This window comes from Amblyomma mixtum, chromosome 10 (assembly GCF_055824585.1).
Source record: "Amblyomma mixtum isolate Tamu chromosome 10, ASM5582458v1, whole genome shotgun sequence".
NCBI lineage: Eukaryota > Metazoa > Arthropoda > Arachnida > Ixodida > Ixodidae > Amblyomma > Amblyomma mixtum.
The window spans coordinates 146,817,176-146,889,264 of NC_143021.1; the positions used below are offsets into that span (position 1 = coordinate 146,817,176).

The following is a 72,089-nucleotide window of genomic DNA, read 5'->3' on the forward strand; positions in this document are numbered from 1 at the left end:
GGTAATGGGCGCGCATGCGCTGATGTCGCTAGCCGAGCCCGATAAACGGTGACGTAAACATGGTAACGATATGCTATAACTCTGTAATATCGATTTTGCGATTGCAGGTGCGCCTGGCATCACATGGATGGTTGAAACTTAAGCATGGGTAGTCCGGAGGAGCTTCCTGCGCGTGTGCATAGGCGGTTTGAGGTACGCGGCTGTCCACATAACATTCGCCGTGAGGGCGGCAGATGGCGCCACGTGCCGGTATTTAGGCGCAGGCCTGCCGTGTCGGAACCAATCAGCGCGTGCGGACTGGCGGCATGAAAGTCTCTATAGGCGCGTTTACATGAATGTGTCAGTAGAGCATCGCATTTCCGAGCTGATTGGCTACTGTATACATGTGCCGCTTCAAGTCTTAGGGACGGCCACGTACCTCCCGCCTGTTGCACGCGGGAGAGGGATGCAGCCACCCAAGTCTTCAGCAAAGTTTGCTTTGTTGTCCAGCTGGGGGGTATTGCAAAGCCACGACAAGGAGCAGGAGGGAAAACCTCCAGATTTGTTTCTATTCACCGCGGAAGTCGCCTTGCCTTCCTCGATCCACCCCCGTGTTGTGGACGGATGCGACGCGCTTTCCTACAGAATTATCACCGTTTAACAATCAATCAAGCAATCAAACCAACCTTATTTCGCAACTTTACTGTAAGAAAAAGGTGGCTGGAAAAAATGCTGCTTCACGGCAGCTTGACTGTGCGGCGGCATCTCGTCAGCATTGGAAACGGATATACATTCAGCATTGAGAAAGCAGAAATATATTACAAATCAAACACGCTACTAATAAACACATAGCACTTAGCACATAATAAAGCATATTAAATCAGCGAAAGTACAATAAAGCACATACTACAAAAAAGACACAATTTCACATTTTGATAGAAACACTGCATACGTCACAATGGACCTTCACTTATACATTCCACATAATGAAGTGATTTTTTCATTTTCATTATGTAAATAAACTATTATGAATTTTTGTTAACGTTGGGGTGTCAGTATTCAGCGTGTCATAGTGGTTTAATTTCGTTGGCAATGTATGTTCAACTCTCTGTCAGCCATACTGGGTGCACGAAAAACGAACATGTATATGTAGTTGACAACGAAAAACATATGTTAGAAGGGTGTGCTCAACTTGTGCGGTGTCGATAAAAACACGCAATATGTCTTGAACCGCTTCTTACAGCAACATAATGGTATGTAATTGTATAAGTCCTGACCTTGAATGATTTTATTCTTTTAAAAAGAGGCGCCTTGTGTTCAAAAAAAACATGTGATACCGCGCCGATTGCCTTCTTGGGCATTACAGTGATTTTGTGTACTGTGCGCTGTCAGTGCATGTTAAGGAGCACCAGGTGGTCGAAATTTTCGGAGCCCTTTCTTTACGGCGTCTCTCATAGCCTGAGTCCCTTTGGGACGTTAAACCCCAGTAACTAAATTAGTGATTTTGTGTAAGTTTTGAGCTGTAGTATTACCCTAAATAAGTGCACAATAACACCAAATTTAGCTGAAGCGGGCAGCATAAAATATTCTTATAATCGTCGCTGGGAGAGTTTGTCGGCGGCTATTCATTATGTCTACTGTTTTGCTTTATTTATCAAGTAACGACTGTATGGGCTGGTTAGAGGACATATCTTCGGAAAATATCACATCAAGTGTTGTCACACATTTTTCAATAGAAACATTTTTTAATAGAAGCGCATGAATGCGATGCTCTAAAAAGCTGATGCGGTGCGCCGCTCTCGCATTCATGCAGACGTGGCTCATCGCCTGACCCTTGAGATGTACTGACCAATCTGGCTGGCCTCTGCAAATTCCACTCGCTAAGTATTTTGTTATGACCTAATATAAGCGCGTGTACATAGGCGGTACATTTCCGAAGCTCCACCAGCCGATCGGCGGGAACGGGATCTACTCGGAGGCAGCAGATCAAATTGTTAATCATGGAGGAGGACCAACACCACAATCGTGTGTGGCAATAGTACACAGTCCAGCACGCATGCAGTTCTTGAGTGGGTAGTCTATTCGTAGCAAGGATTAAATCACCGCTTCCTTTAAGGAGAAAGCCTTTAATGCCTCATCGTTGTAGACAGAAGGTTGTCAATAGAGGTGTCACGCTTTTCTGGTCAGACCAGAAAAAAAATCTTTGTGCACGATGGGATCCGAACCACCATCCTTCCGCTCCGCAGCCGAGCGTGCTAATGGCTACGCTACTTCCTGCCGAATAAAACTGTAATCTGGGCGAGTTGGTTCATAACTTGAAAGGGGTAAGGCACTTGCGCAAAAGACGGGACGAAAACATGTCGTTTGTGTTTCCTCGTTTTCGCCCCGTCTTTTGCGCAAGTGCCTTGCCCCTTTCCTGCCAACGCATGAGTAGTTCTCCTTGTCTAGGACGCTGGAGAGTGTTTGCAGAAAGGCGCCGAATCAGACGGATGCCTCCCAAACGCCCTCCAGTGTCTCCAGCATTTAAGATTCACTAACGATTGTGTACTAAATTAACATCTTAACCACATATCAATGACACAAGCAGCAGCACCGCGCTATACGCTTCCACCTCGACACACTTTAGGTCAACATAGTGCCCCCTGAATTTTTTTTTATTTCAAAATATGTTTTTCTTCAACGTTTCTATGAACGCTTGTCTCCTTTCGTTCATCTCCAGTCAGCTTCAGTCTTGATAAAGCACATTTGGTTTCAGTTCCCGCTTTTTATTTGCTTTTTTTTGGTCATTTTGGTGAATCTTTTCACATGTTTAAGGGCGTTACAGATCTTTCAGCTGAGCTCGTCGTTTGGAGATGGCATAGATGGCATAGGTGATTTCTCCACTGCCTACTGCATCAACTCGACTACGATCGTGGAGATTAACAAGCAGCCCCGTTCCTCACAAACATTGCAAAAGAGGTGCCGCAGAGAGGAGAGGTGAATTTCCTGATGATAGCAGTGACTAGTCTCCCATAGCGGTGGAACTTCGTGACGCATCGGGCGTATTCAAGAAAACTTTGCACAGATTAACACAAGACGGGGGGAGAAACGCGCACACACAGAAGCGTATTTTTCCCTCCGTCTTGAGTTAATCTGCGCAAAGTTTTTTTGAATATGTCGCTGCACCAACTGGCCCAACTGGCCCAACGGCTCTACTAAGCATCGGGCGTCTCGCGCCACAGCTTCTTAATCAATGGCACAAATTGGGGACCGTAGCAGGACGCGGCCGCTTCACCGGCAGCGTCTATACCAAACGGGGAGATGGCTGGTGGGACAGAAGCAATCTACAACATCCAGTTGTACGGTCGGAGAGTCGTCGAATGCGTCCGGTATCTCGCTAGCTTCGACATTTCATTTCTCAGTACTGTCGGCGTGACATAGCCACCCTTCATTGCAGAAGCCATCTGCGAATCGACTAAAAGGCCGATCACAACGCGACTAACACGACTTCGTAACAAAGAATCACTAACACCGTACAGCGCTAGAATCAATGGTTCCAAACATTCATTTTTTCTTCACACAATAACTTAATGTAATGAACTCCCACCTGAGGTTGCAAACAGCATCGATGCCATTTACAAAATTGTTTATTGATAGGTGCTGAGTTGTTTTTCCTTATTCTTTACTATGTCCTGTTACTCATATGTTCCTTTTGTGCGATGTAATTTGCCGCGCTTCTTTTTATGTATTTTTTGACCCCCCTACTTGGACCCATCTTAGCGTTTGAAGTATTCTATAAATAAATAATAGAAGTTCTCACCGTAAAAAAGAAGAAAGAAATTTGACACAGACACTTATCTCTAAAGTGTGGGAAGGCGAAACCATTACCGTCTCTGGGTTCATTGTTTAGGAAAAATGTTTGCACATGCAATAATGTTCTTTTCTATGAGTTCATGTGTACGGCATCAACCGCAACGTTGTACGAGAAAAGCTTGCGCCACAATTTTGATGCCATATAGTCTGGGAAGGCGTGCAATTGAAGGCGCATATGCCGTCGGTTCCAATCCCTGTTGCAAGAGAGCCTCCAACTTGACTAGCACACGTAAGCTATATGTAACGCATAATCTCATGAAACTACCCGGAACGCTCTGTGCGAGAAGCGTTTACGTCACTTTTGGTAGGAATGTCACCACATGAACGCGTCATGCGGTCTCTTCTAGGAGTAATGTAGGCGTCTTATGGTGTCCTGATGATGTCACCCTATTTTTCTTGCCATTACTGGTATTTTCTGCACCATCTCCGAGTACATACACGCCGCCGGTTTTTCTTGTAATGGGTGCAGTAATGCTTTCGCATTAAAAAGAGTGCAAAAATTTAGGATTTTATTTGTCCAGCCTATTTTTGACATTCACACAGCCCTAGAGACCGAACCAGATCAAGGAACTTCTGCGAGCTTCAAGACTGAATGGTGTAAAAGGGGGTTTATCCACAAATGAAACGGGGTAAAGCGGGGATAGAATTCTCCAAACGTAAACGGTGGGCAACTCAAAACAGAGCCAGACTAACCATCGAAGCGATCTCGAGCAGCGCGGCGGCGCTTCGTCTTTCTCGTTCTCATCTTCCCGATCGGCATCAGGAGCGGCCGTTACGGTTCGCTACAGTTGGTTTATTTGTTTTTCTGCAATACCCTCAGGAACGGCACAAATCACATAGGAAAGTGATTTAAAAGTACAAAATAAATAAATCTTGCAAAATTTTTAGCGCGAAAAACACGGACGGAAAGAGTAGACGACACGAGCGCTGCTCTTTCCTTCCGTGTTTTTCGCGCTAAAAATTTTGCAAGAAGTATGTCAACCAACTCGCCCAATATGCAGTAGTGTTAAGTTACAAAATAAATAAAATTTAAAATGCATGTTGAAGGGTAGCGGCAGAGTAAATATAGCAAGGAAAAATAAATGCACTAAGAATTAACATTGAGCGATTAAATATTGTACGCTTTAAGCAACACTAGCTACGGCACTGCAGAAATGTGCGTTGGAGTTGATGGAAACAGTACCTGAAAACTAATAATGGCCGCCAACCGCAAGGAATAACAACAAACAAAAACGACGCTTCGGCTTCCGTACGGCAGCCTCGTTCACAATTAGATGCCGCAGCAGGCAGTGGATCGGGATTAATTCCTCTTCAAAAGAGCGCGCAGGAAACGTGCGTATAAAGCGGTTAGATTTCGAGTGTTACAATTCGGGGTATGACAGGTCGTTTCAATAACTAATGATTTGAGGTGAAAGCGACGGAACAGACTCTCTTCAGTTGCCAGCACGTGTGCCCTACACAAGTTGATGTCGTGGCCGTTTGATACGGAGTGTTCGGCGATAGTATTAGAGTTCACTTTTAATTTTCACGACGTTTTTTTGTTCTTTTCCTTTTGATTGGCGCCCCATTTTTTAATTTTGTCATGATTGTCGCCGACCAGATGGGATTTCGTCCAACTCTCTAGCTCAAATAACATTTGCAGGTACACGGCTCCACGCGGTCGACCCTCGCGGCAAAATTGACTGCAAGAGAGCGTACGTATTAGGCCTATTCATGCCCACTTTATTACCATCATCGATGGGCTTGAAGTAACCGGGTCGAAGGACGAATTCGTTACCCACAGCATAAAGTTGATGCAGACTATAAAACCAAAATAAACAAGATATTTTTGTGCAATGTTTAGAACGGGATTTGAAGGATAGCTATCATGGACATAATGCTTTCGCTTCCGAAATTATCAGAATGACGGAATCAGACACAGTAGCTGAGAACTAGTTATAAGGCGCAAATTAGTTAATCACCAATACCCCAGGCCCGCTATGAAATAACCTTTCCCTCTTCTCGTCTACTGTTGGAGATTATTCCTATGGATTTGGAGAAGGGTTTGTCTCTGAAACACTCATTCCGGGCCACAGAAAAAGCTGGCCCTTGAAATGCATGAGAAGCGATAAGAACTTCCACTGATTTGCTCATCGGTAGCCACTTGGACACCGAACTGCAGGGAGCGAGGCTGCTCCTGGCCACATTCCGCCATATTCGCACCAATCGACCTAATCTATAGGCTTACTCACCGTTTCCATGCTTAGTGCTCTCAACAGGGGAACATATTAATCACGTCGACCACCAGGGTTTTCCTGCTTGAGTCTTCCCTTTTGCGTTTGTTATTATTTCAAGCTCGTGCTGTGTTAGCGACGACAGTCGTCCTCGTGAGACATACGGTGCAGCGATCATGAATATCAGAATATTTTCCGCAGTAACGCTCTATGCTTGAATAATTGAAGACCGTAATTACAAATGGCTTTGTCTAGAGTGCACTCAAATTAGCTTGTACGTCAACGGTAAAGACACCCTAAGGCCGTGCTGAAAATAGAGGTACCCGTGTAATGCTGGAAAAAGTAGAAAACCTTTCGGTTAAACGACATAAGGATGCCGTTAATTTCTGCTCCATATAATCAGAAGAAGAGAAGCCGACGAAGAAGAAGATCTCTAAATATGGTGCCATCCAATCCTCCCACGTGGGTATGTGCCATTATAAAGAGGTGAAGAAGAAGAAGAAGAAGAAGAAGAAGAAGAAGAAGAAGAAGAAGAAGAAGAAGAAGAAGAAGAAGAAGAAGAAGAAGAAGAAGAAGAAGAAGAAGAAGAAGAAGAAGAAGAAGAAGAAGATGGTACCATGTTTACTGAGGTAAACCACAACAACAACAACATGGAGGTCTCCGTAGAAAGCGCAAGAAGTCCGGCACGTTTCAAGACCACGGTATGCGTAGCCTATGTTGTTATCGCTGCTCTCTTCCTGGTGATCGTTGCGCTCGCCACCGTGTTCGCTCGCCGCGTCAAGAGTGCGCCACAAAAGGTCAGATCGAAGTTCTGCTGCCCAGAGCTGTCGGAACCACTCTGGTACATCATGAACGGGACAGTGGACGCCTGCGAACGCCTCTACGACCACGTTTGCTACAAGTGGAAACGAAACGACGCCAGCGGCACTGTGAGGTTTACCTTTAGAGAGCTGCTGGATTACTGGCTTAGTATCCTCAACATCACGGACACCAAGGTGGGAACTGTGCTGCACCAACTTCATACATCCTGCGTAGCGACAATGAGTGATGTTAAGTCTGCGCATACTCAGAGACCTTTGGTTCAAGCATTAGTGAACGAAATGCAACTTGTGTCTCCTACGACAGCCAGTGATGTGTTGCGTATTATAGTGCTGCTGTCTTATAAGTATGGCATATTCGAACTAATCAGAATAGCATACACTGCCGACACAAGCCCAAGGCTGGTGGTATCAAGTGGCCACACGCACTTACATGATCCCTTTGACTTGAAAAATGCGGAGACCTTGTTCCTCGATGCCACCAACGCAGCGCTAGGCGGAAACGTTTCCATGGAAGATATCGCTTTCTTGTTGAAGGACATGCCACGGGCTGAAGCCCACGAGCCATCCGTATCCGGCAACCTCTCTATCCTAGAAGACCTCTTCCCAAAAATACCTGGTGTCGCGCTGTTCGAAATGTTCCAAAGTGTTTACCCACTACCAGCGAACACGATCGTCAATGTGACCGCATTTCATGAAGTTCAAGACCGGCTTCGTTATTTAACGACTCCAGAAGCGTACCCAGTGGGCATAACCTTCCTCATACTCGACACAGCGATGGAACTGAACAAACTCACATCCCATCTGCTCATGGATTTCACTCCTGCTAGGCAAAATGCGATCTGTACCAAGCATCTGAAAGAGTACAGAGTACTGATCTTTGCCCTTGTCACGGAAAAACTGACCGACCCTCGTAAGGACGAAGTGGTTCAAGCAGTTGTAGCGAAAGTACGTGGCGCCATCGCTCTCTACGTTCGGAGGATGTTTGGCGCAACAGATCGGGCTATTCTCGAGGACACTGTAATGAGGGTGAAGACGGTGCTCCCATCTGAAATCTTCGGATGGCTTGAGTACATGTCACTCTCGCCAGCTGACCTCTACGTCAACATTCTGCGCTACAAAGAATGGCTCTGGAAACTGTCCATTGAATACAGTCGGGATGCTCTGAGCCCATCGGAGGCGACCCGGCGACATGTCTCTGAAACTCTAGTAGAGGTGCTGAACGGGAAGATTTTCGTACCACCGATCAATTATGTTTTGCTGAAATCAGTTAAAGAAGAAGCGCTCTTCGGGAACATTGCCGCATTGGGCGCTGACATCGCCGACGCTCTATGGAGACTGGTCTTTCATCAAATGGCCTCGAGAAGTGAACTCAAAGAACGCTGGAGCAATATGTCGTGGTGTGGCAAAAGGGGCGGAGGCGGTTTACTGCAGTACAGCATCCTCAGTCTGCAGACAGCGGCGTGGGCAGCCATGGACGACGGGTGGCATCAGCCGGTCCAGGTGTGGCCCCTCTGGGAGGCGTCGAGGAGTCGTTTGTTCTACATGCGATACGTCTATCTTCACGCCTGCCTGCCGGTCATCTCTGGAGATCTGAGTGAAACGATCGGCCGCATGGAGATGCGCTTTGTGGAAATATTGGCTGACTTCCAGATTTCTTTCGGGTGCCCCCGTGTAGGTAACGAGGTGTGCATGGGACTCATACCAGCGACGCTTTGATACCGAAGCGCAATATTTTGATTTTTCTTTCTTTTAATGCTTCTGTTCAGTTTGAATACCCAGAAATGTACTTTCCTGAACTGCACCGTGCTTATTCCAGCTTTGTGTCTTTAAGTCTTATAAACGCAATTGTGTTGACATAGCACTCGATTAAAGTGTCGCTGATCTTGTTTCTTTTGCGATGAGATCTTTCAGACTTCGTGCGGAAATGACATCCCGGAGCAGAATTCGACGGTCACTCCCTTTTAAGCTCATGTTGTCTACCCTTGTCGGCAGACTACGGCAGGTCTAGTGAACTTGGTGTTAATGCAACGCTACATTTTACTGCGATAGTGTTAAGGGCCCCGCGGTGCAGAGAAACTGGCGTCGTTGTTGACATCATTGGCCGTGTTCATTACATTAAAAAATATCCCCATAGGAACAACATAGAGAGCAAGTGAGCCACCTATACATGTGATGTTAGAACTTTATGAGAACCGGCTTAGCGTATTGTGAGCAAACTGCTAACCATAACAGGTGGCAGTTAGATGTGTCCCGAGAGGTTGCTGCGAAAGGGCTACCTGGGTCTCAGAAGCCCCACGCTGGCAGTATCAGTCATCGCCGGACAGTGGCAAGTCGCTTTACTGCTGCACCGCTGCATCAAGGTTAGTATGATCCCCAGGAATCTGTGAATGGAAACAGTGACCAACTGCGCATATATTTCAACGGCGATCCCTGGCCTCCTTCAAGCTGGCCGACTTCTCATCATCCATAAAGCGGCCTCAACTATGGCTGCGGCGACGCGAGCTCTGCCCTTCTATACTCGCGGTTATCACAGCTGCGGAGCGCGGGGAGTGACGTCATACAGAGGGCGCAGCGAGCGCCCAACGGCAGGAGCGGTGGCCGTGCGGCGACCACGAAGAGCTGAGTTGCTGGAGAATCGATGCCCATGGTGTGACGTCACAGCGCGGCCACTGCTCAAAGTGCTGCGACGGCGAGAAGCAAAAATCTGGCATAATGTAGCTATCGCTACAATAACAAGTTGTCTGTAATTGTACATACATTCCTTGCCAGAATTCTTTGCCTCAATCTATCGAAAAGCTGAAACAACTGATTAGCTGAGCTCAAATTTTTTATTAGGAAGTAACGTAATCATCGGCAATTTTTTAGACGAAAAATACAATAAATATATGACATCTGTATAGAAAAATTAGCTGAGTTTTAGCTCTGGTTAACCCGGGCAAGTTGCGCAAGCAAGCAGCAACTGTTTCGCCCGAGGCGAACGCGCGTATTTATTCCCTGTTTCCCTCCAGCTTCCTCTCTCCTCTCCACATTCCAACACTAGCGTTGAGAGCGCGCGAGGTGGTCGAAATTTCCGGAGCCCTTCACTGCGGCGTCCCTCATAGCCTGAGTCGCGTTGGGACGTTAAACCTCCATAAACCAAATTAAACAACCATTTATTTTGCTCTTACAAATGCTCTTTCGTTGCGATGCAAAGCAAAGCGGTAATCATTACCAATTGTTAAATCCTTTTCATATCGTAGCAGTCCCTGCCTCTAACGGGGCATGTTTTCGTTGAAATAAACGTCCTACTTTGCTGTCCATTTTGCCGCGAGTTGAGTGCGGGGAAATGAATACAATGATCCCGGGTAGCTTTCCTGACTTCGACGGAAATCCGTTCACACTTTCGACGTTAATCATTGTCAACTCTGGCAGGCTGACACATTTTGTTGCGTCATTAAGGTCTCCCATCGGTTTTTTACTTGTCACTGAAATTCCGTCGGCCTGAAGGCTCAGCTTTTTACTGCGCCATTTGAGGTAATGCATTGTCGCTTTCAAGGTGTACATTTCGTCGTTGTCGAAGCAAGCCTCGAGTGCATCGACCGGTTTTTTAACCTCCACATTATTCTATCATGAGCTAGTATGTTCAAGTAAACATCGCAACTTTTTTTCAGAATAGTTCAGCTGATTTCCTCTCTTCATTTCCTTGTACGGGTAGACTGGCTATAATATTAATTCTTCGACTTATGTTGACCAAATATGTAGCAAGGTCAGCTCGCATACTGGCCTCGGCGAGACTGTTCTCTTTTGTTCCGCTACGGGGATGACATTTTCACGCCTTTCGGCCTTTGTCATTTTTGTGCTTATTTATTTATTTATTTATTCAAATACCCTAACGGCCCTTCGGGGAGCGTATTACATAGAAGGGACACACGAAGCACCTTGATGACAATTTGTTCAAAATCAAAGGTGCAGAAAAGAAAGAAAATTAAAATACAGACACCATTTTTGAAGTACAGAAGACCAACATAAAAAACAAAAACAAGAGCAATAGAGCGCGACAAAAGCAACAAAATGGCTGAGGCTTAGCTAAGGTTAAGCCTAGTCAGATGCGAAGCATATTGATGGCTCGGCTTGGTAATACATGGCTTTCCTTGGTTGAATACTTGGTCATTTTAATACAACCACTAGAAGCCTTCGTCGTGGGGGAAGACAACGGCATGGCTACAGCGGAACGCCGACTAACCCCGAGACGCGCGTTGGGTGGGCGCCTAAATTGCCACGGAAGCAGCGTCCGCCTGCCCGGTGGAGCGAGCGTTTCACCTACACCGAGTGTGAACGCGCGTTCGAAATGCGCGGGAATGCCGCTCGAGGACATTCCGGCGTCTGTGCGATGGCATCGTTCTCCCTCTCCCAGCGCATGACGGCGATCTGTCGTGACGTCATCGTGTCACGTGGTGTGGCATCATCGTGTCGCGTAATTTGGAGGCGCACAACCACAGCGACTGCGCGAGGTGGGCCCCCGCTTCTCCACTGTCGTGACGTCATCGTGTCACGTGGTGTGGCATCATCGTGTCGCGTAATTTGGAGGCGCACAACCACAGCGACGGCGCGAGGTGGGCCCCCGTTTCTCCACTGTCGTAACGTCATCGTGTCACGTGGTGTGACGTCATGTATCACGTGATTTGGAGGCGCACAACCACAGCGACGGCGCGAGGTGGGCCCCCGTTTCTCCACTGTCGTGACGTCATCGTGTCACGTGGTGTGACGTCATGTATCACGTGATTTGGAAGCGCATAACCATGGTGAAGGGCTGAAGTGGTAGCTAAAGTAGTATGCTTCGCATAAAAAATGCGAACAGCTGAGATTAAGAATACAAGAACAACGCAGAAAAAAAAAACAGTCACAGCGCAGATAAAGAATACAAAAAAATCTGAAAAAAGGTAGTGGTATTCGAGGGAGCAAAAAAGAAGGGTTATTAGCCCTGTAAAGATACAGATACAGGGACGTCACATTCTGATGTGAGTAAGCAGCATTTTGTGAAATTTGTATGGGTGAACCTCGGTAGCAATATCTGATGGGGGTTATTCCAGTCACTTATGGTTTAAGATATGAATGATTGCGCGTAAAGAGATAACTGGCACACTGGGCCGTTAACTTTGTAGGGATGATCACGGCGAGGAAGAGTGAAGCAAGGTGGCTGAAAGAAGTCGTCATGTAAAACGTCGTGGTGATAAAGCTTGTGAAACAGAGATAGGCGAGCGTGTTTACGTCGTAGTGATAGGGGATCTAATTCGACACGGTTTTTTAAAGATGTAACACTGGTGTACAGGGAATAGTTATGCGTTGGCACACAAATTCCAGGCCAAATGCGAATATAGTATGTGCGCTAACATTCGCCATGCTTCGAGCGCATCCTCAGGCATGTATATGGTATAAAAGCCTTTGGTATAACACTTCAACGTAGTTGTAGCACCTCAACTGAGTGCATGATAAGAAACGCGGCGGTAGCAATCAATGCGGCCGCAGTGGCGCTTGTGGTAGGTACAAGGTTGTGCAGAAAAACTTGTGTATTTTACCAAGCTCCAAAGGTGGAAACGAAAAATAGGAGTTGGATATCATTCCACCCCCGTCGTACCGCTTGTGTAAAAAGGAAATATCCAATCAGTTTTAGAACGCAGCAGCAAATGTTGAGTTGGTCTAGCTTAATGCGTAATAAGCGGGGACCTACATTCTCACATGCTTTAAAGAGACCAAGGAAAATGCAGTGAACATCTGTAGCACGATCTGAAATAAGGTGAAGTCCGATAGTGAAGAACGCAGTTTTTATATCTCATAAAAAAAAATCTTGCGTAAGATATGCTGCGCTTGTGTTAAAACAGTATTATACTCCAGATGGTGGTGGTGGTGAAAATATTTTAATGAAATTGTTTAGGAGGTAGTAGCGGCGGGTGGAGCTCTCAGTCCGGAACCCCATTGGCGTAGGCTGCTGTCCGGGCTCTTTCGATGAGTTCTTTTAGACTCGTTTCGTCCGCGCTGGCCAGAGCTGCCTCCCACCCCTCCTACGTTGGCTGGCTATTGACAGTGACCGCCTGATTTCGTTGGCAGGCCCATACCATATGGCACAGGTCCGCCTTCTCCCCGCAGAATTTGCATTGAGTCCAATGACTCCGGGTCTATGGCGTGTAGTCTTCGTGGCTTGTTGTAAGTGTTGGTCTGTAGCTATCAGAGGTGTAGTTCTTCCCCTTTGTCCAGTGTCTTAGCTGGCGGAGGGTAGACCCCACGGGATAATCGTAAGTGCTGACGTATGTCGTTGTAAGTTAGTAGCGGGGTAGGTGGTTCTACGGCATCCGTAATGGGTGCCCAAGGGAGAAATGCTCGGGCTGAGGCATGTGCGCTCTCGTTCCCTAGGATTCCCTGGTGACCTCGTACCCATATTAAGTGTTTGTGTGTGTGTTGGTAACCACTGGTGTGGCTCTCTTGCAGGATTTTAGCTTCTAGCGGTGCGATCCAGTCCCTGAGGTAATTGTGATACGCTCTCTGTGAATCTGTAAGAATGTATTCCCAGCTAGTGTGTGTTGTAGCTAAAGCAATCGCCACTTCTTCCGCAGCCAGTATGTCCTGGCTAGCCAGTAATAGTCCGTACATTGTTTTATTTTGATGCACTACCGCGACTGCCGTCTTTCCCTGCACGGGATCCGCAGCATCGACATAGAACACGCCCTCGCGCCCGCCGTAGTGCCTTTTCATGGCTTCGGCTCGTGCTTGTCGTCTTGACTGGTGAAAATAGGGGCGCATATTCCTGGGCAGTGGAGCTGCCTTGAATTGTCCTCTCCACTAGGCTGGAATGTCGTTTTTGGCGTCTAGCTGTCGGGGGCAATTGATGTTTAAATCATTGAGGACTTGACGGTTAGTCCGTGTAGTGGAGAACCGTACCATCTGCACCGTGAGGTGTGCCTCTATCAGACCATCTATCGTGTTGTGCACACCCAGTCGTAAGAGCCACTCCGTCGATGTCGCAAGTCGTAGGCCCAGGGCTTTCTTATAGGCTTTTTTGATCACGACGTCTACGTTCTTGATATCACGCTCCTTGAGGCGGAGGTAGGGTGCGGCGTAGCCGACGCGGCTTACGACGAAAGCCTGCACCAGTCGCAGGGTATCTTCTTCTCGCATCATTGAATTCCGCGTCGTTATCCTGGCGATCTTCCTGGCGACTCGCTCACTCATGAGCCGGAGTTTCTGGAGGTTTGAGAAACTTACAAAAGTCTGAGCAAATTGCATTTGCTAATAATTAACTCAAGTGCAGGTAATCGTGATCGGGCGATAATTCTTTGGCGAGATCTTTTAATTAGATAAATGAAATCACCCTTCTTATCTCTAAATCTTAGTGCGATATCTAGTGCGTGCTTCCTAGCCTAATAGAATTATAGTTTAATGGCAGAAATGCGGTCAGATTTGGATGGGAAAGAAATAGCGAGCAATAAAGAAGTTTGGCAACAGCCTGTATAAGTCTATAAATATTTGCTGTATAGTTAAGCAATTACATTCAGAAGCACCCGCTAAGCTATTCCTCTATGTGTGAAAAAAATTCTTACAAAACTTTTTGGTTAGAGCCAAAGAACTTAAACGAAATGTCCATTCGATTTCCTGACATGTCTGTCAAGTTAAGATTGGTGTATGGTTTGTGGCGTTTTACGTCCCAAAGCGACTCAAGACTGTCAGGGATGCCGTAGTGGAAGGCTCTAGATAATGCCGACCACCTGGGGTTCTTTAACGTGCACTGACATGGCGTAATACGGCGGCCTCTGGCATTTCTCCTTCATTGAAATACGACCGCAGCTGCAGGGATCAAACGCGCCTCTTTCGGGTCAGCAGCCGAGTATCATAACCAGTCAGTCAACGCGGCGGCTAATAAGGCAAGATAATCGTTACTTGGTTTGTTGATAAGTCATCACAATTTTTTTTGTTTTTGGTGCTAACAAAGGAGGTAGATTGTTAGAAAAAAATATGTTTTTGATTGCTGAAGTGCAACTGAGTAACCCTTAGGCTAACCCTTTTATGCGTCCCAAATGGGTACGTACTAACTGCATCTACATTTGATTTAATACAATCATGTTCTCTTTTCCCGTATATTAGGGCAGGCGGCCTTGTTAAAGTAAGCAAAATAGGGCCGCTTATAATGAGAAAAAATAGCAATGGCGGTGGCAATGTCACCTGGACTGCTATAATCAAAGTGTGTTAACGTAGTCTAGTGGCTTTGGTGAGCTAGTGGAATACTCAGAAATCAAGACGAACGCATTTTTCAACGGGAAGTAGTTTATGAACAATTTTTTTTTTGCATATGGCAGAATTTCTTTATAACAATTAATTTACCAGCAGATGACCCCTCGGCACGAGTAAATTTAAGATTGGTTTGTTCTCTATATATCTTCGGACAGGTTCAGACCTCTCCAAACTTGGTACTTCGACAGTGATGAAGGAGGAGAAGATCGATGCTGCAGATGATGAACCGAATAAATATACCGACACAATTTACAAAAGCGAAAACTTCAAGTTACACAAAATATGTCACACAGAGATGTTCAATAGCTGTAACTTAAATGAAAAAATAATTTCACTCAGGGAAACAACTCCACAGTCGCTTACTCATCAACTGCCCGCATTACTAAAGCTTGAGTGCTGTAAAAGCTACATGCTAAGCACGGAGCCTCTACCCATACTGTCATCCAATGCTTTTCCTGGCAATTTTATGCATTTCACAAAATTAAAAAAGTTCGATCGGTTATGTTTCGAGGCCCGCCCTACACAGTTAAGTTTTAATACGAGGAAGCCACAGCCCCTGAAAGTTGGGCACAACCTTAAACCCAACGCTTCGCAAAAAAAGGACACACAACGCGAAAACATTTAGGACACTCTCTCCTACTTGACTCCTCTCCCTCGTTATATTCTCTCCCTTTCAATTTTGCACGTGCGCCCCAGCGCGGGTCGCCGTCGCCCCTGCGTGGTGTTTCTAGAAGGATGACGTGTCCTTCTCGCTTAATGACAGTGCGCAGGTAAACCAAAGTCCTCCCTTTCATTTGCGGGCACTCATGTTTCCCTTGTATACGGTATGGGGATCCGCTGGTGTGAGAACGCAGGGCCTCAACGAGTGGCACTGCCTGTCGACTGCGTCATGCATGGATCCTTGGCGCAGGCTGGAGATCGCGGTTAACAATGCTCGGAATCTTCGGCCGTCGTAGCGACGCTGTTAAGCTGACAAGAACTTATGTACGCGCTTCACTTTTGTGTATGTTTGCGGGAGACGCGCGAGCGAGGAGCTCCGAAAACTACAGCGCTGTTAAGCCGAAAATGACAGGTATTCGCCGCATTTTTTTTTATGTTTTCGAAGAACGCGCGGCCGGGGAGCTCCGAGAACTCTGCGCATAGACCGGAGGACTGCAGTGACCTCAAACAAAAGCAAATTAAAAAAGAAAACAAACAAACTAAGAGGCGCTAAGGAGGCGCGGCCTTAAAGAAGGCTTGCATTGTTTTGTTGTAAGTGCTTTTGCTATTGTCGAAACGTCGCCCCTCTTTTCTACAGCAGTCTTAATGACTGAATGCGAGCGACGGAAAAACTGTTAAGAACGTTGCGGGGAGAGTTGACGATGCGTTTTCATTTCTTGAACTTTAAAGTGCGGTACATTTTTGGACGAATACACAGATAGCGCCCGTCCTGTCATTTCTGTCTATGTATTCGTCGAAAAATGCAGCGCTGTATAAATTTCAAGAAAGGAAAAACAGTATAAGAAAGATTTTTGCTACCCTTCGGAAGAAAGGACCATTACCTTCAATACTTCCACGGCAATACAGGGTACAGTACAGTACAGGGTTAACTGGACGGATATGGGGGAGACCTCTATCGGGGGGGGGGGGGGGGGGGGGCGTATTCGAGGTGATGATGATTTCCTTACAATAATGCAGTATTTGAAATTTTCGTTTAATATTCAAGCACTTAGGTGATTCGAATTGTAAGGCACAATGTCACCGCAAAAGAAGCGAATAAGGCTGAAGGAAATAATAGATAGGGCATTGAATAGCCTCGGTCTAAAATGCAGATAGCGATGAAGGCTAGGTCGCAGCTTATATTGGTAAAGTGGCAATAACCTTGTAAAAACGAACAATGTGATGTACACCTGATGTTTACGATGTAAATATTCTGACGAAATTCGCTAATGAAAGAACGCACCGCCGAAAGTGGGCGATATCTTACGCCAAATTTTAAATTCCGGTGGTCGAGATAGTTGATACCTATTGAAATTGCCGACACTGTTGTCAGGGATGTACGATGAAATATTTGTTTTTTTGATGTGGCAAGAACAGTACAGTTATTTAGATACCAGGTATAGTATATTGAAAAAAGGTGTGCGTTGTGAACGATATCGCTGTGATGAGCCCTGTTCAGATCATACGACACCGTTCGTATCGATTGTGACTGTGCACTGCGCGTCTCCGAGGGACCACTATCTTCGGTGGCAACTTCCCTTTGTGCGATCCCGGAGGCACTTGAGCAACAGACTATATGGCACAAGGAACCATCGTGTGTCGGGGGCCAATGCTCATTAGGAGTCGCAATACCGACATCCTGGCCGCCATCTTTATTCGCACACCGACAAACTTTCAACTGATCACGACGGCTGGCGGTTACCTGTTTGAAATGAACGGGCGGGGAAAAAACCACAGCTCGTTCACTTCTCCCCTTCCTTCGGACTAAGCGACCCGCGTTCGGCGACGCTGTGAATATGAGCGCATGCGCAGTATTGAACAGGCCAGCCCAGTTAGGCTGCCCGGACGCAGCAGCAGCTGCACACCCCGCAAGAAGGCCAGGGGCGCTGGCAGGAGGGGAAAAGACCCAAGCCGGCAGGAGGTCCGGGGAAGACCGGGAATGCCGCAGGAGTCGGAGTAGAGAGGGGAGCGAGGCAGACGCTCCATCCTGGATAAAGTGATCGCCAGATTTGACGGGGAAACAAGGAAAGTGGGGCAGTGGAGTGACGAGCAATGCTAGTCGGTCCCGCGGCGCCACAAGCGCCCAAGCAATTAGTGAGAAGACGAGCCTGAGCGAACGAATAAGGTCAAATCAGAAGCCTCTCCGTTCCACCCGACTCCGTCGACCACGCAGCTGCATGTAAGCTTGGCAACCCCAGACTCTGCATCATGTACAGAGGGCAAAACGCATGCCTAGAACAACCAAACTGTGTGTTCCGGAGCTCCCAAAGCCGCTGCGACCAAGAAAGCAAAAAAGGACGATGAAATTTTATGAGTTTAGCAGCACATGTTTACATCCAGACCATTTTTAAGCAAATCTTATGCCTAGTTATCGCGTGTTACGCCCAAAACACGCTCAGAGCGTGTTCTAGACATGCGTTTTGCCCTCTGTACTCAACAATATGTAATTCTTGAATATATCTGTTTTGTTCCAACTGAGTGTAACGGTGTCTCTTTGCCCCTCCGTCCCGTGCGGACCAGCGCACTATGTGGGGTTGTCACGCCATATTTAGCCAGCATAGCTACCCCGTTCAATTCATGGTTCATTTTTTTAAAGGCTACCTGCGATTTTGTTACGCATGAATCATCTTTCGTTTAAAAATCTCTTCGAGAGGAAGCGAAAGTTGGGCTGTCCCGGCAGGCTACTCCTTAACTCGGGTGCAGGGCGAGAACAGTTCGCTGTAGTAACAATGTCGAAAATTGTTTCGAAGACATATCATTAGTTGATTACTTTAATTTCTGAGAAGTTGCAAATCCTGTCTTAAATTTTCAGCACCGCAGTGCAAAAAAATAAACAAAACAAAAACGGACGGAAGAAGGCCTACATTGAAAAAAAAAACAACTGCGTGAGTCTAACCACAGTCCTCCTGGGAATTTTCGCAGCGAAAGCTGTAATAGCTTTATGAAAGCCATTCATTACACGCCAATTAGGGGGTACCACGGCAACTGTAGCGCGTTCAATCTCTCCCACCGACGGAAGGGCAGCACGCCGTAACCGCGAGGTACAGATAATTTAGGAAAACTCGTGGGGCACAGCTATGGCGCAAAGGAAGAGGATCCACCTCACCTGCAACAGGAAAGGAGTTCGAAATTTAATGATGGAAAGAATCGAGCATGCGAAGAAGAATGGCTGTAGCCTAAGAGCGTTAAACAGGAAACAGGGAATACACAAAAACCAGGAAGATGGCAATGACACTAGCAATAAGGATATAATACTTAAAGTAGCCAAGGAGCTCTGCACAAATGTATACAGTTGCCAATGTAATCACGAAGTTAATTAAGGAGGCAGTAGAGCACATCAGTCAAACATCCCGCCAGTAATGAATGCGGAAGTAAATAAAGCTTTAGGAACAACGCAAAATCGAAAAGCACCTCGTGAGGATCATCTAACAGCCGATGTGTTGAAGGACGGAGGAAAGATGGTGCTAGAAAAACTAGGAATCCTGTATATGCCATGCCTGATGACCGTGAGTTTACGAGAAGCTTGGAATGACGATAACATCATCTCCATCCATTAGAAAACGACGCCAATCGCTTGAAAAATTACAGTCCGGTCAGATTACTGTCCATTGCCTATGAGGTATGCTTAATGAAGTATTCGCTAATAGAGTCAGGACAACTTTAGATTTCAATCAACCAAATGATAAGGTAGGCTTTCGTAATGGATACTTGACAAAAGTCCATATTTAAACTATCAATCACGTGATAGAGAAATGCGTAGAATATAATCAACACCTGAGTATTACTCACATAGATAATGAAAAAGCAGTCGAAATATCTGCAGTCATGCTGGCAGTGTGTAATCAGAGTGTAGAAGAGCTTCATGCAAAATGAGTGTTTTAAGCAGTCAATATGGAAATTATACTAGCGAAGTGTATGGGAATATGTATGCGTTGCTCTTGCTTAAGGGAATGAAATATAGTTTTCAGTGTCTAGTTTTAAGTGAAGATGAATTAGTTGGTACATGAGCTTAAGCAGCGCGAGTTTAACGCGTGTGTTTAGTGTTCCTATTCCTTCTTACTTTACTATTTCAATTGGTGAATCGGTCATTTTGTATTCGTTAAATATAAAGCTTACTGTTTTTTATTGGACTGTTTCGAGCTTAGTTATGTTTCGATTACTACAAGGGAAATCCCCCAAGGTGGAGTAGATTTGTACTAAGGGAGTAATTACTCATTGGCATCCAACCGAGCGCCGCCATGCGGCTACAAAGGAAAGCTATACAGCTTTCTCAGAAACATCGTAGTTAAAGAAAAATTCGTCCTGGTCCGGGGTTCAAACTCGGGACCACCGCTTCACCGGAGCGGTCGCTCTACCAACTGAGCTAACCGGGACGGCAAGCTGCTTGCCGTCCCACATGATGTTCCACAGTTGTCATCCAAGGAATGGCCTCGTCCGTCGAAAGCGTGATCAACTTTGATCGCAGGTCGACCATCGCTTGATGCTCATTAAGGAAATCGATGCCCAGGATCACTTCGCGGGAACATTTCTATAGCACAACCAAGGTCGCAGGATAGGTAAGTCCTGTGGCGGTCACTCGCGCTCTGCACCGTCCCGCTGGCGTAATGAGGTGGCCTCTTGCGGTGCGGATTTGTGGGCCGTTTCGAGCAGTGGTGACCTTCCACAGCTGCGCGGCGAATATTCCGTTCATCATCGTATAATTGGCTCCTATGTCGACTAGAGCAGAACTGTACGGCCGTCGATAGCCACTTCCAAGTCGGATGTCCTAGCTATGGCGTTGCACGTCTCCCTCAGCGTCTGATTACGGCTTCGTTGGGTATGTGAATCGTGGGTAGGGCGTGTTGTCGGTGCTTTTCTGGGTGGCGGCTTCATTGTGACGTCGGATAGCGTCTGTATGAGCCCCTGTTTATGTGCGGCGTCGGCGTAGTGGGTGCAGCGTCTTCATACGGCGTGGCCGCTGGAGGATCTTCATCGTTTCCTCGGCAAGCAACCTGACCTCCACAGGTTGTTTTGTTTAGTTTCCCCTGCGGGTGCTGGGGCTCCTTCCTCGGACAGCCGAGACGTAGCTTCGGCCCGATGATGCAAAATGTGTCGTGGAAGGTGACGGGGAGCGGGACAGACGGCTTGCGACACGTACTCCCTTCGGCGCGGGTAGTCATCAATTTCCCGTGGTCGCTTGCCGGGAGCCGCGTGGGGCGTAGACGGCGAAACCCCGCAGGCCGATGCGTCTGTACGGGCAGTGGCGAAGTACGTGCCCGGCGTGGCCACAATCGAAACACAGTGGGCGGTTGTCGGGAGTCCTCCACTCGTAACATGGCGGGACCTGCAAAGAATTGAATGACTCCGCGGTGGCGTAGCGAAAGGCGTGCTCGACGGTTGTCGAACTGAATTCCCGCTGCCCTCGGCCGTGCTGAATTTAAAGCACATAGCGCAGTTTGGAGATAAAGCGTGCAAAGTCATATATAGAACATTCTGGAATAGCGTAGAATCAGCTCCGCCTAGATGCGATCAATCGAGATAATCTGGCCGCATCTTGCTTTACAAACAAAGCAATAAGGCAGCGTGTCGACAGCTTTGAAGAATGAATGAACAAAGGCCACAAAGATTCGCGGCAATGCATCTACTTAGGGCAGGTAGTGACCGCAGGTCTGGATCACGAGAGTAAGAATGAGGGGGAAGCGCATTTGCTAGGCTCTCTCAGATCCTGAATAGCACTTTGAAACTATCTCTCGAGAGAATAGTATATAAAAGATATACCTTACCGTTATTCACCTGCGGGGCTGAAACGGGGAGGCTAAGGAAAGGGGTTAAACTTAAACTGAGGGTAACGCAGCGAGCTATGGAAAAAAATGTTGTAACGATAAGCGGCAGAAACAGGGCAGAGTGCGTCCGGGAACAAACACGGGCAATGACATCGTGGTCGAAATCAAGAAATCGGCTTGGGCAGGGCATGTAATGTGAAAGCAAGACCACCGATGCTCGTTAAAGGTAACGGACTCGATACCAAGATAAAGCATGCGTAGCAGGGGGTGGCAGAAAGTTAGGTGGGCGGATTAGATTAAGAAGTTTGCTGGGGTAAAGTGCCGGAGCTCGCGTAGGACAGGGTTAATTCGAGAGACATAGGAAAGGCCTTTGCCCTGTACTGAGCATAGTAAGACTGATGATGGTAGTTGAGGTCCTTGAGGTCCCCTCTTCATCTTGTAGAGGGAAATTGGTTTAATGATAATTGTTGTAGGATTCTTGACGTCTTGCAGATTCCAATTGCTCAATCACATTGCAAGAGGACACTTCTGGAGAGGTTAACTTTCTATAGCAATTAAAAGCACAAAGGAAGACACAAGCAAGGAGAAAACATATTTACACTTGACTGATTCGACGTGACGAAAGCAGCCCTTGGTCCTGCCGAAACAGCTTGTTTTAAACCCTATCTCCCCGCCCTCGGTGGGGAGAATAACCAATCAGGTCACTGCGCAAACATCCACCCAATAAATTGTTCGGGAAAGGGAAACATCACCAATCAACAATTCGGAAAGGATAATACAACCAATCAATGATTGGGGAAAGAAGGTAACTCATCGCGACAAACACTGTACACATATGTACACTTTCTACCATCACGATTTTGGAGAATTATGCTTTCCTGCTGCGAGCTTCGCGAGCACTCTCACTTTCCCAACGTCCGGTTGACCCAAGTTCAAGGAAAGTCACTTTAACCCATCTGTTCAGCATCGTCGCTCCCCATGCCTGCAGCTAGCGTGGCAATATCCTGTTGACCGCGCTTCAAGCTGTCAACGCACGCCGCTGCAGACATGGGACAAAAGCCACGCACTGTGTCGCGGGTCCGCCTCGCCGCACGCACGTGCACACAGGATGCGACCTAATGAATCCGTCCCTTAGGGGAGTTGGACCCTTCCCGTAATCCTCCGCTATCCGGCGCCCCCCTTATCCCGCTGGATTGACTCACCCCCTTCTCTGCGGTTGTGCGGAGGGCCCAAGAGAAAGAAAGTAATGGGAATTACACTAACGCGAACCGCATGCGGCAAAACTAAGCACAGCACCGCGAACTTCTCTATAGTGATGATGATAGCGGTGTATCGCCAAAATTATTGAATCATTAAAACTCACCTCTTCATCAGGCATAGATGGCATAAACTCTTAAGTACTAAAACAGAGAAGAGGCATTGTAATTTTTTATCTTATTTTTCTGCAGTTCTTGAAAGTGGCAGAGCTGTTCCAGATGCACAAAATTGTCCTCCGTCTTGATGTCTTCGTTGTTGTCCCATTTCTCTCAAAAGCGTTTGTTCAAAACTTATGGAACATGTCCTCTGTACACACATAGTAAACTTGCCAATATCTATAAATTTATTTCATCGTAATAACTACGCCTTTCCAAAGGAACACCTATGCTGCACTCCACTAGCTATATTCATTAAATACACCTGTTGTAACGTTTATTTAAACGCTCCGCTCTTTTCCTGAGCGACACATTCTCCTTAGATTTGAAAAGTATTTAAGTAAAGTTCATGATCAATTATTTCTACTGAAGCTTTCAAAACAACCGTAACCACCTTGTCTTGGGCTGGATAAGGTACTACATTACTCACCAGTAAGAATATACGCTAACAACCACTCGTCGGCTTGCTTTCCAGTGCACTTCGGTGTTTCCCAAGGATGAGTACTCGAATTACTATTTCTTATCTCCAATAATGACCCCCTTCCATAATAATATCTCCTTTCATATCTGGCTTTTCGTAGCAGAATACGTAATCTATTGACCCATCAATCACAGCTAAGATTCACGCATACTTCAGGGCGACCTTCAGAGCGTTGAACCCTAGTACAACAAATGGTTAATGTGTTTGAACAAAAACGAAACGTCATTAAACTTTTCTGTCCTCGGCAGCACTACCAACCCTCAAAATATGTCCTATGCGGCTGTCTATTAACCTCTATGAACTTATGTAAATACCACAGTTTTGCCTTTTCTAGTGCTCTCAAGTGGTTTTCGCACGTAATAAACAAAGAAACTAATAGCACTTTTGGTTACCACCGTAGAAACCTGTGGCTCGCCTTTTCCTCGGTAAAAACGTTGTCTCATATTTGTACTTCCTGAATTAAAATACCGATGCTCAACACGGGAGCTTCATCAATTTAACTTTTTCGAAACACTTGAATCGGCTCAAAACCGCGTAGCCAGATTTAATTTTTCGGGCTACTTCTATCACTCCACTGTCACAACACTTAAATCCCAGGTTAATCTTACTAATCTCCAATTGAAACGTCGCATCTTTGAGCCGTGCCTTCATCACAAATTTTATCATGCTGCACTTGATATCTCACTGGTTTTACTACCCTACATGAACAACTTCACGGGCCAGTTGGTTCTGCATGGGTAATATACCGCAGAAGGCAAGACACACTCACGCTCTTGTAGGCCAAAGTGACTGTTGACTCGAGTGATGACGTTAGAATTACGAGAAGTAATCAGAATTCTCCATTCATGGTAGGAGTCTATGGTCATGTGGTCTGCTACTCCACCAAAGCCCCAGAAGCGACAAACGAGCCATTAATAGTTGCGCGGTAATCATCATCACCATCAGCCTGCCTTCGCCTACTGCAGGGCAAAGGCCTCTCCTATTTCTCTCCAGTAAACCCTGTCCTTTCCCAGCTACGGCCACCGTATCCCCGCAAACTTCTTAATCTCATCCGGCCGCCCCGTGCAACTCATGCCTTATCTTGGAATCCACTCCGTTGCCCTTAACGATAAGCGGTTATCTTGCCTTCGCATTACATGCCCTGCCCAAGCTCATTTCTCCCTCTTGATTTCGACTAGGATGTCATTAACCCATGTTTGTTCTCTCACCCACTCCGCCCTCTTCCGATAGCTTAACGTTACACCTACCATTTTTCTTTCCATAGCTCGCTCCGTTGACTCTAACTTAAGCTGAACCCTCTTTGTTAGCCTCCACGTTTCTGCCCCATAGGTGAGTAACGGTAGGATACAGCTGTTGCATACTTTTCTCCTCAGGGATGTTGCTAAACTGCCATTCATGATCTGAGAAAAGCTGCCACATGCGCACCACCTCATTCTTATTCTTCTCGTGATTTTCCTCTCATGATCCGGTTCAGCGATCACCACCTGCGCTAAGTAGACTTATTCCCTTACCACTTGCAGTACCTCGCTACCAATTGTGAACTTCTAGTTCCTTGTCATTTGAACATTAGTTTGATGATATCGCACTTTGATATATGGTCTCATATTTCTCACCTTTAATTACGTCGAAGCCATCCAGAATCGGGCAGCACGCTTCATCACCTCACAGTATAAATCTCAGCTCAGCATCACAGCGTTGAAATCATCTCTAGGCATGAAATCATTAGCCATTCGCAGGAAAATTTCAATTATTTGTGTTTTTCATAAACTGTACTTTAATTTTGCAGCACTTCCAAAAAACCTTCTGCGAGCCCCGGTACTATCATCTCGTCGTTTATTACACTCCTTAAGCATACAGCGTTTTAAGGGCTCCACCAATTCTTTCAATAAATCCTTCCTTGCCAGTGCGATAGAAAGCTGGAAGAACCTCCGAGAACACATTGTCATTAAGGCTAATCCTTCCAGATTCAGACCGCTCCTAATCGACCATCTCAACGAAAAATAATTTTCCTGCACCCTATGTCAGCTTCCCGGCACTGGAAACTGACCAGCCTGTTTTACTTCCAAAGTTGTAATCTGATTTTGTTTACATTTTTTGCTACACTCTGTCATTACTTGATTATTTGAATTTGTTGCTCTTGTCTTTTTTTTCGTCTTGTTCTACATGTTTTTTTTTATTTTATTCTATATTTCTATGTTCTATATTACTCTATTTTATATTCTACATTTTCTATATTTATATATTCCTTCTATATTGATATTCATGTATGACTGCTGAACACCCTTGTACCGCCTGCACCCCCCCCCCCTTATGTAATGTTCCTAACGGGAACGTTAACGGTTAATAAATGATGATGATTATGATGATGATGACGACGAAAAGATGCTGCGTCTCATGTGCATGAGATGCCGCAAAACTGGAGAAACTCAGAAGGAACTGATTGATGTGTGTTGATGAAACCTTTATTTGCATGACAATAGGATGAGCTCAGCACCGTTATAAACATGTACATACATTTTGCAGGGCCGAAGTTAAAACTATGCAACGCAAATGGTCACCGGAAAACCGCTATATAAGAAAGTTGCGCATAACCAAAATAAGACAATAACCACAGATAATATCTTCTGCACTAGGTACAAAGGTTACAAAGAGTCTCAAATACTTCAAGAATGATATTGCATAAAATATTGTTGCTTTCCGTATCACATTCAAATCAATGACTTATTGCGCGGCATTACTAAAATGTTTAAGACACGCATCCTTATACAGTGCATATCAGCCCATTCAGATGCCTTCTCACAAATTTGCACAAATATTTTTTCCCCAGAAAGCCAGTATTTAGTTTTGGACCTAGAAGCACCAACTGATGTGCAATCACACTTTGACTAAACTGTGAGACACTGAAACACCTGATGTGACATATAATAACTCGAGTCACCACACATTTCTTTTCCCGGGTTCCCGCGACTGAGAAACCACACGAAATGAAATTATTGCCAGTGACAAATTGAGTCTTCAAGAATACATCGAAACACGTTGCTACCAAGCTGACTGTTCGGGAAATCATTTAACCTTTAGGTCATTTAAATAAAAAAATAACTGTACTTTTCATATCTAAGCAGCGAAGTGCCTCCTGATTAAGAATATACAGACACTTTCCTAAACAGGCATAGAAAGATTAGAATCTATGTTCTTGTGCAACGAGTAGTATTTCGTATCACACGGGGAAATACCATTGAAAACGAGCATTGCAAAAATTTGGGGGCAACAAGTGCAGATAGGCTGGCATAGACCAAATTCATTGATAGTTGCCGCGGTGGCTCAGTGTTTAGGACGCTCGGCTACTGAACCGAAGTACCCGAGTTCTAACCCAACCGCGGCGGCAGCGTTTCAATGAAGGCGACACGCAAAAAGGCGCCCGTGTGCTGTGCGATATCAGTGCACGTTAAAGGTGGTCGAAATTATTCTGGAGACCTCCATTACGGCTCCTCTTTATTTATTTCATCTTTAACTTCCTCCTTTATCCTTTCCCTTACGGCGCGGTTCAGGTGTCCACCGAGATATGTGAGACGATTACTGCGCCATTTTGTTTGCTCAATACCATTTTTATGTTTTCAAGTAAACCGCTACTCAAGCTGTGTGTTATGCTCAGTTTGCCATCAAAGGTCAGCCTATACACACGGCGAGAAATGAAAGAGAACATGAAAAGATATATGCTTCTAGGAACTCAAACTCATGTATACTTGTAGATTTGGCACTGCCTTGCGTGGCTTGCGCAAATGCTCCAGAAGCAAAACGCTGATGTCCTCTACTGCATTATGCCCGGACTTTTTGTTCTTCAGAGTCGATAATCTCTTCCTACAGATATTGTTCTCCAGCGTTTCAGTCTATCAAAAGCACCACTATTCTCTCAAGCTCTCGTGGAAGGAGCGATTGTAGTGCTGGTGATTTAAGGCTTGCTACATCAGCCGTCTAAATGATTTGATTGCGTGAGTTCCAAATTTTTATATCACACTATTGACTGCTATTGAAGCTGTACCTATAGCTAAAGGTTAGCAAATTTCATGTGAAGGACAGCAAACCGAATAATTTCACAAGTTCACGGGCACTACATCTGTTAATAATTCCGCTGTTTCTCTGGCTAGCTGTGGAGTTTGAGGAAACAGAAAAACAACGCACATCACAGTTCAGAAACATGACTATTAAAGAGAAGCTGAAATATTTTTGAAAATTCGAGGTTATTGCAGGATCCGGAGAAATGAAGCTTCAAGGTTAATTACGGCAGGTAGTTTTGCACTGGCATTTAAATAGTGACGTAATCTTCAAAGAAAACCGCAACGATATTCAGGCTTCTCTCTCTCCGGTAGAGAAGTGCGGGAAAACTTGCGATAACGTCATTGTGGATGCCTTGCGTTCTCTGATGCCGCCAAATATTGCTTCGTGGTCTTCACCTTCGTTGGCGTTGGTTTTCTTCCTATAAAAGAACCGTTTCTTCGATGCAAACGTAGCGCCGCGCTACGTGACGTCATCACTGCGGCCTCTGCCGGTCGCTAAGCACGAAGGAGATGCCTGAACGCCAACGCGGTTTTATTTGGCGCTTTAGTCACCATTTCAGATCATTGCACAAAAAGACTTCGCACGATATGCCCACAAGTTTCACACATTTGGCCCCTTTAAACTCAACGAATTCTAAAGCGTCTTCAGTTGTCCTTTAAGCATGTTGCCCTGGTGCGCTAAACATTCATGCCTGATTGTGTAAACACGACATCAAGTAATATTTGTATTGATTATGAAATATCTGAAAGCATTTGAATCACTGACACAAACAGGAAAAAAGCGTTCTGGAAATACGACCCGAGCCTGCTAATGACAATAAATGCAATATGTCGCATTGCTACAGAACATAAGTAAGCAATGGATGGTTTAACAGTGCAAGAAACAAAACTATCACTAAAAGTACGAAAAACACGTACATAAAAGCTATTCTGAGAAAAATGCACGGATGACGGAAATACTGTGATATCAGCTGCAATTCCATGCTTCACAGTCATTTTAAAATAAACAGACCACACCATCCCGATTTAGCTTCTTATAGCAAACCCACGCACAATTGCAGGATTTGAACAGATTCAATCGCCGAAATCATGCAACCACATTAGCTGAATAATGCACCATGCAATGTTCGCACTATGAATGAAACAAGAAACAGTACAGGCGTGATGCTCTTAACACGTGATATACATACAAAGTGAACGCCTGTATGCAAATAACACCACATATAACTGCCTTCCACCAGTACATAAGTACAAACAAACAAAAATACTTTGGCAAGTAATAACGCTTATAGTGAGCTATGTTTACAAAAATAGTTCTTACGAGTATTCTCATATAGATTCTAAAATTTCAGAATATAGCTATACAAATTGAGTTTTCACAGCTTGGAGGCACCGCGCGGGAAAGTTCAACACTGGACAGTAGGTACTGAGCTGGTACAAATGCAGCCTCCGAAGGGAGCATGGACTGGCGGCTTAAAACGAATGCTGCGGATAACAACAAACCTAAACCTGTGTCCGATGTGAAAGCCACCAAGTGACTGTCCACAGTTTCAAGCCGTCTTCTAGAATACAGCTGCGATGTTTTGCATCAAGTATGGCTGCAGAAACCGAGGCTGCAGAGATCTGCTCACTAACCAATACACATGTATGAACTTTCCTTTGCTAATGCCTCAGAGATCTTTGTGATTTGTACACACTATCAATAAAAAACATTGCCCATCCGATTGCATAAATAACGAACATTAAAATACTGATTAGCGCAAAAATAGAGCAAATCTGTAAATAAGCGATTCGTATATACACGTCATATGCCTCTACGATCACCATATTCCTTTAGCGAAGTAAAGAAGCAAGTGTTCGCTTTAAACTCTATTATTGTTGCGCCATTCTGTCAACGCATCCAGGAAAATGGCAGTGCAATGCAGACTTGATAGCAATGTGAGCCAGCGGCACTTGTTTGAAAAACTAGAAAGGAAAGTATCTTTACTTCAGACTTCTCTTCTACAGCTTCATTTCATTGATATTGCTAACTTAATTTTTCAGTGTATTATTTTTATGCAAGAATATGTTAGAGTACTACAGCTCTGATTCGGACTACATAGGTGCGTTGAAATGATTCGCTGATCGCAAAGAACATCAAATTAACGAATTTTTTAGATACGTTCAAAACAAAAGAAATCTGTCAGATTAATTTCTAGAAATGCGCTTCTTGAAGCCATATTGCGCTCGTTAAGTTCACCAAAACTAAACACTAGAACATTTTTTGCTGGGCCCTTGCGACGTTCCTAAGAATGCACGGGCACAAATTTGTTCATTCAGGGATGATTTGATGCATCTACGCCGTAAGTGCTGAAAAAGCACCCCGCGGGCGCACGAATAATTTTGAAAAACTTACTCGTTTTCTGCGCTTATCAAATCAGACAATTCATGAGGAAAACGATGAATCATCCAAATCGGCCAGCAAACGTCTCGTTCAGGTCATTGCTGCAGTCGTCAAGACTTCTGTTAACGAAGGCGAGCAGCTAACTCAAGTTTTGCTTCAGAACTGACACTCATAATCTAGTTTATGGAGGCAATGACAGCGATCTTCAATACAAAGCCATCTGAAGTAAAAACAGGGCAGGGTAAAAGTATTCGGGTGAGTTAAACAATATGCAATGGGGGCAAAAGAAACAAAAGGAGACAGCTACCAGACATGTTGGGATCTACGCGGCAGCTAGATCTTCGCATACAGCAAGGAACGCGGCATAAATGCTTCGAAGCCGAAGTGATGCCTTCAGACGGTGAACACCTGCGGTGCCTTGTAGCAGTGGAAAGGGAGCCTGGGGCGGTTGTCTCTCCTGGAAAGGCAGAATTCTCTCGATGCACCTGCAAGGAGAACACAACGTAGGAAAGAGTCAGATCTTGGGAATCCTGAGTACCGTTTTTGCTCCTGACGCTCTTTTTTTTTATAAGATGCTAGATAGTTCTGAATGTTCTCTTTCTATCTATCTGTTAAAAAGTTGTATTTGCAACAAAGTCTATTGTCAGTGCATTAGAGAGGCTCCTTTGGCATCTAATAGGGCTACTAAAAGAAGCGTAGCGAAATTGTTTCCGCACTGCTCTTTTCCGAAAGCACTTGTAGACAGTTGGCAAACCTAACAGAGCCTGATGGTACAAGAGATTTCATGTACTTGGACACTGACCTTGCTGAAAGTTAATGAATGGGTGTGAACTAGACTTCAGAACTTTTACACAGTTCTTCGAAAACATATCGCAAAATGGACACGGACGACACAGAACTTGACGGGACAGTCGCCTGTCCCGTCCAGATCTGTGTCGCCCGTGTCCTCTTTGCTCTGTTTTCGAAGAACTGTTACCAACTACCCGAAGCCAAGCTACTTTTACAGAGTTTTGTTATTTTTCTGTCGGTAGCTTTATTCGACAAATGATTTCCACAGCAGTATCGCATTATTCTTCCAGAGACGCATCTGACAGTTCTTAAGCTGATTCCCACGCTTGTCCTATACAACCGTCTTGAAAGACGCGCTTTAGCCTGCAGTGCGCGTTATCTTACGAACGACGTTGCTTCTGAAATCTAGCCGCCGCTTAGGCTTCACTAGCGCTGTCCCATATGGATTGTTCGCTGTAATCCGTTCCTCTTAATACCTATTTCACGACTGCATTTTTGCGCTGCGACTTCTTATAGAGCACAACTTATCCTTTCATTGTGTAGCTGAAGAACGGCCGTTTCATTTTGCCTGCCATCTGTAAGTTTATTTTGCTATTAATTTTGCAATATTAAGTTTATTTTGCCACATGCGAACTGTTGTATGTATCATTCTGACTCTGCATCCACCGCTAGAAGTCTGCATTATCTTACAGCGCTGCCGACGGCTTCTTACTATTATGTGATCTTGAACACAGCTCTTTGTTTTTTATCAAGTTTTTTCCTTCACTCTTTCGAAATCACCCAATACGTATACGCTCTAACTTTGATGGATGCAAATTCTTTCTTTCCCATTATTTTAATTGTTTTTGTTTATCTAATTGTGACTGCAGTGGGAAGATATATCTATCTGTTCATATTGTTTTGAACTGTATACAAACTCACTCATTTTTAACACCTCTGTAAGCACGAGTGCCGTTATTATTAAAAGACGCACGGCTGTAAAAATTTAAGTGCATTTGCGCATCTTTCTGGATTACTGCCCGTGCAGCACACTTTTGTTTTCCCATTAGTACACAATGCATCCGCCTTCGTCCAATAGCCACATATCAATGCAGCGCTGACTAATAGCGCCGAGTAGGGTTTAGTCCTGACTGGACCCGTGAGGAACAGGTTGCGAGTGCTGACTAACAGAACCGAGTAGGGTTTAGTCCTGACTCGACCCGTGAGGAACAGGTTGGGAGTGCTGACTAATAGAACCGAGTAGGGTTTAGTCCTGACTCGTGAGGAACGGGTTGAAATCGTATAGACGATGTTGTATGAGTTTAAGAGGCGCTCCTATACCCTCCCTGTGAATGCAGGGCTCAGATATCTTCAAGAAATATTGAAATTTTAAATTTTCTTTACTGAAGGCTTTCCGGTTAAATATAGTGCACATATCCTAATGCATCGCCAGGCCTTCGGCTATGGGGAACGGTTTATGCCTCTGGTGACAATTAAACTGGTTTCCCTTACAGATGACGCCGTTGCAGTTGCTTTATAGATGCCATTCCTTTCCTCTTCGAGCGGCCATCAGCGGAGATACTGTGGATTCCACTTTGCCCACGAAATTAACTCATAAATATTAGGTGTCCCAATCTATAATACTGAAAAGCATGGTTGGCCCTTCGCATAAAGCATCGCTGAGAGCATGGTACGTATTTCTGTGTTTATGACACCATATGTAAGGAAAATTTAACAAGAAAATAAAAAGGGAAACAAGCTGATTACGAGAATTTGTGGCCGACTGCAGCTACGCCATACACAATGTCACAAGGCTCTCGCAACCTCGTAGGGACAGCGCGGCCTGAAGCGCTTCTTTCTTTTCGGGAAAGAAGTTGCGCACAAGAAATCATTATATACTAATCGATACAATTCACTGCAAACACTAGGACCAACAGGATCCTCTAAAAGTAAGGAATAAAAAGTCGAACGGGTATAATTAACAAGTGAATAAAGGGTTTCTTCACCGAAGATTAATAGTTAAAAGCGATAGACCACTAAGCTGGTGTGAGGCGTATTACTCGCCCCCAAACAGAGTGCGACTTGCAGGTGAAAAAAGGAAGTGCGCACTCACAGAATTCAGTGGCGATCAGTAAGGCGTCCTTCCCGTGATCTCCGACCGGCCAAGCACATCGTCGCATCTTCCTTTGAAGGAACAGCTCTTGTCTTTCTGCCTATGGGAATCTGGAATTGAGCAAGATTTCATGCCTTTAGTGGGAGCCGCAAGAGCACTTTGAGATAAGAGCAGAGCGTACTGAACACGTAGTAAATATACAGGAAATAAACGGGCGGTCAAGGACAGCCGATAAAAGATTTTAAAAATCTCCGTTAAGCTTTATTTTTGTTCTGTTACTTTTATATGATGCAAACGGGAACACACTTTTTATTTAAATCAAAGAGATTAAAGCTAAGCAAATTTTAATGCTACGGCAGTCTGATTTTCCTACAGGTGGGCGATAGCGGCTCTTAGTTTCTGTAGTCGCCATGCGTGACTTGAAGAGCCTTCCGTTAGACTACCCAACGCATTTCGTTACGATCCACCCACTAATCGGGGATTACGCTAATGCCGTCGTCATCCTCGAGTGCACGGCAGAAACACATTGGAAATGCATAGAAGACATGTGTGCAACACATTAGCCCGCACTGAATGAGTTGAGCATGATACCACCATGCAACTTGCAGTGTATACGAGCAGCTTCGATGCAAGTTGCATCCTGCTGCTGCTGCGAAGTGCAGTCAGCACCAATAGTGCAAACTGTAGTGCGCAACAAGAACAAAATGATCCTGCTTAAAAGACTTTGCTGTTTCCTTTACGGGTAGCCCTAGCAGGTATGCATGGTGTAACTTGTTCCGCATCAGATGCATGGGACCAGCGAAAGAACAGAGTCGGATCGCGGATAACTGGACTACAGGTTAATTTTGGAGATGCGCGATGAATAGATACTTTGCGCGGACGAAGATTGGCGACAGCTTAAGACTCTTCCTAACGAAACGCACTGAAAGCATGCAAGACGCCTTGCGCACGATATAAGGACAACACGACAGTTTCACGGCAATGCCTCTATTAAGGCTATCAGGATTCAGTGTGTTGCTGAATGCAAAAAAGAAGAAGAAGATAGCAAAAAAAAAAGGCTGGTTCAGTCACATCCAGTTGTGTCGACTACCGATCAAGAAATTCCCAGGACATGGCACTCTATTTCTCCGAAAGCCGAGACTAATAGAACTAACAGGGCCCGTGTTTATTCTCTTTTTTTTAATGACATCCAAGCGACGAGTCAACAACTGAACACTTGCAGTTGTCTGCTTCTTAGTAATAGTCCATAGGGACCACGACCACGTTTGCTGCTATTAACCCAGCGTTAGCCGCAACCCATGAGAATCATTATGTGTCCGAGGGAGCCCACATCATTGCTTTTGGTCCTGGAATCGACACTGACTCCAAGGAAACCTCCCTGGTTCTTAGCAAAGAAGCCCCACCTGCTGCTTACACAGGAGCGTTAGGGGAGAAGGCTGCGAGGGAGAGGACACTGTCGAGCGCAGCTGATCGCCGCATCATCGGCTTCAGCCGGTGGGGGAGGGGAAAGAATCACAGCGCCTACAAAGCCGCAGCTGAGCGGCGAATGCAGGGCGCCCAGCCTCTTCTCACAGAGAGAGCCCGTTCCCTCTGCGCGTCCCCAGCCGCAGTAGGACCGGTTGGCGGACCCGTCATTAGAAGAGCGCGGCCGCCGGGAGGGGGCCTTCCCGTCGGGGACGCGGCCAACGGTCGCCCCTACTCCGGCAAACCTGTCTACTCCCCTCCACCTCTTCTTCTAGTTCTCCGTACTCTCGCTCTTCAGCAGCGATTCTTGCAAGACGACGCGACTCCCCCTCACTGCCGTTCGTCAGCCGGGCGACGGCGTGAGCATGAGACGTCGCACCTGTGCGCGCCACTTGCACACGCTTCGCCCTCTCTTCCTCTTCTTCCTTGTTGCGTTATTAGTTTTCGCGTCGTCCCCGCTCTTGGTGCAGTAGCGGGTGGGGGCTGCACTAACTCAACACCGACACCCTCTTTCTGCGTCCCGCCAAGCTTTCCTCCGCGTCCTCCGCCCAGTGCGTGTTACTCGCCCAAGCCATGTGCCCATCACGTGGACCCAGCAGCCCGCTGCTGCTTCTTCTGCTCGCTGTGGTGTGTGTGTGCCCCGCGGGGGTTTCTCCTCCTGGAGAGTCGCTCCTTCTGTCTGCTTGATGAGGCTCTGGCTTCGCGAGCGAAAGATAAGCGCTCAGAAGACAGCGGTGGAAGATAACTGCGCACTGACTATTAGCGTGAAGCTCTCGACACGGCTCTGCACGACATGTGCCCTTTCAAGGATGGAGTAAAAGTGGAGACCCCTGTGGACAACCGTTGTTCATGTCTGTCTGCGTTGACGTGATGCGCCGGGCAGAAAGAAGCTGCTGACTAGAATGCAGCTGTTTTTTTTTATGTGTGAGGCAGTGAAATGGTACCAATTGGTCCTTCCTAACTGCACTGCACATTTGATCCGTAGCAATAACCCACTCTTTAGAGGCAGACGGCACATGTTGACCAGAAGAAAGTGAAAAGATGCAACCTCCAAGTGCCAGGCACTAACAGTAATTGAGCCACCATGTTCGCAGTCACACTATTCGCGGCCACACCTCCTGAACTGGGCCTTAGCTAAAAGTAATACAGTGCGATACTTAAAATGTGCCACTTTTTTCTTTATGGTGATCTCTTCCTCACATGCACTTCATTAGCTCAAATCGAAGAAGTCTTGAAATATGTTTTGGTAGAGTGCTGAAGTGTAATAACAATAACTTGTTTCATAACTTATCATACAACTTGTTTAGCCAATGAACACTTAAGTCCTTTATAAAATAAGTGCTTTTCGAGCGCAGCAAACAAGTGACTTGTGGGTGAGTTTCAGAACGGAACATGAAATGTTCGCAGCAGCATTGGGCGTAAGGATATGGCCGTCCCAGAACAAATTATTCTCAACAGAACTGGATTTGTATCATAGAAGCTGTAAAGAGCGTCTCCCTCAGATGTTCAGTGACCTTGTTGCCTGGGGGACTATTGAGAAAAAATTTTTTTCATGTTAGTTTCGGAACGTTTTCCCCACTAATCGGCAGTTTTGCTTTTTACAGCGCCGTCTATAGTTAGCAGAAACAACTGAACATAATGATTTCTGGTGTATTTGCATAGAGAGAAGTTTGCACCACACTTTAACTAATTTGCTGATAAAAAACATAGCGCCGGAATCCCAAGAGCCAAATACAATATTTATTTTCTAAGATGGTGAAAAAAACTCGTATCAGCAATACTAATGTGCCTTTCATGTTCCTGAAGTGATGATCCTGATGCATTTATTGATCCGTTCCCGCAACAGTACGTGCGCACTTGTAAATGGAAGAAAAAAAAACAGATCCGCATACCAGAGACACTGGTAAGTGTTTTCTGGTAAGGGATGGCTGATAACTTTATATCCGCATGGGTCCGCATTTACCTGTCAAGCTGAGTTGTGGTCAAAACGCTCTAACTCCACTTCTTAAATGAAAAAATAACAATGAAAACGACCGTGCATGATTTAGCAGCTGTTTTCATATCTACTGTGTCATCCGTACGTATTCAACGTTTTCTGGGCGTAAAACATTGCGTACTGATAAGGGCATCAACAGCATGCTCCAACACGCCTTTAAGCACAGAATGCTACTTTCCATAAATGTGTCATTTCTGTGAGGTTACTAAACAATGAGCTAGATTATGAATGGCGTTAGGCTACTTGAGAATACTTCTTTCAAGAAAGTTTTTCAGAGGCGCCGTGCATTCTAATGTTCACTGCCTATTCTTGCGCAAATTTATCCTCACCGGAAAAGAATTTTCCAATGCCCAACAGCCTACAGAGGCAAACAGCCTTGTTCTTTTCATCCTCTTATCTTTTCTTAATTCTTTGCTGCCCTCTATTTTCTTGTGTGGGCAAGCATTGCACCCTTCTTTGCTACACTTGGCAAACTGTGCCTCATTACTTTATTGCGTCAGTGGTCATGTGTTCAAGCCGAATAACAATAGCAGCACCTTTAATAGAAACCACCCCTTTTCAGCGGTTACATGCAGCTATTATTACAATCACGCATATAAGCTACAGATTGCGTGAAGGTTAGTACTTCTCCCACTAGGAACCGGATCACCCCATATCCAACTCTTAGAGCGCAAAATGGCCAGCATTAAATTTGGTTGGAGCCTCAGGAGGAGGAAGTTTTGGTTGTTCGGCCGGTGGCAAATGCAAACGGGGAGCTATCCTTCTGCAGCTTGAGACACTCCGCTAAGCCACACGGTAGCAGAAGTGCAGACTGAGAAGTTCTGGCGGGAAATTGTGATGACGTTACGAAAGCGCGCCATGCAGTCGAGGAGACCGCGCGCAGCGCCACAACTGGTTGCCGCAACAGGGGCAGTGCAAGCCGCCGCTGCTTCGGTTGACGGCGACAGCGTCGTGGCAAGGCCGTGTTTTGTACACAGCGCTGCAGCCAGCCATCCACCAACCGGTCGGTGCACCCGGCTTTCCCCGGGAGTCCCCGGGACGCGTCATGCTCACGTCACGGCCACGCGGTGCGCGCACGCCCTCTCCCTCTGCAACCCGCATTGCTTGTTGCTTACTCCCTCCCTCTCCCCCTCGGCAGCACGCGACGGGAACGCGCCCACTCGGATAAGATCGCCTCGGTTGGTCTGCACCATGGAGGAAAAAAAACTGAGGAGGGAGCGTCCGGCGACAACCTTGAAGCCTAGTCTTATCAAGTAAAGATATAGCAAAAAAAAGAAAGTATGTCCCCCCGTGATCGCATCACGTGATAGCGTGCGGTAAAGTCTAGCCCCGCTGCGCGCGCGCATGCGCCGATTAGCGCGGCAGACTAACTGTAGATCAACTTCCTTGCTGTAGACGCCCGCGCCGCGGGTCGCGCATACGCGCGCACTAAAACATACCGGAATCAAAACATAAAGGACCGGCTCGGAGAGCGAAAAACTGAGGGAGAAAACGACTTCAAAACACTCGGCTTGCGAACGCTGGCCGCGTGACGTCATGCTCCCTCCTTAGTTTTTTTTCCTCCATGGTCTGCACGGTAGCTACACTTTCAACCGCTCACCCTCCCCGACCCTGCCCACCATGCGTTGCCACAACCGGGCCGCCTTCTTGGTGTGCCCTTTCCATCTCCCTTTCCCTCCTTGTGCCCTCTCCATCTGCACCCTCCGAAGTAGAGCCCTTTCCCTCTTGCGAGGAGAAACTGGGCACGCAAGCGCACTCATCTGGGGACGAGCCGAACGACGCAGCGTTGGGTGCGAAATGCATGCAGGACGGAATGACAGGGGCAAAAGGGAATATGCGCCGCCAGAAATTTATGCAACACTTCATGCATGAAGAACCGCTGCACCGAATTGTCTGATATCGCGTAAAGCATTGCCTCAGCTCAGCGGATGTTTTGCACAACCTGCCGCATGCAGTGCGATGCAGCGCAACATGTGACCAATTTCGAGTTTTGTTTTTGTTCCGTCTTGGTTGTCAGTAATCATAGCTATTCAATTTCGGCGCTTCGATTTTCTTAGGAAGCAGTGCGTTGCATTTATTAGCGTATTATTGAAAATTTCAGCAAGCCTCTCGTCTCCGTTTTTTGAAAACGGTGGCCCTATGCATACAAACCCTAAGCGTTAAAAATGCTGAGAATTACGAACCGCTCTATTTATTGTGAATGTTCTGTCTTCAATGTCAATCTGTACTCCGTCTCACACAGTGATGTTTTTCGCTGATATATTGTTCAAATACATCTGTTTCTCATAGCTACAGATGCGACCTTCTACTGATACAGAAGCGTACCTTTTATGTGTAGCCTAAAATATTGCCCTATTTTTTTTTTCAAACCCTCGGCCTGGGCCTGAACGAGATGTCAGATAATGAATATTTATCATTACTTGGACCCTTTACCATGCCATTGTAATTAGTCTCATGGAGAGATGGGAGGTATGCGAGCGTAGTAGACAACGATTTTCAAACCAGGACACCTTATACGCGCAGGCTTCAGTACTGCAGTCTACTCCATAAAGAGACGAGAGATCTTCAGATGTATACTCTTAAATATATTAAATTGCGCCTGTAGAATCAGCCGAGGTGTCGGGTAGCAAGCGCTCGAGTTAGCGTGATACAGACAATCATAGGTACGACGGGAGTATTCTCGTCTGCAGCATCTTCAACTGGTTCAATGATGACGGGGCAGCTCTAGCTGGGGTCATTTCTAATAGTCGCGATAGTATGAGAGTACCACAAGAAACACGGCGATGATATTCGATGGTGTCAGCAAGGCTGTAGGCTTTCAACACTCTCGTTCGCTTAGATTTTTAGGCTCGGGTCAAAGAAAAAATGCTCTTCTCAAGATGGAATAGCAATAACAAATGTGCGCTGGGGTTCGTATTGGACGGAACAGCGCAGCCGGACGTAAGACAAACTGAAGGAAACAACGCAGACTGAATCACAACTTGATTTTTTATTTGGAAATTATCTTTATTATTTTTCATCAAGTTGGCGTTCCTTATATGTAAAATGCGTTTTGAATACGTAGAAATGAGCACAGCGGATTGTCTGTGCATCAATAATGAGGGAGTCTTGTTATATGCCGACCTAAAATACAGCCAGTCCGAAGTTTGTACTGCAACATACGAGGTCTGTTAGAAAAGTATCCGACTTCATTTTTTTTGCGAACACCTGATGGATATGAAACAAGCGCGCTTACAGCAGCCGACCATGAACCCTCGTGCGCATGCACGAATTTTTTCCCGCCTGCCGATAGCGTCAGTCGCTGGGAAGCAGCGTTTGAGTGAGGCAGTGCGCAGTGCTCTCGTCGGTTTTTTGTTGCAAGGAAAATGGCGGAGCGAGAGGAGCAGCGCTACTACCTCAAATTTTGCCAGAAACTTGGCGATAGCCAAGTGAAAACCATTCGAAATGTTCAGACGGCTTTCGGTGATGATGCTATGAGCAGCACACAGATTAAGCAGTGGTGCAACTGGTTTAAAGACGGCCGCACATCTGTGGAGAGAGAGCCACGCTCCGGTCGGCCATCAACATGCCTAAATTACTACGTAATTGCCGAAGTGAACGCTGTGGTGATGCGGGACTGTTGTGTGACTATCCGAGAAATTGCGGAAGAGGTGGATATCAGCAATTTTTCTGCACATTCCATTATCACCGAAGATTTGGCCATGGAGAGAGTTGCGGCGAAATTCGTGCCGAAGCTGCTGACGGTGGAGAAAAAGCAACTTCGTGTTGAAGTCTCACAGGAGATGCTGGATTCCACAAACAGTTACCCTGACTTCACCGACGCCGTAATCACTAGTGACAAGTCTTGGGCGTACGGGTACGACCAGGAAACCAAATCCCAGTCGTCACAGAGGACGCATTCCACATCACCAAGACCAAAGAAGGCCCGCCAAGTGCGCAGCAATGTCAAAGTTTTTCTGACTGCTTTTTTGACTCCCTTTGTGTGGCACACCACGAGTACGCACCCCACAGGATCAAAGAATGACTAAAGAGTACTACAGGGATGTCCTCCATCGCCTACGCGGTGCTGTGCGGCGCAAGAGACCGGAATTGAGGTCAACAAGAAATTGGCGCATCCCTCGCGGCATTGCTCCTGCACATACCTCGCATTTGATTCAGACTTTTCTGGCGAAAAACCAGACTCCTGTAGGTCAACAGGCTCCTTACTCTCCTGATATGTCTCCCTACGACTTCTGGCTGTTTCCTAAAATCAAGAGGCCATTGAAAGGAGCGCAATTTCAGAAAAGAAAGGACATTATGGCTGCAACGACAGCAGAGCTAAATTCCATTCCGAAAAGGGCCTTTTTGAATACTTACAACAATGGCAGCACCGCTGGGAGATGTATATGGAGCCCCAAGGAGACTACTTTGAAGGTTATTAGGTTTCTAACACTCCAGTTATGCCAATTTTTTTTCTTCGGCCAAAGGTCGGATACTTTTCTAACAGACCTCGTATGTGGACTATGGAAAACCGTCTGTACCTGACAGGTACAAAATAATCCAGAATTCTACCTTTCTCAGAAATGCCGATTTCACTCGAGTATAGCAAACTCTAAAGTTCAATCAATAAGACCTAAATGCCGTGTTCACTTCTTTTGCGCTTCCAAAAGTTATGAAGCAGATGGACAAGTACAAAAAACTCCTTAGAACGTCCCTACAGTAATCACCATTAAGGGGCAACGCTACCATTTGCTGTCATTGGTTTCCATGTAGGCGTTTTCTGCGGGTGTGCTACAGTGGAATTACTAAGGAAGAAAGTTTGCTTCACTTCGAGCAATAACACTCGGAGAAAGGAAAGGGCGCCTTTACTTTCCTTGTCAAACGTGTACGCCTGCGGCAACAGTAAGTTCAAGGACGCATTGAGAGTACGTTTTGGTATGGCATGGCATGGTATGGTATGATACGGTATCAATAGTCCTGACTGGTATGTACTGTTTAACAGCTATAGCCTGACAAAAATATACAGCCCAAAGGGTTTGTTACCCAGCCGTGTAGCGGTGCTCTTTAGCACATTTAACAGTACTAAGCTTATGAGGGTTCCTCCTGCTTTCGTGAGATTAGGGCCCCTGAGTTTGCAAGGGGAGCCAGGCTGCAGGGCTCAGAAGCTGAACCCATGGACTGCATAGTTTTGACAGAGACTGTACATAGCCGATGCTTACCAGCATAGCGGAAGGAGTTCTTTAGCCCTGGAGTTCTATAGCTGTCATTGAGAACGCACGGCACATGGCTATCTTTTGTCATGGGCCTTCATTGAAATGAAGCAACTGCAGCCGGTGTTTGTACCCGTGACCCTAGGATCACCCAACACCAAAGTCACTAAGCCACTAGAGCGCGCAGCGATCAGTCATGAATGAGCAAGCTACAATTTCCAGGCCATACTGCAGTGTTTCCGCACTCTTTGTGCTCTCAAAACCAGTGCTCTTCATAAAACACTGTGTAACTGGCGCAAAAGCATCGTCCAGTTGCCCTCTATGCAGTTATGTACCCCGTTGAGGACATTTTAATCGAACAAATAGTAATCAAGCAACTAGCATCAGGAATAAACAACGCAGAATATTTCCAAGTAATGCTATATTTTTCCGCTTCAAGGCCAGAAGAAAGAAAGCGGCTCCAGGGCGCACACGAGCGTCTCGCCCCAGCGTTCAAGCTGCTCCCGGCGCAAGGGCCTCTCACGAGAGCGGGGCGTCTTCCGCGAAAGGCCCCGCAAGAGGATTCGGAGAAGCCGATGCGCAGCTGCTTGCGAGAGCGTGGGCGCCACTACCGCATCGGCGGCCACGAGGAGAATATACACGCCGGCGGTTATTGCAGGCACGCCTTCTTCTCGTCGGAAGGCGACCGGGAAGTCACGATCGACGCCAGTGACGCAAGCCGCGAACGGACGATGGGAAATTGCGAGTTCGCACAGTGATTCGCGGAAGCGGAAAAGTTGAGGTTGCTCCGTGCGGCAGCGAGCTCGCTGGGTGGTTAACCTGCGTTGCAGCAGGAAAAACAACGGAAAAGCGACAGAGCCTAAACTCATGGGTCTGGAGCGGGCATTACCGGGGAGCCTTCCGCTTGCAGCAATGCACTGTGCCGTGAACTGCAGCAAAGTGCGCACATTGAATTGGAAGGCAAATGATGCACTGTCTTTTTCTACGCGAAAAAAATAACATAGCTCCGCTCTGCGTGGATCTGAAGACAGCGGTCTGAAAAAAATTCCGTATGGTCCTGCATGAAATGAGAGCTACAAACAAGCAGAAGGGCGACCAAACAAATCGGGGAGTTAACTTACTTCACCACAGAAGACCTGTTGACTTCGTGCTTTCACAATGAACACAGAATCAGTTGGTACGCTATCCGCAACATTATAAACCACATCGAACATTAATCGCAGCCCTTGCTTCTACCGCATATAAAGGCGCATACCTTCCGTTTGTGTTGTTAGGTTATACACGTGTGTAAGCAGCCCTGAAGAAAGGATAGATACAACACGCAACTGGATAACAAGCGCAGAACAGCCCTCGCAGGTTGGATGACAGCGTACATCAACGCTGCCTTTTTGAAGCCAGACGAGCACGGAGGATCACCGTCTTTGTACTACCCAGGCATCCTTTCGTTCCTTTCCTGCCTTTGAAAGTCGAACACTCTGTGTTCGAAGTTGCACATGCTGTGAGCGCTACTTCGCCGTTGCATACCTAGTATAACTCCCCCCGATTTCCGAAACAAAAAGAACGCTCACACCGTGGGGTGAGCAACCATAACAGCGACACTTAGCAATGCGAGAGTAGGCTGTCCGGCTCGTAGGCGGAGCTACTTGTGCAAGGTAATCAAGCAGATGCTTGCGAGTTGTAGGGAATATTTGTCGTTCACAATGCGTGACCTGCACTGGAGGTGACAGAGCGAGAGGGCGCGAAAAAAAGGAAAGAAAAGGCATTTTTCTGGCAGCCAACCAAAGAACTTGCAGAGTAACCAGTAGCGTCAATATTTTCTTGCTGATTTTTATACGTACTCTCTATTTGTGAAGCGCGCAGGATTCTGCGCTCGATTTCTGCGTGCCGAATTTCGAAATGCATGTTTGTAATCTAATATGCAGTTCCATTTTGTTTCAGCTCACCTGTAAAAAAAATGTGAACTTGCACAAAGTGATGCCTGAAGAGGCGAGCGAAGTTCTATAGGTAGCCACCATGTATGGTACTCGGCTTTTTACCCGCTTCGATCTCAGCCGCAGAGGTAGCATTTCTATGGAGGCGAAATGCTAGAGGCCCGTGTACTGTTCGCTTTCAGTGCACGATAAGAACCCCAGGTGGACGAAAATATCCGGAGCCCTCCACTACGGCATCCCTCACAGCGTGAATCACTTTGGGACGTTAAACCCCGCCAAATTAAACTAAATGAAAGGTTTCTCAGCCTAACGAATATACTCCGTAACCAACCACACAAATCAACAATAACAAATTCTGCAATAAGGATTGAAGTAGGTTCAGGCTCGACCACCCTACACTCTAAAGACGAAAGGAGTAAGAATTCAGTAAGTTGTCCTCTAGCTCATTCCCTTTAAGGTGAAGGGCATTCTGTCCAAGCCCTGAGGTGGATGTCCATCACTAAAAATGCGATATGCTTACGGTTGGCAGCGGAAAAAAATTCCCTCCTCAAAACATAGACATTCTAGCAGTTACGAAGAATTTAACCTAGCTTTCAACATCCCGTATTCATTAAGCACATGATCTCCAGTTGTGTGCGTAAAAGCCTCCTCCCATCGGTAACTGCATCAAGTTGCCATGCTGTGCAACGGGTATATACCTCCTTTGCCAGTGGTAAACATACCGTATATTTAGAGGTAGAATTGTACTCCCGAACCTGGGCAGCATACGCGGCCCCTAAAAGCGAGAGCGCTTGAGTACAGTTTACTCCCTCTTTACTCCTATGTAGGCGTATCCTTCTCCAGAGTATGTACGGCCTTTGCTAAAGGTAACCAGGCTACGCGGTTTGCTTCTCAGTCGCATTTTAAAGCTATGCCAGCCCTCAATCTCTAAATAAAATCTCCAAATAAACGTTTTAACAGTCCAATATGGCAAGGAGAACCCTGTTGTCTCCTTCAAAGAACTTTTTTTTTATCTTCAGGGAAGCTGTGAGGGCTCTACTATACGAATGAGAAGCAAACCATGCAGCCTGGTTACTTTTGGCAAAAACTGTACATTGCCGCTGGCCGGGTGACATCGTGACGTGCTCTTGCCCTTCTCTTCCTTCAAATCTGGTTCTTACGATTATTGACAAATCCGCACAATTGATTCCTGTAAAGCGACTACACCCGGAAGTTATGCCACACTGCATAAGAAAGAGAACGTCCGGCGAACGAAAAAAACACAACATATATTACAGCAACCCAAGCAAACGGCCTCCTTGAACATCAGCCAACCCGGCACTCGTTGGCACAGCACTAACCATATGCTATTTCCTTTGGCGTCACATACGGCTCTGACCCGAATGGTATGCAAGAAGCGCAATAGTTACAAATACTCCCTATAGGCCTGTGACCCAGGTCGGCCGTGACAGCTGTCCAGGAGAAGCGCGGGGACGCGATAACTAACTTCCGCGTTAAAACCGGTTGGCGGATGGCTACGCCGGCATACGAAATAATTTGCGGTCGGTTGTTACGCAAAAAGCTCTAATAGTATAGTGGCTACACGTTCAAGAATACACTGGTCTTAGCCGTTTCGCGTCAACCACGGAGCGGTACGTATGCATTTATGTTCTTGTGAACGATTGCGAAAACTCAAACACACACAACAAAAGAAAAATATACGTGCTGTTTCATATCTTTCGATTTGCGGAACGGTGCTAGAGATGGACATGGAAGGGAAGAGGGGATATCTGGTGGAGAATGTTATTTTCAAAAAGAAGCTCTCATTGGAGACACCTCACAAGCAAAATAAGCGGAAGGTACTCATTCGGAGCAGAGCTGCCCTACATAGACGGGTGTGATGATGTGAAGTAGGAAAAGTTATGCAATCAATATTTCATATCGTTTGAGCAAGACATGCATCCGGCTTTGTAAGAGAGTGGAAGCGCCACCGTTGCGGATGGTTTAATAAAGTGCAGCAAACCTTCACCTGCAGGTCTCATAACACTCTCAGGAGAAGAAGCTGAAAACTTCCCGCTCTCCTTCATAGCGTAGTGACATAGTGGTACCTGCCCCCACCTCTACCTCCACATTTACAGGTGCTGGAACAGAAAGGCTTCCCAGATCACACTGCCGTGGTGGATGCATACTAAACAACGTCACAATGACGGTCCACATCCGTCGTGGCTCATGCACCCTCTGGGCACCCTTCCACTCCGTAGGCACCTGAAAGTAGATATTTCGGACTTGAACAATGCACGGGAATTATTCTGAGCGACACACCAAGCAGCTACCGCTTTGAAACACCTCTCCACATGTCCCGGCTCATCTACATAGGCAAAGAACCACCAGCGGCGATCGTGCCAGCAAGAACTGCTAGGGACCATCCGCGTCCCTCTAAACGATGAGCAAACGTTTCCCTCTTTGAGGCCTTATCTACCACTCCTTCTCGCGCAAATTCGTCGACACCTGCGTAGCACATGACCGACCTCGTGACCTCGCACAGAAACCACCCTACGGACGTGTTAACCATTGCAGCACCACGGCGGAGAGCGCAGCCGTGTTTGTAAACAAGAGGCGGCGGGTCGTCGGTCTTGCCAGTGGTTCCTTGGCCCCGTCTTCGACAGCGGCAAGAAAGCATGCGGGAGCACGGAAGGCCTGGAAAGAAGGGAGGGGGGGGGGGATGCGAGAGTGCTCACGACCGCTCTGTTGGATGTACCCTTCAAATGCCAGCAGGCTGCCAGGGGCTAGCAAGCCCGCCCGAACCGGGTGACGAGCGCAGAGGGGGAGGGCAATGGAGGGGCGTGTTCTACTCTGGTACGCACGCAAAGCATAAGGGGGATCGCCTCTTGGATAGTGGTGGAGGTGGGGGAGAGGAAGGTTGATGGAGGCCCTCAAAGCGCGGGCAACGCGGGGCAATGCTCGCGACATTTCCGCGCGAGGGAAACAACTCGCTGGGCGAGGTGAGTATACGGTAAGCGGCGTTGGCCCCGTAGCGGCCGAAGAGTCAACGTCCGCCGGGGGGGCCATCGAGCCCGTGGATGGGGGCATGCGCGCCCAGTTTAGCCAGAGGGAGGAGGGGTCAGTCGCCGGTCAGCGCGCTGCCATGCCCCGGCGGCGCAGCCATGCAGGACAGCCGCGCACTGAGGCTCAGCCAGCCGTGGCGTGTACGTACAAGCAGGGCTTTTCATTAAGCCCGGGAAGCTGTTCTCTTGTAGCTAAAGGACCAGCGTCGGCTTCTCTCTGTGTTGGCAGAACATAACAAATAAGGCTGTTATGCCGTTCTGCATCCTTCCCTTACATTGCGTCGCCCGGGATATGACGGCGGTCCTCAGCAAGAGAAGCTCAGATTCAAGTGAATTCCACATTCCTTGGTTTAACATTCCGGCGCTCGTCGCTATGAAAACAATACCAGATCTGTGCTCGCGCAAGAAGCAGCATGTGCGCTATGATATCAGCCAGCTCGCTTGCCTTTGTTTTTAGCGCGAGAACGTTTTACCCCATGTCGAAAACAAATGGTCCGGCGTCGGCGACCGTTTGAAGCCCCAGAGCCGGAGCTCCCCCGGCATCCTAGGTGGCCCACCTAGGTCACGTGACCTTGAGGCGCCACGACGACCTGCACCATCACGACAGTGCATGACTGACCACCGCGGTAGGTTAAGTTAATGGTTGGCAGCATGAAATTGACCTGAAAATGACCTGGGTCGCACAATCGCTTAACCGCTGCATCACTGCGCCAGGATAGGTATGAGGACTACCAGGGACCTACGAAAGTAAAGTGCAGAATTATCAATTCCGCACGTATGGAAATTAACCCAATAACGCAGTTGCGATAAACCCCCAATGCGGAGCTGAAATGTCTCCTCCAGTTTGTTTGTTTTTTTTCACACTTGAAAACTCTTATCTTTTTTGAGTGGGTTAACACAGCATTGAAGAACGCTGTGCACAAACGTGAGTTCGGAGGTTCAGCTTGAATATACTGAAACTATCAAAAATCAAAAAGTAGCTGTTCCACACTGCCGCACAGTGACCTGCTCTAATTCCTTCCTCCCTAAAACATGTCGTGACTGGAATAATCTTTCACCCACAGCCACCTGTGTTAGCGACACTGCGCGTTTTAAAAGCAAATTACTCGCACTGTTAGAATCAGACCAATTGTGATATGTTGTTTACTCATATATAGACTACATAAGGTTTCTTTTTCGTAATCCTTTTATTTATTTCTTTTTACTCCTGTACTTTTGTTCTCAATGTTTTCGTCCTATGTCTCTAGGATCTTTCAATATTGTTCGTATATATAGCCCTGTTTTTGATCTATGTATTGTTTTCTTCACTGTCCCACCCCCTCTGTAATGCGAAAGCCCTGAGGGTAAAATAAATGAAAATGAAAATGACTACATTTAACAAATCAGGCAGAGCACAGAAACGACATCGTTCTGAGATCCATTACCACGGAAGAAATAAAATTCATTTCATTAAAAAAAAACTTATTCACAGGATGTCACACGCCTAATTTTCATCTGCAACTCACGTTGCTTGATACGCGAAATTTTAAGATATTCAGTGCTGCCTAAAAAAAGAAGGCTCTGATTTTCTCTAGAATACCTTTCCCAGTACAGAAAGCGGACGAAGCACGTCTCGAAACTCCCACCATATGAAATAGTTGAGCTGTTTGGAACAATAATGCAGAAGTTAGTGCACATAAAAACGTTTGGCTTCAAGAAATAGCGTTTTTTTTTCTGCTGAAATGGGCTAACTAGTGCAGCTCAGGAGTCCTAGAAACCATTACAGATAGTAAGCTAATAAAGAACAAAAATAAAATTGTCAAAGTTTCAAACTCTGCGATAAGCGAAAACCTCCAAAATGAAAAACTCGTAGAATTTTTTGGATTTCTGCTTCTGGGATATAAAAACACACCGCCCAGATCCAAGATTTATATAAAACCCTGCCGCATGAATATTTCGCAATTGACACCTCACGATGTATATCCAAGCCCGCTGAAATGACCGTGAAATCGTTTTTCACGTCTTTAGTTGACTTCAATTTCGGCTTGAGGAGAATGCTAAACGCCCATTCCTGCATAGCTGCACAAGCCGTGACCGCAGACATTATCATCACAAAGCTGCAGAGACTTGACAGGTTTGACTAGAGTTTGATACTAGGATTCTACGACATCATGACAAAGAAAACATTGCCGGCAGGAGCTCAGAAAAGAAAGGTTTATTTCATAAAATTCCTGCTAGATGGAACACACACGAAAGTTTTCCTTGTATCGTCTGCTTATGCTTCGAAGAATTCTCCCGCACCTCAGAGCAGGGTTCCATAGCGAGGTCCAAAAGTAAGTACGCGCCATGTTTCTTGATATATGCGAGCTTCCACCTTCTGTATTCGTCAAACGGACCCGTATACACGGTATATGCATGGGCAAGAACAAAAAGATGGAATAATATGTTTTGGAATAGCTTGTTTTTAGTCGGATCTTGTGAACTTTGCAAATTAACTTCAGTGTGATCTTTTTTTGCCTGCACCCCGCCATAGTGTCGTAAGACATACCTAGTCGAGAAGATTCAAAGCGCTAAAAGTTGAGTTAGCCGGTGCGTTAAGACGCATTCCAGTGTGTTATTTGTCGTCGAACAATCATAATTAGAGGGATCCTCTCAATGAACGAAGCATAACTTTGTCCTGAGTTCTCTTGCCGTCACTGAAACTGCTGCTGGCATACACACGCACATATTCCGGGACGAAATTGTGCACGAGATGTACGCGAACAATACTGTATTTGCTGCATCCTAAGGAAAACGATATGACAATTCCTTGTGACAAATAGGAGTTGTTTCTTTTTTTTTGCTATGCGCAAAGAACGAATATATTCATGGAAACCAATTCCGCCTCTGAAAGGCGCCGAGAACGATTCAAAAGCAATCTACTGCCAATGATGAAAGAGGTTTTCCTCAAATAAAAAAAGGCTAAGCCTAAGTAGCGGAGTTCTTACATTTAGACAAAATTTGTAACGTGTTATTGCTACTGGGTCCTTCCTTACCTTCTGCTTTTTCAGTTATTCTCTGCATAGAAATTTCTCTGGAGCATTTGTGCATGAAGATGCTTTCTTACTATATAACTACATGTATTAGATCCTACGGTGACAGCATCAGGAAAAAAAGAGAGAATAATTTCCTTGCTCTCCGTAAGCAACGAATTCTGGCTATCATTTCAAGAGGCAAAAAACAGACCAAGGGAAACTGAATAGGGAGGTCATATAGCCTGCCTTGTCATTCCGTCACATAAGATGAAGAGCTGCACGCCGGAAAGAAATAAAGCTCTTGCTTTTACTTTTTCAAGGATCTTTGAGGAAAGGCTCTTCCTCGGGTGCCATTTTCTTTCACAAGATGTCAGTATGGAGCAGTGAGGTAATTTTGTTTGTGTACCTAGCCCGCGGAAATAAGTGAGAGTTGTTTGTAGCAAGGTGAGTCTATATATGGTGAAGAGAAGTACAAGCACCCGACTCAGAATAGCATGGCAGCGATTCCTATAATAACGTGTGATATATTTTAGGTGTCTGTGATGTGTACAGTCCTGCAAAATTAAAACGACGCCGTCCCTCGAGATTAGTTCATTAGCCGCAACAGTGACGTGAGCGTCAAAACACAGGCAAATGTGTGAATAGGGTAACGAATTAAGAGGCTAAGCGAAGAAGATAGTTAATAAAAGAAGGGCCTGGCCATTTTCTGCAGAGCCTACCTCGGAACCACAGAGAGGACGCAATTCCCATTTTCTCACCCCCGTTGTTTCTTTCAATTGAGCCGCAAGGCTCAAACCTATCTTACGCAGAAATAAAAAGTGCAAAAAAATTCGCATGCACCTGTTGCCCGCATACGTTTGAACGCAATAGTACATGGCGCACTTACGTAGTCGGGCTTTACTTCTTTCAGGATCTTATTAGGTCTGAACCGAACTACTTTTGAGTTAAATACTAAATTTCCAGCTTTTTTGCCGAACTTTCATTGAGAGCCGCCGTGAGAATTTGATAAACTTAGTTTGGCGCGCACACCTAATGCTCTTTAAGACTGCATCTTTAAGAGCTATACGCTGATGCTGGCTCTGAGAGTGAGAAACATGCGCTGGACAGTGTCCAAAGAGACGGACGAGAGAAAGTATTAGAAATGTGAAAAGGAAACTAAATAAAGCAGAAGCACACAAGAAAGCCTGCTCGACGTTTCTAGAGGAATACTTAAATTAGAGGGCAACACAGTTGTCATCACTGGGCTGAAATTTCCAAAAATCAACTGTGCTGCGATGATGAAACAAAGGACAGCATGATCTTCATAGTTGGATGGCAAGTTAAATTTCCTCCAGGCTTGAAATTCCTCTGTGAGGCTGCTCATAGTGGCCAAATAAATGAGACAACGAAAATACAGAGGTCATAGCTTCAATATTGTCCAGCAAGAAGGCCTTATTAATAAAGGCCGCGTCATCAAGAATAATCCTCCTCATCAGAGCGTGAAGAGCGCTCAGCATATTTTTCCTGTGGGCCAACAGCGTTTGGTGTGGCGTCCGACGCCTCTCGCCTTCCCTTGGCGCCTTTACTAAACAAGACGGCTTGTAAAAGGTGTCAAATATCTTAAAGCTCTTCATCGTTAAGCCTGTTATACCAAGTTTTCATGATTTGATACAATGTTTGGGTAATATCACTGCCGGCTTGGCTGCTGACCCGAAAGACGCGGGTTGGATCCCGGCCGTGGCGGTCGAATTTCGATGGAGGCCAAATTCTAGGGACCCGTGTACTGCGCGATGTCAGTGCACGTTCAAGAACCCCAGGTGGTCGAAATTTCCGGAGCCCTCCACTAAGGCGGCCCTCATAACCTGTGTCGCTTTGGGACATTAAACGACATAAACCAACGCTTCTTGCCGCATGGTCCATAGCAATGTCATCCTGGACCGCTCAAATTAAGACGGGGAGCTGATTAAGTACTCCATAATAACTACCGGGTTCGTAAAATGATTTGCAATAACCAACAAAAAAGCGCTTCTTGAGGAAACGCGCTTCAAGAATACCGATCCATCTTTCCAACAAAGCTTTTTCTCTTGTTTTCGCAACACAAGCGGCTCCGCCGATGCAGGCAGCGAGCAAAGCGGGCGGCGTTATGATCGGGGCAACATTTGAATTCCGGTCGGGCAACTGCGCGCGACCCTGCGGCGTCCGTCAGCCGACGCAGCGAACGTCGGCCGACGTCGGCAGTGCGAGGAGGGGGGACGCACAGCTTCCCTTTCCCTCTTCTCCACCGCTTCTTCTTCCCGCCAAAATTCGCCCCATTCCTCTCGAGGCCGTAACGGGTTGGCGCCTCCACCGATGCCGCACCAACACCCCTCTCTTCCCGCCTTTTTTGCTTGACCTCTAGGCGTCGCAGCAGCCAGGTCGGCTCTCTGGCCTCTAGGCCGGCCGCAGCGTTCAAAAAATTTTAACTGCCGGGACACGGGTGATCGAATAGAGTTGCTTGAGAGCAAATCCTTACAGCGTGCCAATAGATATAAGTGCTGGTTGACGAAGCAGTCAGCGCTGACTGATGCGGATTCGCCTGTGGCGATGCGAGACCTCGAGTGCCGATATTGAAGGCGCCTTGAGAGAAAATAAACAGCTTTAAAGCTCCATGAAAGGCAGCTAGTTCAAACATGAACTTTGAAGAGTAATGTTGTTTTTAGAGGCGTTGAAGAGAGAACAGTTTATAAGTATCACATTTGTAGGGAATCCCGGAGCAGCACGTTGGCTTCCTGGCGGGTGCAAGCCTTGGGCTCAAGTTCCAAGGTTCGTGCCGCGGTGGGGACAGATTCAGCCGGAAAAAACAAAAAAGTGTTGGCGTCAGGTAAGCTGTTGACGGCAATTTCTTACGTTCTTGAGAAGAGTCATTGTGAGTGGCAGGGCGAAATTAAGTAAATGTACTACCTTTAGCCCCAGCTGATGCGTGTAGTACAATTGCCATTTCGCAAATGCCCGGCCGCAACTGTGTGCAAATGGACGAGGATAGCCTTCATTAAGAATCGTGCTCCTATGGCATCGCTGAAGATATATACCAATTATTGGCGTTATAGACGTTAACCTACGATATGCATCGCAGGCGTCAGTTTCAGTGATGACGCGCACCGCGGAATTACTGGAATACGCTCATTGTAATACTTTTTTTTCGGTTTTATAAATGATTTGGTTCCGCTAATAACAACTGCTCACACAGAGCCCGAAATTCGTCGTACAGGGTACTGATTACCTAAAACCAGCATATCACAGGCATCCCTCCATCTACCTATAAATTAAAGTTTGGATCTGTTTGAGGTAGTGACGAGCTCCCGGCGACTAGTCTGCTTACATGAAGAAGTGCGTGAACGCTTGTTCTCGGCACCTTGCACATGCGTGTACAACGTTAAAAGCTAGGAGTAACACTAGGAGTAACAACGTGCAGTGGCGTACAAATAGATTCATGAATGCGATAAACAGTGGCAGCGCAAATACGCGAAATAAATCAAAAGCGCGCCAAACACCGTCCCGGCCGGCGTGCGCACCAAGTAAAAAAGCGCGCGCTCGCCGCCTCAACCCGTTCGGAAGGAGCCGGGCCGCTACCAGGCGTCACGCGTCCCTTCCCCCCCGCGACCTGCCGCCTCTCGCGCACGTGCCTGGCGCGCGCGCACCGCGGCCCTCCTCACCTGATCCAGGCGACGCGTCTCCCCAGCGACGCTGCTGCTGCTGTCGCTTTTCGTCGTCGCCTCTCTGCCACTGGAATCGCCCCTGTAGCGGGCGGTCACGCGCGAAGTCGTAGTTCCAGGAGCGCGAGCTCTCCTCCTGCAGCTTGTCCAGCTGACGTCTTGTGCCGCGGTCCTCGCCGTCGTCGAAAAGTCGCCGGCACGCCCTGCCGTGCGGCGATCCCATCATTGGCGGACGCGGTCTCTTCTGTTGCTCCGGTTGCGGGTGACGGCTTCGTCGACGAGCCCAGAACCAGCGTTGGCGGGAACAGACTCGGCGCGTGCGGCCACGGATAAGAAAGAAGTGCGAGGCAGCTGCCAGATTCGTTTGGCGCCGCTGGTTTCGAAGGAGCGCTCCGCGGGCATCCATTGGCCGCTCCCTTTCTCTCTTCTTTGGAGACCTCGTCTAGAGGCTGCGCAGAGGGAGAGGGCGAGCCGATCGAGGACGAGGAAGCGGCACAACCGGTCCCTCGGTCGCTGCTCCGAGGGAAAGTGGCGCGCCAGTTTGAAAAACACGCGGACGGGCCGCGTCGCGCGCGGGCCCGCTGGAAAACACGCCGCTGGCACCGAGCCGACTGGTTCATTTGCGCGCCAAAAATCGTCCCTTGAGCGCGACGCTCTGGCTAACTGGCTGGCCTGGGTTGCAGCGCTCCGTCGCCCTCCTGTAATCGCAGCGCTGCTGCTGAAGAAAAATAGAAATTTTTTTACAGCTATTCAGTTTTCAGTGCAAAAGGACTGTCACCATTCACTGCATTAGAGAAATATTTAGTTTGCAGCGTGGTTAAATTCTACGGAGGCTTTAAATTAAATGTAGAAAAGGGGGATAATTTATCCAGAGATCTCTCGCTTTATCATATGCTTTTGAGGGGAACAGTGTTTGCACCAACTGACTCGTACAAAATGCTGAAGCCTACAAAGCACGCTTTGAAAAGGCGGCTAAACAGTACATGTCCTGAGGGCCACACCAAGCCAACCTGCCCTAAATCCGCATATTCTGTGGAAATAAAGTTGTTTCTCTCGCTCTTGCTGTGTATGTCATACGGCTGCTTGATGACGTTACTCAAATTTATTTTGCCATTGCTGGGATTTTCAGTACCAGGTCTTTTTGTATCATATAGACAGCGACTGAGTAATGCATTCAGTACATTGCAATAGAAACTTATCCGAACCTCGTTTCTTCTTATATTTCTCGATGCATTATGTTGCATGCATTTTATCTTCCACATAATATGGAATAGGGGCAGACAAAAGACGGGCTGAGCAAGGCTGATTATGCATTTCAAGATGAAGACCCGCGATGCAGGCCATGGTCCTGATAGTCTTGCCTGATATGGTACATGGGGAAAGATAAGGTTGTGATGGCCTACAACATGAAAAATAGGGGCTGCACAAACCGTCACCTTCACTTTAAATCGGTCTTGTTGGACCAGTCAAAGCTCTGTGCACCTGCCCAGGTCAGAAATTTTAAGATTCGTTGAAAATTCAACGAATATAAATGGTTCATAGAAATGGGAACATCCTCGAAAACCTTAAAGGTGCACTGAAGAGGAATCTGAACTTGTCTTTTTGCCGCGGGAACTCGATCTACACGTTCCTAGCATTCTTAGAAACTGCGGCTTATTGCCCTGTATGGCCGATTTCCCAAATTAAATCGAATTAACGGCCGGCTCCCGCCCTTTTTTTTGAATTCTGCCTCCTACGGTGGGCGGAGTCGACCAACGCGTGGAGTGCCTTTCACCCAGTCCCGTGGCGGCTAGCCGCTCTGCCATCGGCGGAGTAATACGTAGTAGTCCGTAGCAGCAAATAGTCCGCGCGTATTTTTATTTCTGCGGGGTTATTTTGCGGCTATATTATCTGCGAATGAAACCATTTATTCATGGAAACCTAAAAAACAAAATAAAGCGAAAGCAAAGCCTCCACGGAGCTGGCTGAAAGGAACTTCATGCGTTCGTCGACTCCGCCCATCGTACGAGGCAGAATTAAAAAAAAAGGGCGGGAGCCGGACGTTAATTCGATTTAATTAGGGAAATCGGGCATACAGGGCAATAAGTTGCAGTTTCTAAGAATGCTTGGAACGTGTAGATCGAGTTCCCGCGGCAAAAAGACAAGTTCAGAATCCTCTTCAGTGCACCTTTAAGAGTGATACTTCCAAACTTATTGCAATGAAAACAATCTGCTCATGCACATAGCAATCGTAAACTCAGGGTTTATACAGTCTTTGCGATTCAAGAAGCATTCCGCTTTTTTTGACAGCTTCGTTAACGGATCTCAAGCTGAGAGAGAAATGAGAACATTTCCCTGAATGCGTTGTACAAGTTGTGCTAAAGTTACCTGCCGAGCTTTTGGATTCACACTGACCATACGGACTTTTCGCATCACCCACGATCGCTTAGGCGCGGTTCCCGGCGACCTTCTTATGCATTCGTATCATGGACGACCTCGTCCAGTTCTGCCCGCTTGCAGTGATAGGACTGTTCGTAGGCATCGGTTGCACAGATACAAAATCACTTTTTTGGCGCTTACACATCTAGAGAGCAGTGCATGGCTGCTTATTTTAAGGGGAATAATTTTATACTTGGCTTAATTATTAAGGAATGATATTAAGCGACTATATACGGAACTATATTAAGGAACTACCTTATCTCTTTTTGTAGAGTCGTTTTTTAGCCGTGTAGTGGGGCACGCAGGATGTTTGGAAAGGCAACCAAGTTTTGAGGAGTAATGACGAGAGACCTTCTGACCCTCCCGAGATTTTTAGCTGCTGACAGGGCGCGGTAGACGGCCTGAAATCAGACCCTTTCGCGAAAAGACTTTACGCCACGGGTGGAGATGGATGAGTGATAGAAATAGTAGTGGTCACCCTTGCCATTTCGACTCAATTCTCCGTAAAACAGAGGTCTACTTCGATGATCACCAACCGTCTCTCCTTTGCTTCAGTCGCGGTCGTCGTGTACAAGAAAATTCGCTGCTCTCACGTCACTACGTGGCTCGCTTCTGGTATATATATTTCTTGCCATGGAACATCTTCTGTAACCTGCTCGACTATACGTTACTGGATCATCGCATCAAAGGTCCCACAAGTGTAAATTTCCTTGTACTCCGTACAGCTTTGATTTATCCTTAACTCGTCTTTTTCCACTGATACATACTGCTTTATCGCTCGGTGGGAATGTAACCTGAGCGATTTTATTTCCACAGGTTCATGTAAGATCCTCAACTCAGCTCTGAATTTTTCCGCACAAACGGGTCAGTATCGGAAAGATGAAATCGCTGGATACTTTTCGAAGGTATTGAGTTATGTTAGCTCTTGCCAGATTAAATACAACGCGCGCTTATTAGGCTCGTTATTCCTTCTTCATAGTATGAGTCTGCCACCATTACTCGGCGTAGAGAGATGTCCTCTCCACGGACAACATTTAACAATCAATCATAATCTGTGGTGCCTTTCCAACCTAGGGAAGTTTACTTAAATTTTGTTCACGGTAATTTTTAAGAGCTCACGCCAAGCGCAATATGCTCGTACTCGTACCGCTTAGGGGGGCATCGAACTTTTCGGAAAAAAAATTACGGGAGTATTCTTATTTCTCCTGCAATAGGCAAGTTATGAAATAAGTCGAAACCATTAGCCGCTCCCAGGAACTGGAATCACAATGCTGACATGTTTTTTCGTGTAGTATTGTGCTTTCGACATTACATGAATACCGTCATAGAGCAGAGGCAAAAGGCGATAACGAATCTCGCTTGTCTAGGCCACTAGCGGCAGCAAAAACTTGCAGCACATGCGGGGCAGCATTTCTTACTCAGCAGGCACAAAGTAAGCAATCCACGAAAACAACAATCGAAAAGGGAGGGCTGCGTTAAGTTACGGTTAACTAAAACTTATCATTTTTATATTGAGCTATTTACATAAGTTTTAAAACTTAATTTCTTCCATCATAATAAAAAACCAGCTCATTCAAAGCAAGAAGTTATCGTGAAAGGGCGAATCAGTACCATATGTAACAGAAAAACAGCAGCGCTATAAGCCATCTTCTTTAATCAAATTAGGCAATTGTGTAACAACTCGCATTCAGTAACGATGAAGAAAGATCTGCCAGAAAAATTACAAATAATTCACACCTTTGAAAAAGAAATCATCCGGAATACTGAGGCAATGACAAGAAGAAAAATGCACAAATAAAATGATTTCTGAAAGGACACAGCCTAAACACAGTGCATGTCGTGTTGTCTTTCTGTGTCCCCGTTTCGTCTGCGCCCACGTTTTCATCAGGAACAGCAAGCCCAACTTTCCATTGAATTCACCTAAAATATACGCGATGTGAAGGCACCGGCAATTAACAGAACTGTGTATCAGTGTTTAAAAGTTATGCAGCAAGTAAGCTTTAGCCTTTTTCCGGCTAAAAGATAGGAGCGAGGGACTAATTACCGCAGGGAAGAGGTTTAGGCAGGAATTGTTCAATTAACTAATGTAAAAGCTTGGGCGAGTTGGTGGTTGTTCATTCTAAAACAGCGCAAAAAAGACACGGACAACTAGAAGAGACGTGCAACCAGACTCCGACTCACAACTAAGATTTTATTGCAGAGACATCCCCTTATATAATGTGGGCGCGCAATAAAACTGAAAGTAGTGCGAAAGGACACATAAGGTGAGGGAGTGAATAATCAAAGCATACCTGTCGTCAAAGGTTTCACAGATTGGCAGAAAAATACATCACTTCGTTGTCAGATAAAAGCCCTGAAGGCGCACTGACACACGTGTCTTAATTGAATGCTATGCCAAACGCCTCGATCACTTCCCTGGTGAGTTAATCTGCACGCCGGGCTAAGACGTTGCAGGGCTTTAATTCAGCCTCACATTTCTCAGATTGTGGGTGTCTCTGTAATAAAATCCTATTTGTGAGTCAGCGCCTGTTTGTACGTCTCTTCCTGCTGTCCGTGTCTTTTTTGCACTCTTTTAGAATGTTCAATTAAGTAGCTCCAGTAGTAGCAGCTACGGCCGTATGCTTCTCCGGTCAGAGTTGAGGCATGATGCCTTCCATGAAGCGACGACAGATGCGTCACCGTAAAGCCAACTCAGGGGACATGGCCGCATGCCAATGAGGACCGAGCGGCCCATAAATCGCACGGTGCCATTGTCGCACACCCAGCTGTCACAGGTTGGAGATCCAGCGGTAAGAATACGAAAATTATGCGTATTTCTGAAAACTCCTCGCATATACGACCAGTACTGCAGTGTTGCATCACAACGAGAAAGGAGCAGCTGTATTTGCACGGAGGGGTCAAGGCTGTGTGGGCGGTGGGCCGGGTTTCCAGCAGAGTTCCCAGAAGCCAGTGTCGCGTGGCGGGCATGAACACGAAACTCTACTGGAGCGTCCGCTGAGACTCCTCACTTTCGCATGAAAGGGTCGGGCAGCCATGTCAGCGAGGCCATCGGCGACAGTGTGGTTGGGACCTGGCTGCCAGTGAAAAGGTGAGTTTCTTCAGATGCTGGAATTTTAAGTGATTTCTGAAATCAGTCAGGGAGAGAACGCCGAACCGCAGCACAAAATATACAAAATAATGCCTGCCTGCCCTTGTGGTGACTTTCGCGTTGCTTAGTATAGTGCGTAGCTGAGAGCTGCAAGGTCGGTTAGATATAGAAGGAAAGAGAATTGTGCTGGTTTGGTTGTCCGCACGGCATATTAGTTCTTTCAGTATGTACAGATATTGGCTAAAAAAAATAGACATTCACAAGAAAGGTGGACAAGACAACGCGTTTCTAACGTTTGTACGTAAAAATATGCCCCGACTATCTCAGCAACAAGTGTTACTTAGTTCTTTTACTTAGAAATGTGTGCTGTCGCTCTCGTTTGGCATTATTGCACCAAGTACGCATCAATCTTGCAATAAAACTGATGCAAATGCAATAAAACTGACTACGTTGAAATTCGGGCTTGTTGGTTCATACTTCGGAGCAATAGCGCAAGCAAGACAAGGGACCAAGAACGAGTAGACACACGCAGCGCTATGTGTGTCTACTCGTTCTTGGTCCCTTGTCCTGGTTGCGCCATTGCTCCGAAGGAAAACTGACTAATATAGGCAACAAGCTCCGATAGAGATGGTCAGGAAATTGAGTGCAAAACTGAAAAGGACGCGAAAAAATAACTGTACAGTACCGTTCACAGAGGTATATGCCTAAAGCAATGCTGTGCGTAAATTCTTGGACAACTGCTCCCGCAAAGAAGGGCGCGCATGTCAAAGAAAAATGTGATTTAGAAAAAATATAATGCCACAAATGCGATTAATATAAAACTTGCTCAAAGATAAAACTAATCACCAGAAGCTGAACAAAACAAAACATTTGATGACCACCGTTCGTCTACAGAGTAAACCAGGAAATCAACATAAGCATCTTTCCAGGTGCTCTTAATAATTAAGGAATACAGGTTATTTCCTTCATTTATGGCCAGTGGCAACAAAAAAGTTTTTAATCAGTCAGTACAAATTGGATGTTTATTCGATGCCTGTAAGCCGTTGTGCCTTATGGTTGTGGTTTAAACACGTCTAAAAGCGTTTATGAATCCACATGCTTACCTGGATATGATTTTGTTTCCAAATGATACCCGGTGCAAAAAATTGTTTCAAGCACTGATTATGTAAGTTATTTCCAGATGCTTCAGATGGGCCTGCGTACTGTTTTTCTGCACTGAAATTTCTGGTAAGTAATCCGGCAGGAGAACATGTCAAAATATTAAAATTCAGTGGTGCGTGAACTGTGCACGAGTACGGGCTATAGAGTATTTTGTTCCAAAAAATTTTAAGGCAGCAGGCTGTGGCTGAGCGTTATTGTCACTTTCCCGAAAGTTCTCAGCCTCTGCTTGTGCTGTGTTCTGTTTGCAACCACGCGTACTACTGACATCAGCAGCTAACTCTACTGTGAAGAATAGCCTCTGAGCAGGTGGCGCTGGAGTCATAGCGCATGGCTGATCTGTTGGGGTAGAAATAAGTCATGCTCAAAACCCCAAGTGATGAACTAAAGGGTGAACGAACGGATTGTATTTCATGATGGCGGTTCTTGTTTAAGCGCGTCTGAAAGTGTTTAAACGTGCATTTGCTTACGTGAACATGCTCTGAGAAAATGAGGGTACTGGGTTCTTTGTGAATGACAAATTATTGGTGGCCATAACATGCGTTTTGGTTTTGATAAAGCACCGAACACAGTAGTTACGCGGAACTGACTTTTATGCGTGACTTAGGCACCTGCGGAATATATAGCAGCTGCGCGCCACCGGGACAAAAGAAAAACGATGTTTTACGAAAATTGTGTCCTGAGTATTATGGACCTGTTGCAGACTGTATACAGGAACATTGCTTGTTCTAGTGAACGTCTTCTTTATTGAACGCGAACCAAATGGTAGCATATTCGTAGACGTGATGAATGCAGTGACAGCGAGCAGTTTTTTTTTCTTTTTCAACGGTTTTAGAAGAAGGTTGCTTGCGAAGAACTTCGCACATATTATTCTTTACGTATCGATATTTTAAAACTTAAGTTATGCATTGACTTCCTTTGTTGCACTAATGCTGGCGCTGCCACGTGTGAACATAATAAAAGATTTCTCCCAATGACACCTTCATTTAGAAGTTTTACATTGCATTACTCTGAGCTAATAAATACAGTTAGCACGGAATAAAAACGGTTCTGTTTGCATCGCACGGCCGAGTCCGTCAGTAAGTTTCCCTGAACCATTCCCCCCAGTGTTCTTTGTAAGCCTTTCGCTCACATTACACAACGCGCACTGAGTCCCGGCCTGTCCAACGGGGATGCCGCTGAGAAAGAACGCAGTGGCGCGATATGGGCGGGTCGGCATAAGCCGTGCACAAACCGTACAATGCGGTGCTCGTGCGAGAGGGCCCCGCCTGATGCGCCCGGGCAACCCTCTCCCTCGAAGAATTTCCGATCTTCGCCGAACTGTAGCCGGAAGTCTGAGGGTGACTCAGAGGCGGAGATCGTTCGCAACAGGTTGTTTGGCAAACCGCTGGCGGGCTCACGTGCACCTGCAACCAGCTTTCGTTTTTCTTGCCTCATGGCTGTTGTATTGAGCGCGGACGGCGTGCAATCATTGCAATGTAGTAGTTGTTCTTTTGTCAGGCCTCGGATGAAAGCACTGTCCCTCTTGCAGGGGCAGTTTGCTTTTTGGTTTGCGCTTTGCTATGCACTCGCTCAAGAACAACTTCCCTCGTACTTTTTTAAGCTTTAATAACAATAGTAAGGAAAATAACTAATGCGATTCAATCACTCGGTTTTATTGGGTCCCAGGGTGTTACAAAACGAGATAGTCTTAATGTATTCTTGCTTGCTGATTCTGCAGCATGGTTAATGGGCATGACATATATAACAAGGTGTTTGAGGGTGACCCAATGCACTGACGACGCTAAGCACTGTGCCCATGCGCACTGATTACAAGGCGGCCATAACGCCTGTAGTTTTTGCCGGTTCACCCCTATGATAGCCTGCAAGTAACGTTAGGAGAGAGACAGAGTCTGGTCACGCTGCGATTTATAATGGAGGACTCCTTCCCTGGGCGTTCTTCCAGACGCGCTTTGGGTTGAAACTATGGAAGGATTGTTCAATGAGAAATAAAGGGATTAAATTTTGTATGCAGTAGTGAGCAGGCGCAAAAGCTGGCGTGCTACCATACTACAAATCATCATTTGAAATTAAAACGTTGTTAAGAATGTTTTCACAAGTTTAAATTGAGCATTGTTAAAAAAATTGTCAGATTGATGCCAGAATTTTCGCCCGCAGTTTCTAAGTAGCGAGGTACAGCATATATGGACTCCTTTTAAGTCTCTTGTGATTTGTTTGATTTGGTTTCTTAGGGTTTAACGCCCCAAAGCGACTCAGGCTATGAGGGACGCCGTAGTGAAGGGCTCCGGAAATTTCTACCACCTGGGGTTCTTTAACGTGCAGTGACTTCGCACAGTACACGGACCTCTAGAATTTCGCCTACACCGAAATTCAGCCGCCGCGGCCGGGATCGAACCCGCGTCTTTCAGACCAGCAGCTGAGCGCCATAACCACTAAGCCACCACGGCGGGTGCAGTAGAAAGCAGAATGTGCAACGCCTGGCAAGAGATACGGCCAGCATCGTAGTGACGGATAGCCTGTTGAGAACCACTGATGACGATTTTGGTATTAGGGTCGTCTAGCGCTAGCGCAATGGCAACCTCCTCTGCTGCGCTGACTGTTTCTGCATTGCGAATGCTGCAGGCTGTGTACCATCTGCGGTGAGGGGCGAGAGCTACCGCCACTGTCGCTGCCTTCGAGGGATGGTAAGAGGCGTCCGTATACGTGACCTCCGGACGTCCGCAGCAAACGATCTTTCCGCAACTGATAGACACCATGTGCAAACACTGCTCAACTCCGGCCACTCTCATACACATGGTGCGGACTTGTACACATTACAACACAAACAACTCAAACACCCCAGAGACGTGGGAGTCTTTCCTGCGTATTTCCGAGCCAGCAGACCAACGCCGGCTTATCCAGCGCGCGGTGGAGGCCGCGAGATCCCAAGGGATCCCCGCCGACCACCTCTCAGCTAGAGTGCCCCCCCCCTCCCCCCCCCCCCCCCCTGGGCCCCTGTTTTTGGGGGTAATAAAAGAGATCCCCACCACCACCACGGCGGGGTAAGTCTCTTGTGAACGTTTTCGAATTGATGCAGATGTTCAGGCCCGTGGACGGTAAGTGCGCGGCTGATGAGCGACACGATTTTGGATCGTGTGAACCGTTTTAATTCATTTAACCGTCCTTTTCTTTCAACCATTAATACATACGCCGTTTATGCCCTTAGGCGTAAATATCGCTTAAAAAAATCAAGAATGCCTCGAATGTATCACGCTTCCTATTTGTTTATTTGCGCAACTTACGTTGTCTGCGAGCACCAGTGGCAGCACGAAGCGCTTACGCAGGACTACGCCGAAATATAGAGAAACGACACTAAGACCTACTTGTGAAATGCTTTTAACCCATCACGAGAAGCGTATGGGACGTGGGCTGGTGTTTGAATGAGGTTCGCTTGCGCTTGGTAAAAATAAATAAATGGTACAAAGGGGCCATGCATTACACAACTAAGTAAGACGCAATGCACCTGAGAGACCGAACGTTTTTTTTTTTTTTTACGAAGAAGCATTAAACTTTCTTGTTTCACTTTCTGTATGCGGCCCCCTCATACAGAACGGACTAAACCCAGGGCTTCAGCGCTGAGACCCAGAGGGCGGCGCATTGGTGCACTTATATTTTGCATCAAGCATTTTTGGTAAAATGACCCTGCGGAATTTTTATGCTCTATATGATTTATATTTCATATCCTTGTATTGCAGTGCCAGGGAAACACAGCTGAAGGCCCAATGGTTCGGCGTTTTTGAAATGTTGAAACGTTGCTTTTCCTTTCAGCCAACAAAAAATAGAAATGAACGGTAGAAAGGAAGTCTACCGGCCGTTAGCTCTTCGGACAGCGCATTAAACAGGCTGTGGCTCCACTTGAGGAGACGGAGCAGCTAGCCATGGAAGTACTGCTGCGTAGGTGGTGGTTCTCGACCAAGGCGTAGAAAACCGTTACATGACATCAAATGCTTAGGGGAATTTACCAGTGCGCTTTGCCTAAGCCTTTGTTCTAGCATAGTAAACTAGGCAGTGGTCCCACATGATCCATCGGCTCCATTAAAACACATTCGCGTGTCCTTGGCAGTCGAACCACACGAGACGAGGGGATGGACGCGTAGTGTTGCTGCGCGCAACCATACAAACATCATCTTACGGCCTGCCGTAAAATAATTTTTTTGGGCTTTTCATTTTGCGCAACTAACAAAGCAAAATTGCGTGTCCAGTAAAGCAAAAATTTCGCTACTTGGTCTTGATTGAAAGGTTCAGAAAGCATGGTATTCTCTAAAATTCATGCCAATTGATATTTTCATTGGCAACGGACGTATATTTCTGCTCACGTCTATCCTTTTTTTTGTGCTTTGAAATGCGCCCGGTGTAACCAAAGGCATAATTCTATATGATTTTCTGTTCTAGCAACCTAAAAGCACATGGCGTCCGTGTGAACTTTATCTTTTGCATCAGGGCGATTTCGAGCAAATTTTATATACACAACACTGGAATAATCTGTCGCACTTGTCACTAATAATCAAAATATACAAATGGGCTTTTATAGTAACAGGTGCGCTAGGCAGGTTTTCTAAAATACCCGTCTGCACCGTTGTGGACACGATTAGAACACTGACATTAGGGAAATTGAATATTCATGAAATTAAGGAGCTGATAGCACGTACACTGCTGCAGTAGGAAGGTTGCTCATTACGTAAGCGGGCAGCTTGTTAGGAGTCAATTCCAGCAAAGCCGCGACACTTCTTATATAGCCGCTAAGGGTGGCTACATAGTTAATGCAAGTGTGCAACTTCTAAGTATATGCCGTGCAGCTGCATCGAAGTGAAATAAGAGTAATGCGCGGTAATGTAGTCAGCTACGGGCCTTCATTTAGTACAAAAATAGGCCGGTGCGGCTCTAACTACGGTTTCATTGTGAATCTGGAAGCATTTATATCATCAACTTTGAGAGCGACATGTTATCACAAGAAAGAGACGTAGGCAGCTTCATGGCGATAATTAGGTGCGGAAGATTTTTCGCTGAGCGGAAAGTTTCAACCATGGGCACCTAAACTAATATGCGAGGCTGAAGATTGAAATCTAAACTACTGCTCCGATTTGAGTCCGAGCTGATATCTTTGGTGACGATACCGGCGCCACGAGACCTCGTTCTCAAGCAGCGTTCTGGTGATCGCTTTGCGTGGAGCGTTCAAACGCAGTAGTTTGAAGCGTGGAGATAAGCGCCAGAAAATATTTTGCTGATTGGTGATGGCCGAATCAATGACTGTGGGAAACGCAAATATGATATCCCTGTCGCAAAAAAAGGTTCAAAAATTGGGGGCACTTAAGCTGCGCCTTTAAGGCTGCGACGCCAGAGCTGTTCTTCTAGCTCAGGAGACACGGATGTTGTTTCCTCTTTCTCTGTCACAATCATTAAGTGAAAGCCGAACGACATACCACGGCCGCTCAATGGAGAGCGCACTGGGTGCGGCCCGTCGCGTCGCCCGAAAGAGCCGTATTGCGCCTAGTTCTCATCGCCACCGCTGCGGCGCCACCGCTCCGGGACGAGTCCGGGCAGAGAGCTGTGCGCAGCGGCCGAGGCAGTGCTTTCGTTCAGGCGTCCGCGCGGTAGGCGCTTTATAATTTTAGCCTTTCTGAGCTGCGTTTCACACATTATGGTGATGCCACGTGCAAGTTTGCTATTGATAGCGTGATAGCGGCATGTCACCATCACTGCGCTTTTCCAAATCGCGCGTGCTTTTACAGCGAGAATCGAGGCAGAAGTGCGCTTCGCCGAGCGGTCACCCATTCAGTGACGGGCGTTTCAACCACTGTAATAACTTATTACATATTACAATCTTGAACTCGGCACAAGGTTTCGGGCCACTTGTTCAACACGCACTTTTTTGTAAACTTACGTTTGAGGTCGTAACGTTCAGCATTATAGTTCAGCCTGTTGCTCCTTTTTCGCTGGAAATAGTTTCAAGTGGGTACCACCCCGTACGAGGGTCATCCCAAAATTAAGGACTGCAGTTTATTTATAAATCGAAAGATATCTTTATTTTAAGCAAATTACAAATCACTTAAAAGGGACACCATTATTCTACTTTTCCACTTAATCGCCGTTGGGGGCTATGCATTTTTACAGACGCTGGGGCAGTTTTTGTATGCCCATGTCATACCAGCTCGCCGCTATGCCGTTGAGGAAGCGTTTGACCGCATCTTTCACTTCGTCATCATCAGTGAAGCGCCTTCCAGCGTGGTGTTTTTTAGCTTTGGAAAGAAGTGGTAGTCAATTAGTGCCAAGTCCGGACTGTAGGGTGAGTGGCTGATGATTTCCTATACAAACTGTTCTAGGAGAGCGATGGTTTGACAGGCAACGTGGGGGCGAGCGTTGTTCCTCTTCTGCGATTTTGAATCGCCCCTCTGAGTTTTTTAAGGGTCTCACAATAACTGTCCGCGTTTACTGTGGTGCCAGGAGCCAGGAAGTCTATACCAACAATACCCATTTTCGATCCCAAAACACAGTTGCCATGGCTTTGCCGGCAGACTGTGTTGGCTTGAATTTTCGCGGCTTGGGCGAAGATGAGTGCCGCCACTCACGTGGTTCTTGTTTGGTCTCAGGCGTGAAGTGGAATGTCTAGGTTTCATCACCCGTAACAATAGAATGCAAATATCTCCGTTTCGTTTCGAGAACGCGGAAGAAATTCGCGGGAGGAGTCAACGCATTGTTGTTGATGGTCGTCTGTGAGCATTCGCGCAACCTGCCTTGCGCACAGCTTCCGATATTTCAACTTTGCTGTTAAATTCCTATGAATAGTGCTTCTAGAAACGCCAGGAACCAAAATGCAGAGTTCATCGAGTGTGATCCTCCGTTATTGCTGCATCATTTCTTCGACCTCGCGACTATTTCATTAAAAATTGACGGCCTCCCGCTTCTTTCTTCGTCGTAAATTTAAGTGCGACCAGCTGCGAACTTCCTACACCACTTGGGGAAGTTTTTAACATCCATGCAAGACTCTCCGTACACTTCCGTCAACTGGCGATAATTTTCGATTGGTTGCGCGCCATTTGCGTGAACTTCGCTCCTGGCGGTAGTGACAAACGGGAGCTCCATTTCAAATGGTTGCCGGGCCAGTCCCTTTCGCGCTGAGTCATGGCTTGTTTGGAAGACGGGGAACAATGAACACAGCAGTATGGCAAGCAGCCACGCATATAGTTTCCCTGCGGCCGCAGCCCTTTGGAGACCTCACTTTTGGGATTACCCTCGTAAATATACTGCTGGCACAAACAGTTGCAAAAGAAACAACAAAAGACAGCCAGTTCAACCAGACGCCAGCAGGCTCAGCCAATGTTTTTCGTTTTATTTTGAAGCCACGTGATGCACCGAAGGAATTCAAGCCTATTTTACAAGCGAAGAACTTTCCTCGAAAGTGGTTTATGAGCAAGTATGATTTTTTCCACCGTAAGATTGATGTTTTCTACCAAATCGGTCAGCAGTGGTCGCATTAGTTTGGCTAGAAAGGCTTTGCAGAAGTCCTCGGTGTGACTGCGGTCTTCTCTCTCGCAAATCAACTCCGGACATTGCTCAAAATAGGGATGAAGGGCTGAAACCACTATGTTGCATAGCTTGCTGCTTCTGCGGGTACTCATGGTAACCGATCTTCGGATCTTTTTTTGCGTTTGTGGAGCACAGCGGCACGCAGCAGTTGCGTGGCATGGTGTCGCATGCGCTTAGGACGCTGTTGACACAGCCACCGATGAAAAGCACGCAGAACTAGCAGAACCACGCGGTCATGCAGAGCAGTTACAGCGAAAACACACACGCCAACACAGCCAGCGCACTCCTTCCGCGTCGGCGGCTTGTCACGGAGTGGTGGCGCCCCCGCGGAGAATAGCGGCGGAAACTTCAACTTCTCCCAATACGCGCTTCCCCAGCCATTGAGGCGCGACGCGGCGGGCCGCACCAAGTGCGCCTCCATTGAGCGGCCGTGGACATACATATAAAGCCTTGCTTTAACCAATCCGCACAAACATGTTTGCGTGGCTTAGCGGTATCGTGTGTGACTCAGGGTCAGGCGAAACTTAGCGGTGACTCAATTTCAGGCTGTCGCATCTCTGCGAAAGCAGTACAGTCCTTAAAGGGAAACTGCATAGGTTTTAGAAATGAACGAGCTTGGGAGGGTCGAATGTGTGAAACTTGCAGGCAAAGCATGCGAAGTCTTTTTGGGCTAGCGCTTGAAATAGTGAAGTAATCGTCGATTCAAATCCGGATGCCCTTCAAGCTTCTCCGCAGCGCACACCGCCAAGTGGGGGACGCATGATGACGTCATCGAAGGTATCGGTACATTGCCAACGCACAAACGCCTTCTTTGAAAGAAAAAAACTGACGCCACCGAAGGCGAACCGTGCCGGGAGTTGTTTGGCAGCGTCTAACGAGTCAGGGCAGGGTGCGGCTGACGACAGCGGTAATTTGAAATCATACCTTCCGTGACGTCATGCTAAATTTCTCTGCACTCCTTCAGTGCATTGAGGAGAAGCGCGAAATTCAATCGTTGATTACGTCACTGATTTAAATGCTAGTGCAAAATCACTCGGCATGCTTTACCTACAGCCTACATAGATTTGAATCCTTGAATATCGCGAAATTCTCAAAAAAATGCTGCAGTTGCCCTTTAAACACCAAGCTGATGTGGAGTATATTCGTGATATTCTGTGTGGCGGACGGGTGCAGCAAAAGAAGACCTTTCCTTCATTCCCGCGTGCATTTCATTGCATGGCAGCTGTTTCTTGCGGCTGTCATCCACTTTCAGTCCATTCAGAGCAATATTTAACGCCGCTTTCAGAGCATAACATGATTGTGAGTGGTGGGTGTGGATAGCATGAACTCCAGGGTTGTAATTTCGTTTCTAGGATGTATACAGAGCGCAAAGTTAAGGAGTGACCGCAAACGTTACTCAAAAACTGTCGTCTGCCCAATCGATCATGGCTATTTTACACCGGAAGTCGCAAAAACAGATATCGAGCTCTAATTTCAGCTGTTCCTTTAAGTTAAAATTATTCTTTGGCTCTCACTTCAAACACCAGTGTACATTGCTTTTTTATCGCTGGATAGGTTAGTTAGACAGGCAGAGCAGAACGGTTAGTCTAAGAATTACTATGTTGAAAACCGAAGTATTGTTGAATGCTTTTGGAAGAGAACAGCAGCTCACTATTGGTAGCGAGGTGCTGGAAGTGATAAAGGATTGCGCCTACTTAGGGCACATAGGGACCACAGATGCGGATAACGAAAATTAAATAATTACAAAATAAGTATGGGGTGAAGCGCACTTCGCATGTTCTATCCGATCATGAATGGCCGTTTACAAATATCCCTCAACAGAAAAGTATACAACTGCTGTATCTTACCGGTACTCACATATATGGTGCAGAAAAGTGGAGGCTAACGAAAAGGGTTCAGCATAAATGGAATACCAGACAGTGAAAACAAGACAATGAAAACTACAATGAAAACTAACATGATTGGTGTAATGTTTGAATAGGGCTGAGTGGGTCAGGAAACAAACGAGGGTTAATGACATCCTAGTCGAAATCAAATGGGCTTGGACAGGGACTGTAATGCGAAGCCAAGATATCCGATGGTCGTTAAGGGTAACAAGCTTCATTCAAAGGCAAGCGTAACAGGGGGTGGCAGATAGTTACGTGGGTGGATGAGATTAACAAGTTTGCGAGGATACAGTGGCCGCTGCTGGCAGAGGACAGGGTTAATTAGAAAAGTACGGGAGATGCCTTTGCCCTGCAGTGGGCGTAGTGAGGCTGCTCCTGCTGCTGCTGCTGCTGATGATGATATGTGACCGACATGCTTTGTTGGCTAACCAGCTCCCATACTTGGAATCAGAGCAGTTTGCAAAAAAATATATTTAATCGCCGCCCAGAAACAAGCTGAAAAACAAATTGAAATGCTGAGAAAAAAGTAATGTGCCTAGTTTGGTACATCTGGCAACGTCGTCGGAGTTTCCTTCGGCGCTAGCAAACGAGCGATTCCAAGCTCATATCGGTGAAGATTTACCGCGAGCCTGTAATGTATACGACTTCTCCAGCATGGGCTCCTACAATATCAGATCATGACCTACGGATGCTTAAGTAGACGCTAGATCTCATAGCAAAGATGCCACAACGTCATAGAGCAGCTTTGCTACTAAACACGTATTCTACGGCAGCGGCGCTTTCACTGCATGGTCCGGCAATGTCTGGATGGATGGAAGACAGGAGCGTCCCCTTTGAAACGGGGTGGTGGCAGTTGTAACCATGTTCGGCTTTTTTTCTTTATATTTCTTTGATAGTGTCATCCATATAATAAATCGGTATATAAATTCTCACATTTCTTTAAATACAAGTTTTAATCCTGCTCTTGTAACCCCACTTCACCTCCCCGCTTTTCTGCCATCAATCATCCAATCGCTTTTTGCGCACTTCTGCGGCTGACTCATTCACAAGAATATTGTTATCTCTAAACCCTAGAGCCCCACGGAGAACGACTGTGCCTGTATCGACAAACGGATTGATACCACCTCACAGTTTGTACAGATCTACAGCACACTGCACATCTGTTATCTTCTTGGTTAAATTTCTTTTATGTAGCTTGGTGTTCTGAGAAAGCGTGACCCAGCATCCAAGATTAGGGCACTGCCTCTTGAGTTATCATTGAACGATTCCTTCCTGATCTGCCTTTTCCAGCATCGATATAGTTCTGCACTGTACTTCATTTTCATTGAATTAATGTAATTTTTACCTTCTCAGTTTTTTCTCTGTCGCTTAAGCCCGTAATTCTCCATCCTTGTTTCCTGTATACATTCTGGTTAGTTTAGTAATCATTTTCCCCCACTTTTAGTCAACGCTCTTTCTGTATAAATATCTAAGCACCTTAGCTGCCCACCTGTTAGCGTCCAATTTCCTCAGGTGCTCTTCAAATAGTATTTTACTTTGGGCTGCGAGCCATCGAAAGGAGCTGAAACAACCGAGAATTCCTGCTATATGCGCTTGCTAAAAATGTGCTGTTGCGAAGTAGTTGCAAATTAAATTACAAATATTAAAAGGGGAAACTGATTGCACCCTAAAAATAAAGGTGAAAAGATACATATCTTCACTATTACAGAGTAGACTATTGAAATAGGCTCCCAACATTCAATTGTTGGAAATATTAAGGGAGTAATTGCTCATTAACATTCACCAAAGCGCAGCCATACGGCTACAAAGGAAAGCTATACAGCTTTCTCAGAAACTTCTCAGTTAAAGAAAAAATCGGCCTTGTTCGGGGCCGCATGGCTGCGCTCGGGTGGACGTCAAAGAGTAGTTACTCCCTTATTACAAATCTACTCCACCTTGGGGGATTCCCCTAAACATTTGACAAACTGTTGGAAATATTTTGCTTGCTGATGAGGGAGAAACACATGCACACACATGAGCGCAAACTTGCAACTATATTTTCGGAAACGATACATCACCTTAAAAAGCAGAAAGGGCTCAAGCGTACGATAGCCAGTGCAACACGTGCGGGAGCACGTTGGTACAGCAAATATAACATCAGTGATAGGCACAAGACAATTCAAACTCAGCGGAAATGCCCAGAAAGCAGGAACACGAAAGCGGGTTATCGGTCGCGAAGAAAATCAAGTTCTATTTTGAGAAGGGCTACCGATGCCTTACTCATGCAGCCTGCTGTACTAGATATCTCGAGGGCCTCCACAATTTCCCGGGCCACCCTATCGGAAGCTCTCCCGATAACCACCGTAGAACGGAGGAGAGGGCGGGCACTGCTGTTTATGTATCAGCAGCGCGAACACCACACAGGAAGAAGAAGGAGAAGAAGGTACCTTCTTCTCCTTCTTCTTCCTGTGTGGTGTTCGCGCTGCTGATACATATGGATCGCAACCAACTAGCCCGACAGATGGTGTTATTCACTGCTGTTTCTTCTTATTCCTGTCTATGTAGTATTTGCATTTATGGTAATGCAATGACAGGTTCGAGCCTCCGTTTGAGCCCAAGGAATTGGCGTGCTCTCTGAGTCTGTCATTGAGACAGCGCCCTGTCTGGCCTATGTACACAGACCCACAGCTGAGTGGAACCTGATACACCACTCCAACAGTGCAGGGCACAAACTGTGTTTGGTGTTTCGTGCACATTTGTCCTTCATTGCTCTCTTAGCCTGGCACCTGCTGGTCATGGTGCACAGGCGGAATATTTCAAAGGAGCTGTAAAAACAACATCAACGCCGAACTTGTTGGCCACCCTTTTGACATTGTGCGATAGCTTGTGCACATATGGGAGGACTTGAAAAG

The 72,089-nt window shown here is 46.4% G+C and overlaps 1 protein-coding gene across 1 annotated transcript; it reads right to left on the reverse strand.

Annotated features, from left to right (window-relative positions):
• Positions 1–25,922: 25,922 nt before the first annotated feature.
• On the reverse strand, positions 25,923–53,402 carry LOC149327237 (cyclin-dependent kinase inhibitor 1B-like). The gene is made up of 3 exons (XM_089562703.1): positions 53,086–53,402; positions 32,798–32,907; positions 25,923–30,401 (listed from the first exon to the last, which is right to left on the reverse strand). The coding sequence occupies exons 1-2, from the start codon at positions 53,309–53,311 to the stop codon at positions 32,813–32,815; spliced, it is 321 nt and encodes a 106-aa protein (XP_089418829.1). The 5' UTR covers positions 53,312–53,402; the 3' UTR covers positions 25,923–30,401; positions 32,798–32,812.
• Positions 53,403–72,089: the final 18,687 nt, after the last annotated feature.

What these genes read in the sequence shown, in the direction of transcription:
- LOC149327237 (XM_089562703.1), bottom strand. Translation starts at nt 53,311, where the DNA reads ATGATGGGATCGCCGCACGGCAGGGCGTGCCGGCGACTTTTCGACGAC. An exon ending in AGACGCGTCGCCTGGATCAG is followed by an intron (nt 32,908 to 53,085) that starts GTGAGGAGGGCC and finishes GCTCAATTCCAG; the next exon opens with ATTCCCATAGGCAGAAAGAC.